The 72,089-nt window shown below is 34.6% G+C and overlaps 5 protein-coding genes across 5 annotated transcripts in view; 3 read left to right on the top strand and 2 right to left on the bottom strand.

The window, feature by feature from the left end:
- On the top strand, positions 3,439-6,802 carry LOC109721079. The gene is made up of 3 exons (XM_020248498.1): positions 3,439-3,558; positions 6,007-6,156; positions 6,240-6,802. The coding sequence occupies exons 1-3, from the start codon at positions 3,439-3,441 to the stop codon at positions 6,501-6,503; spliced, it is 534 nt and encodes a 177-aa protein (XP_020104087.1). The 3' UTR covers positions 6,504-6,802.
- LOC109721256 (G-type lectin S-receptor-like serine/threonine-protein kinase At1g34300) lies at positions 12,120-16,123 on the bottom strand. The gene is made up of 3 exons (XM_020248749.1): positions 14,914-16,123; positions 12,736-13,368; positions 12,120-12,642 (listed from the first exon to the last, which is right to left on the bottom strand). The coding sequence occupies exons 1-3, from the start codon at positions 16,080-16,082 to the stop codon at positions 12,384-12,386; spliced, it is 2,061 nt and encodes a 686-aa protein (XP_020104338.1). The 5' UTR covers positions 16,083-16,123; the 3' UTR covers positions 12,120-12,383.
- Positions 25,148-53,508, bottom strand: LOC109721080 (receptor protein kinase TMK1). The gene is made up of 5 exons (XM_020248499.1): positions 53,433-53,508; positions 27,879-29,698; positions 27,531-27,781; positions 27,093-27,442; positions 25,148-25,954 (listed from the first exon to the last, which is right to left on the bottom strand). The coding sequence occupies exons 1-5, from the start codon at positions 53,506-53,508 to the stop codon at positions 25,404-25,406; spliced, it is 3,048 nt and encodes a 1,015-aa protein (XP_020104088.1). The 3' UTR covers positions 25,148-25,403.
- LOC109720913 (zinc finger protein 4-like) lies at positions 60,467-64,634 on the top strand. Its single transcript, XM_020248268.1, has 2 exons — positions 60,467-61,106; positions 63,611-64,634. The coding sequence occupies exon 2, from the start codon at positions 63,665-63,667 to the stop codon at positions 64,385-64,387; it is 723 nt and encodes a 240-aa protein (XP_020103857.1). The 5' UTR covers positions 60,467-61,106; positions 63,611-63,664; the 3' UTR covers positions 64,388-64,634.
- The window catches only part of LOC109721264 (protein OBERON 3), a 5,640-nt gene continuing 2,513 nt past the window's right edge, over positions 68,963-72,089 (top strand). The window contains exons 1-2 of the mRNA XM_020248761.1: positions 68,963-69,081; positions 69,128-71,045. Of these exons, the coding sequence (XP_020104350.1) occupies positions 69,239-71,045 (1,807 nt within the window). The 5' untranslated portion in view covers positions 68,963-69,081; positions 69,128-69,238. The remainder of the gene's footprint in view (positions 69,082-69,127; positions 71,046-72,089) is intronic.

Genomic DNA, 72,089 nt, shown 5'->3' on the forward strand with positions numbered 1-72,089 from the left:
GCATAAGCATATTCCTATATATTTTTTTTTCAACTCTATTTTATCTAATAGCGTTAGATAGATCTCAATACCAAATTAAGCCTAAGTAGGATAATAATAATTATTAAAATTCCTGTGAAGTGATACTTTTGACTTATTATTGTGAGTTTAAAGCATGCTAGTTATTAATAAAAGAAAAAAAAACAAAAAAAATATAACCGAAAAAAACCGTCGAATGAGTTAAATATGGTACCAAATAATACTATTTAGTTACCTCTTATAACATCTCAAAAGAGAATATTAAAATAGTACAATAACTCCTCAATAATTGTTCATTTTCATTTCAATTATTATTATTAGTAGGGTCAAGTGAACCCCACCATGTAGCAACAAAACAAATAATTTCTCTTTCCTTCTTTTTGGGAAACTCACTTGTTTGTCTCTCATTTCAAAAATGGAACTTCATAAAAAGTTTACTTGAAAAAAAAAAAAAAATCAAAATAGGGCTCACAAAAATATAGTTTTTTTAAAAAATTTAAGTACCGTGACATGGGATTGTATCTGAAACTTGCTGGCACGGTACGACACGATGCGTGTCGGACCGTGACAATGCGTGTCGGTCATAAAAAATATATGTATGCTGACATGTCATACTATGAAATATTTATTTTCTTTAGTAATAAAATATGTCAATCATTTATTATATATTTTTATCAAAATTTTTAAACTTTATTGAGAAAATTACTCACTGATTTAAAGAATAGAGGATTTTGAACTGTGCCATCGGTACGAAGGCTGTATCGTACGATGGATACGGCTCCTACCGATTAGCACTTAAATCCTTGGTTTTTTCATTTCCGCTCTCCATTGAGAACTTACATGTGTTCTAAAAATTGATGTCTAATCAAATCAATATACACAATGATTAATTTATTGAATGGACATATAAATTAGGAGTTTTTACTTATTTATCTCGGATTACTATTTAAAATTTTCAAATTTATACTGAAATTATCAAAATATTCTTCTAAATCCAAGTTTTATTAGTAAATCTTAGGAGTTTTGAAAACATTTGAAGGGATCTTTAGAAATGTATACGAACATTTTGATCAACCAGAAGTATACTAGATATTTTCAAAGTTTTAAAAAATATATTAGATATTATTCCTATAAAAATACTTGTACGGACCAGTGAACATACACAATGATTAACATATAGGAGAGGTTTCTATTTATTTATCTTTTACTACTATTCAAAATTAAAATTAAAGGATACTAAATTGAATATTCGATAAATTATAGGTGGGATATTTGAAAATTTTGGTATATGATTTAATAAAAAGTTAACAGAAGGGATGACGAAAAGTGAAAAATAAAATTACATGATACTAAATTGATACACTTTACTAAAATAAAAAAGTTCGATTTGAAAATTTTGGTATACAATTTAATGAAAAGTTAACAGAAGAAATGGCGAAAACGAAAAATTAAATTACATGATACTAAATTGATACACTTTATTAAAATAAAAAAGTTTGAAATTACGGGGTGGGATTTAAAGTTTAGTTTAATTTTTAATTTTTTTACGTAAAGAATGTGGGGACTTGGAGTATAATTCACGGACCAATGAGGTGGAGCCACGTGTCACTAGCACTCACCGCTCCCAACTGACCAACAGGCGGAGTCCGTACAGCTCGCTTCGGCGCCCCGAAACTCGCGCTCAAATTGGCGGGAACCCGCGTCCCCGCGCCACGTCACGTGAGGGCCCCACCACCCGGGCCCCTACGCGGGGCCCACCCGAAAATTAAAATTATATTAAAAAAAATAACAACCCCGTTACGGTTTCCTCGGAACACCGTCGCGTGGTTTCCGTGGAAGCCTCGTTCGACGGCTCCGATTTTCGCACAGCGGAAACTAACGGCCGTGATCGTTCCACGCCTTCCCGCGGTGCATCACGAATAATTGTTGCGTGCACCAGGTGTACACGAATTAAAAAAATAGTATTTTCTAATTATGGGAAAAAAAGTAAAATAGGTATTTTACAAAATAGTTGATGAAATATAAAATACAGCATTGTTTTTATTTTTTTAATTTATATTTTATTAAATTAAATTATAATTTTAAAGCACTTTAGATTAGAGCTCAGCGATTACGTGTACGGATACGCCTGGCGCACGTAAACTTTTCAGAAATATCAGCCGAGATCTACGGTCGAGATTTTCCCGCTCCGTCCCTTTCCCTCCGTCCTTTCCATTTCTGATCATAAAAAACCGAGAAAGGAATTCGGCAAAAATGCGCCGAGCCCCCTTAACTAAATTCTATTTTTATTTCACCCCCTCTCCTTAACTTTATTTCTTTCAATTTATGACCCATTTAACTTTTCAAAAATTCCAAATCTGAATAATAATTTTAGTTATTCTCCAGTAAATAAGATACATAATAATAAGCGACTATTATTATTGGAGACAGTACGAATAAAAAGAATGATAAACTTTAAATACTGTTTCTTTAGTTTCACACTTTCTCACTTTAGTACCCTGTAGTTTTAATTTTCTCTTTTCATCAGCTCCTCCGTTAATATATCGTTAAATTATATACAAAAAACTCCAGATATCCCACTTAAGTTTATCGAATATTTATTTTAATATCTTTCGGTTTTAACTTTGTCATTGATTTAACAAAAATAATTAGTGGGAGAATAATAAAAAAAATAAAATAAAATTACGAGATACTAAATTGATACATTTTAAACCACGGAGTACTAAAATGAAAAAAAAAAGTGCGAAATATTTAAAACTTTCCTTAAAAAGGAAAGAAAAGAAAGTCCAGGGGCCTTTTTCGGAAATTTCAAAAATTGAGGGTTCTTCGCACAATTTTTTTCCGACTCGAACCCCTTCATAAAAGAAAGAATCCGAGCATTTCCCCTTATTATTATTATTATTATTATTAATTATTTCTTTTTTTCCCCTCTTTCTCTCTCCTCAAGCATCGTCGCCGCCACTTCATTAAACCCCTCAACCCATTTTCAAAGCGACGCCGAAAAAAAAAACATGGTATATATTTTTTCTTTTATTTTCTTTTTCCCCCTCTCTCTCTCTCTCTCCCTAATTTTCCCCCCAATTTATTTTCTTTAAACATGATCTGAAGCTAGGGTTTCTTTCCCCAAACCCATCTCAAATCATTTATTGGATTGGATTGAAATTGAAATTGAATTTGAATTTTTTTTTTTTTTTTTTGAAGGTTGGGTACGTAATTCACTACAAGAATAATAATAATAATAATAACAATAATAACAATAATAGTAGTAGTAGCAGCAGCGAGGGCATCGGCGTCGGCGTCGGCGACATCATCATGGTAAAAGGCAAAGGCAAAGGCAAAGGCAAAGGCAAAAAAGAGGGCGGGAAGAAGAAGAAGATGATGAGGAGGAGGCGGGGGGGGGAGTGCGGGGCGCACGGGGGGATGCGGAAGGGGGAGGAGAACTTGTTCTGCGTCGACTGCAGGCGCAGGATGTGCTCCCACTGCCAGGGCCACGCCGGCCACACCCTGCTGCAGATTCGCAAGTACGTCTACCGGGACGTCGTCCGNTATTCACAAATCAATAAAAAAAAACCAAAGTAAAAAAAAAAAAGAAAAAGTAGAGAGATAGAGAGAGAGCAAGATATAAATTATTTTTTTTTATTGATTTGTGAATAAATTGTATCAAAATTCACCAAATTTTGGATTGAGTGGAAACTCTGAATTTATCAAATTACGAGATACTAAATTGATACATTTTAAACCACAGAGTACTAAAATAAATAAAAAAAAATAATTTATATCTTGCTCTCTCTCTATCTCTCTACTTTTTCTTTTTTTTTTTTACTTTGGTTTTTTTTTATTGATTTGTGAATAAATTGTATCAAAATTCACCAAATTTCGGGTTGAGTGGAAACTCTTTGGGGGATGTGTTTGTTTTGTTTCATCGAAAGTGGAAGTATATGGAGTAGTTTTTTTTATCATAAATAAATTATATTGTATTTATCAAATCACGACATACTAAATTGATACATTTTAAACCACATAGTACTAAAATAAAAAAAAAAACAATCTATCTCTCTCTCTCTCTATCTCTCTACTTTTTTTTTTTCTTTGGTTTTTTTTTTTATTGATTTGTGAATAAATTGTATCAAAATTCACCAAATTTTGGATTGAGTGGAAACTCTGAATTTATCAAATTACGAGATACTAAATTGATACATTTTAAACCACAGAGTACTAAAATAAATAAAAAAAAATAATTTATATCTTGCTCTCTCTCTATCTCTCTACTTTTTCTTTTTTTTTTTTTACTTTGGTTTTTTTTTATTGATTTGTGAATAAATTGTANTAAATTCAATATAATTTATTTATGATAAAAAAAAACAATCTATCTCTCTCTCTCTCTATCTCTCTACTTTTTTTTTTTCTTTGGTTTTTTTTTTTATTGATTTGTGAATAAATTGTATCAAAATTCACCAAATTTTGGATTGTTTGGAAACTCTTTGGGGGATGTGGAAAGTGGAGAGATATGGAGTAGTTTTTTTTTATCATAAATAAATTATATTGAATTTATCAAATTTTGAATTGTTTGGGAACTTAACTTTTCTTCGGGATGTATTTGTTCCGTTTTACTGGAAGTGGAGAGACGTGAAGTAATTTTCGGTCATAAATAAATTATATCAAATTTTGAAGTGCTTAGAAACTTGTCGGTTTGTTTTTCTGAAAGTTGAGAGGAATGAATTAGTTTTCAGTCGAATAAATAATATCGAATTTACCAAATTTTGGGAAATGCGTTTACTTTGTTTGACTGAAAGTGGAGAGATGTGAAGTAGTTTTCGGTCGTAAATAAATTATATCAAATTTACAAAATTTTTGATTTTATTGGAATTTACAAAATTTTTGATTTTTTTAGAAATTTTTCTGGATGTTTTTGTTCTGTTTCACTAAAAGTGAAGAGACATAAAGTAGTTTTCGGTCGAAAATAAATTATATTGAATTTTTCAAATTTTGGATTGTTTGGAAACATTTCGGGATTTGTTTGTTTTGTTTCACTGAAAGTGGATGAGAGACATGAAATAGTTTTCAGCCATCAATAAATTATATCAAATCTATCAAATTTTGAATTGTTTGGAAACTTATCGGCTTTCGTAGTTTTCGATCATAAATAAATTTAAACTATCAAATTTTTGGACTGTTTGGAAATTTGTTGGAAGCGTTTGTTTGTTTGTTTGTTTGGCTTCACTGAAAGTGGAGAAGAACGAAATAGTTTTCGGTCATAAGTAAATTATATCAAATTTATCAAATTTTGGGTTGTTTGAAAACTTATCAGGGGACGTGTTTGTTTCACTAAAAGTGGATAGGAATGAAGTAGTTTTCTATTATAATGTTTGTTGTTTGATTCATCGTAAATTTAAAATCCCCAAAATATAATTATCGATAACTAAAATAAAATATTAATTAATATCTCATATTTTTACTATTTGATTTGTTTATTTTCTACCACACAAACAGCAAAATTGAATAAATTTTAGTCCATAGCTCTACAAACAGACAGCGAAGGAAAAGTAATTTTTACCTGCATTTTAGTTAATTGAAAATTTTACTTAAACCTGAATTTAGTTTCAATGAAATAAATAGACTAATTTGGAATTTTCATGGAGATGTATTATGTGAAGAAAAATAAAATATATTGAAGATCCCCTCAATTATAGGCTATTTGGAAATAGATTAGTCAAATTTTATTTTATTTTTTTCATTGAGACTTTGTGGTGTCCTATTTCTTAGAATTGAGTAATTTTAGGGGAAGAGGAATAAAAATGTTATCAAATTTATTGATGATTTTTATCAAATTGTTAATAATTGAGTGAGTTATTAAATTTGATAATAAAAACCTAAATGAAAAAAAATAGATAATAAGGGGGGGTTTAGTTATCAAATTGTTTTCTTTTCTTTTCTTTTCTTTGTTTTACTTTTTTTAATTAATTAATTAATTGTGTGACATGTTTTTAGCCCTATACTGTGAATGGTGCTAAGGTGGTGCATCTGAACCCTCGCGACAAATCTACACCGTCCAAACCCAACTCCGGCGGCCCCGCGTGCCGGATCTGCCGTCAAAGCGTTTGCAGCGATCTGAGCCGCTACTGCTCCGTCGCCTGTAAGGTAGTTTTGTAATTCCACCTCTCTTATCCACAAACTTTTTCATAACTCAACACTTTTTCACTCACGTCACAATTCGAGTACAGCTATCCGAAGAAGCATCAGAAGAGGAAGAATCAGGACAGTCGGATGACAATGCTGCAGAGCGATCGGAGCCGTCGATTCACGATCCGACGTCCGAGCTTGACGAGAACGGTACCGATAAGGAGGCGGACTCGTCTCTCGTGTACTCGCAGAACCAGCAGCAGCAGCAGGAGCAGCAACAACAGCCGTACGATTCAGGGGAGGAGAATCAGGGCTCTCGAAAGCAGCGGCGCAAGGGGGTTCCCCGGAGGGCCCCTGAGTTCTAGCAGAGGAGGAAACTTTTCGGTGTGAATTTCGCGAATTTCGCGCGAAATTCGTAATTTATTTGTCGAAATGATTATAATTTATTTTGGAAATATTTATAGTGAGGGTCCTTATAATGTTGTGGAGTTTTTGTCCCTAAATTTTGTGGTCATGGGTCCCATAAATTGGGCTGTACAGCATTCAAGAGAGAGAGAGAGAGAAAGAGAGTGTGTGAGTTCTACTTTTGGTTTGGACATATAGTTACCTTTTTTTTTCATTCATATATTTTAAATTATTTTTATTTATTTTTTGAGATCATTAATTTGCCGCGTGATAACACCTTCATTTCATTTCAAAGTTTACTGGGATTTATATTGAAACCATCTACTCTTAAGCATAACTGGTCTATCAGAGAAAAGTCAAAATAACGTCTGCGCCAGCACTATCGATTGTTTGATTGATAGGGCACATTTATCATGGGAAACAATTCGTGTGGCTGATTTTACTTGTGGGCAATCGTCCGTTGTTTGATTGATAGGGCACATTTATCATGAGAAACAATTCGTGTGGCTGATTTTACTTGTGGGCAATCGTCCGTTGATGATTTGATTTGTACAACATTCGTTTAATAATTTCTTCTTTTTATTAGAAAATTTTTTGCTTGAAATGACGCATACATAGCTATCCATCAGTTGTTTGATTGATAAGAACACCTTTGTTATGAGAAACAATGCGCGGGTTTGATTCTACGTATGTACAATCACCCGTTGATGGAGTTTGATTTGTACAGCATTCGGTTAATAATACCTTATTTCTATTAAAGAACTTTTGATTGAAATGATGTCTGCATAGCTATCCATCAATTATTCAGTTGATAGGACACCTTTGTCATCAGAAACAATTCGCAGGGTTGATTTTATCTGCGTACAGTCATCTATTGATGATCTGATTTGTACAACATCCGGTTAATAATACCTCCTTTTTATTAAAATTTTTTTGCTTAAAATGACGTCTACATAGCTATTCATCGATTGTCCGGTTGATAGGACACCTTGAAACAATTTGCGGGGTTGATTTTATCTGCGTATAGTTATCCATCAATTGTCTAATTTGTAAAACATCCTATTAATAATACCTCTTTATTAGAAAACTTTTGTTTGAAATGGCGTTCGCGCAGCTATTCGTCGATTGTCTGGTTGATAGGACACCTTTGTTGTGAGAAAAAATAGTCAGGTTGATTCTATCTGTGTACAGCTATCCATCGATAATCTGATTTGTACTGCATCCGATTAATAATACATCTCTATAGCCGTCCATCGATTGTCTGGTTGATAGGGCACCTTCATTACGAGGGACAGTTCGTGGGTTTAAATCTATTTATGTGCAGTGAGTCATCTATTAATAGTCTGATTGGTACGATATCTTTCTTTATAAGAAATAAGTCACGGAAATGAGCTCACCTGAATATATTTGTGTGGGGACCGGAGAGCATTCTTATTAAAAAAAATAAAGGCTTATATGCATAATTGGCTTTAGTACAAAATTTGTGGGTAATTAGTGGGAGATTAGTTGTAGTTTTAAAAGTAGGGTCCATGAAGTTGCAATCTAATGATTCGTTGTGCCTAAACCTTTCTAATCGGCTAATGCGATCCCGCCGATCAGCAGGGTCCATGTTGTTTTATGCGTATATAGAATTGAAAAGTTATTTTGGTTGTTTGGTTTCATAACTCACATCCCGTAGAAACTCAATCTTTCTGGAAAAACGCTCACTTCAGACCGGAGTCAATTACGTAAAAAAAAAAAAAAAGTGAGATGGAAAAAAGAAAATAGTCATTTATCTCTCACTAACTCTATCTTTTACTGTCTTCTACATAATTCACTTTCTGATACAAATAGCAGAATAAGAAAAACTTTAGTTTCGCAGCTATACAAACAAATAACAGCAGAAAAATAACTTTTATCCGAACTCTAGTTCATTCGAAAGTCTATTTTAACCTGCATTTCATCTTCCATAAAATGAATTGGCCAACACCATTATTGTTATTTTACTTATGAGGATAAGTATAAAGTATTAGAGTCTTTTGTAGTCTAGCTAATCAATGTTTAGTGATATTTTAACTAGTTTTTTTTTTTAATTATTGTTAAGATTTTAAAATTTAATTTTTAAATTAGTTCAAATTGATTCTGAGTAACAAATAACTAGTTTTCGCATTAAGTGCAATTAAATTAGTGTCTTAATTCTTCTAATCTAATTATGTATATATAAAGGAAAAAAAGAAAAAAAAAAGTTGTTTACATTGAAATTATGAAGTGGCTGCACCAACATTCAACTTTATATTCCACTATCCAAAATAAAATAAAAATAAAAATAATAATAAAAAGTAGATAATATATTGCTTATAATTCTTTTATTTAATATATTTGTTTAGAAATTTAAAAAATAAAAATAACCTTTTTTTTCCTTCCAAATTCTATTTTCATAAAGGCATATAGGACTTACTCAAACTATGAACTATTTTAAATCAACCGCCCAGCCTTTTTAAAATTTTTAATTTTACTTTGTAATTTTTCAGTTTATTTGATTTGAATATGTTAACGACGCTTTTGATGACCAGTACACTTCATGTAATTTCGCCACTATAAATTTATTAAAATAAGTAATTGACTTAAATTTTAAAGTCGAAGGACGATTGACCGACTTAAATCAAATAAATTGAAAGGTTAGAGAGTAAAATCAAAATTCTGAATAATTAGATAATTGATTCAAAATGGTCTACACTATCTCACATTAAACCAGAAAATACAAAAAGAATAAAAATTCGATAACCTGAAATTTAATAATCTTTCTTTTTTTAAAAAAATTGTCATCTATCACTTGACTCAGTGCATTATAAGTTAACCAATCATGACAATAAAAAAATATCTTCCATCAGTTTATTAAATTACATAAAATTAGTATTTTAGAAAATTTTTGAAAAAAAGACAGCGATGCTAAACCAGTAGTTAACTTTTCAAATCATACATGTGTGTAGAATTGAAAAAAAATTTGTTGACTAAAACAATATGTGACCCCTCACCATTCATATTCATCGGCGTGATCTCACTGCCTTCCTTATTTTCCGTGTGAATCTCACGACAACCCCGCAAATCGTATAAATTTTATGATTTTAAAAAGTTAGTTAAAAATTTAGTTGAAAAAATTGTGTCATATAATTTAACTGATTGAACCAGTGAACTTTGAACCAACAAATTTTCCAGCTTCATTCACAATAATAAAACAGTATATAAACACTAATAAAATGTAAGCGGTGTACAATTGCATGGTGCACCGGGTGCAGGCAAAATAGATACACCTGGTTGTGCGGATTCCGAGGAGGTGGGTCCCACCTTATTTGTTTTTGTGATGTGTTATTATCCTTCGATTATTATATATATATTTTTTAAAACAAATTTTTTTTTTGTGAGTTTGTTTTCAAAACGTGATTAGTACGGATGTTTTGTTTAAAGAATTTATAATTTAGTAATTTAGAATGTATTTAGGCTTAATTATACTTAAGACCACACTTTACTTTACACAATTCTTTTTTCCCACTTTTCATAATACACTATTTTTTTAAAAAAACTAAAGGTGCTGCTCAATTATCTATTTTTAAATTTTTTTTATACTGTAACCAATAAACCTATTCGCTGTTGGATTATTATTATTTTTAAAATATGGGTTTTTATGAGTTTGTTTTCAAAATGTGATTAGTATAGATTTTTTTTTGTTTGTTTTAGAATTTAGTACTTAGGAATTTAGAATATATTTTATTATCCTTGTTTTAATATAGATATTTTTAACTTTCTACATAATTCATTAAAATTTTATAGGGTTCCAATTTGATATTGAGATCCATTTAACGCTAACAGATAAAACGAAGTTAAAATAAAAATATATAAAGGTATGGTTTACATTAATATGGAATACTATATTACGTTCAAAAATAAATATTTTATTTTTATTGTATTTTTATCTGCATGTAATGTAGCTTTTCGTAATCCCAAATAAAGCTTTTAAGGATAGAGCAATGTAATGGGCTCGATTCTATTAGGCCTATATCACGGCCAAAGCGTGCAATGTAGCGGCCCATATTCCTTCAGCACGGCACGGCACGGCACAGCATAACATGATCAGCACCAGGCGGATACATAACTTGAACTCCGTACCTCCTACTGTGATAATACGTGAAACAACCGTTGTACTCTAAAAGCTTAAGAGACGTTTAGGTTCGAGACTTTTTATAGGTGTATGACGTGGATATGAATTAAATGGAAGGAAATTAATAATGCTAGAGGTTTGATATTGACTCGAACTCAGAATCTTCTATTTTGATACCATATAAAACAACCGCTATACTCTAAAAGTTTAAGCTGTTAGATGACGGTGTTTATATATTTTTATATTTAACAAATCCGACTGTGAATTTGAAAATTATTGCGTATGGATTGAAGTTTCACTGTTCGTTTCAGATTTGGAATCGAAATAAGATCTCGAGTTAAAAAGATTTTCAGCTTCAGATTATTTAAATCCAAAACTAGTTTTAATGTGTTTTCAAAGTCCATATTTAAATTTTTTTTTTTTCATTCATAATTTTTCTTTTTCTTTTGTAAATCTTATTTAGAAATTTGTAGTAGCTGTGAAAGAACCGTTGTACTCTAAAAGCTTAAGCGTTACGTCTGGGCTCGAGACTTTTTAATCGGCTCATGACGTGAGCTTGAATTAAATGGGAGGAAATTAATATGTTAGGAGCCTGGCGTGACTCAGAACTCAGAAACTCCTTCTCTGATACCATGTGAAACAACCGTTGTACTCTAAGCCCTTGTTTGGTTGGGGGTTAAGGGGTGGAAGCTAACCCCACCTCAAATAAATTATTCCGGATTAGTTAATCCCACCTAACCCCACCAAACTCCAACAGTCCAACCAAACACTATTTTCTATTCATAATAACCCACTATCTTTCTTATCACACATACTCCAACCAATCATTATTCTTCTTTATCAATTATTATATTCTTATCCCACCTACTCCAACCAAACACTATTTTTTATTATTCTAGACTAACTCCAACCCTCAACCAAACACAAAAAAACTTTAACCCCACTTTAATCCTGAACTTAACTCTATTCCTGGAATAGCTACTTTTTCCTTAACTCCGAACCAAACGGAGGCTAAAAGTTTAAGCGGTTAGAGAACGGTGTTTAAAAATTTTTATATTTAACAGCTTAAACATGCATCGACAAATCCTCCTTTTTCTTTTATTTCCATATATTTCTCAATTATCTGATTCATTTACGTATCCATCTAAAACTGAACATTCCAAATTTGATTTTATGGAATATGGATTTAAATTTTAGTATCGATCAATATCCCAAACACGAATATGAATATAAATTGAGCACTAAGTTTTTAAAATCATTGTTGGTAAATTTCGTTACGCGCGGATGAATGAAATTAAATTGTAAGAATTGATTTGGATCTCAAAAAAGCAAATTAACATATTGTTTTAAGAGATTAAGCTATATGTGTAGGATGGGAAATTATTAAATATTAAATTAAATATCACACATTAAATCATCAAAATTTTATAGCAATCAAATATAATTTAGCTTATATTATATTTCCTTTATTGCTCCAAATTTACTATTTGTAACAGAGTTCAAACATTCTATCAACAAGATTTTGATGAATAGTTACATTAATCAAAGTATACCTCAAACATATTTGAATTTCATTTAATTCATATTTTTAACTTATTTCGTATACATTTATTTATTTATTTATTGAGAGATACCAACCAACTGAACTAAACGTTGCTGTAGCCGGAATATCGTCGGAACATTTACTTGGTGAAAATGAGCTCAACTATTCGTCGGGGTCGCAGAATATAGCCGGCTTCGAGGGCTCGGTGATCTCCACCGACCCCTCGAGCATCTTCGCCACCTTCCCCATCGACGGCCGCGTCTCCGCCCGATCCTGCAAGCACCACATCGCCGTCTTCACCATCCTCTCCACCGTCGCAGAGTGCTCCGTTTCGTCGTAGCTCTCCATTATCCTCGGGTCGAGTATCTCCCCGACGTTCTTCTCCACGTACACTTTCTCGAAAGCCCATCGCGGAAAGTACCTGTCGAATTCGAAAATTAAGCTCGCTCTATCTGCTTCTGCTTTTAGCTACAGTCATCTCTAGCAAACGTAGTAGTAGTTTGATAGTATATACCATTCCTCGCTATCGACAGATTTTCTCTGAAACTCGAAGTTCCTCCTCCCGGAGACGATCTCTAGGAGAACCATCCCGAAGCTATAGACGTCGGCCTTCGCCGTGATCGGCTCTCGTTGGATAACCCATTCCGGCGCCAAGTACCCTCTCGTCCCCCGGATCCGCGACATCGTCACCTTGTCCTTCTTGGTAGCTAACTTCGACAATCCGAAATCCGAAACTTTAGGGCAGAAGTCGTCCTCCAGAAGTATGTTCTCCGGCTTGATGTCGCAGTGCAGGACCCACTCTAAGCACTCCTCGTGTAAGTAGGCAATTGCGCGCGCGACGCCTAGGGCTATGCGGTAGCGGATGTTCCAGTCGAGGAGCGGGAGAGGGGGGGCGTCGGTAGCGGCGGCGGCGGGACGGCGGAAGAGGAACTTGTCGAGGGAGCCGTTGGAGACGTACTCGTAGACGAGCATGCGCTCGTCCTTCTCGGCGCAGAACCCCCACAACCGAACCAGGTTGAGGTGGTGCATTCGCGCGATCACCGCCACTTCCGCCCAGAACTCCGCCTCGCCCCCGCCCACGCTGAGGAGGCGCTTCACCGCAATCACGCGCCCGTCGGGGAGATTCCCCTTGTAGACTATGCCGTACCTGTCGGATATCGAATACCAAATATCAAAAACATCATTCTCTGACATTTTAAGTTAATTTTAAATCAAAATAAAGTCATTTCAAAAAGTATCATCAAGTATCAAGTCTCACAAGTTCTATTCAATTGTACTTTTGTTCTTCAAACTCCGAAAGAGGCGATTTCAATGAATGCTGATGTTTTGTTGATGTGACAGAAAACTTATACTAAACGCATCACCACCATGTCAACTGCGCATCGTAAAATTTGAAGACCAAAATATCACGAATCTCAATGTTTAAGAACGAATAGTATAATTTATTCTTTTTGAAAAAATAAAGCAACTTGAACTCATCCTGTTTTTTTGCTATTGTTGGGCTAGGAACCGAATGCGGAGCGCGACAGGCCGGATCAAGGCGTTAACCACGTCAAGTTCCTTCTGAGGAAGCAGAGTCGGGTCCTGACGTGACTCTCGAGTGCGCCACTGATGAGTCGAAAAGCTAGAGTTTGCTAGCCTTGTAAAACTATACACCGAGAAGGATGCCTTAACAAGGATGCCTTAGCGTATCTTGGGACAACAAAGTTAACCCCACTAAATAGGGAAGATAAAAAGACAGTGATTGGAGTGACTCCAGATGAAAACTGATTCCTGAACCTCTTTCACGCTCATGTCACGTCGAGGTACTGCAGAAGAAAAAACTTTAAAATCCCGAGCGGGAGCGGTGAAGTTCGGCCAATCCATCCTATCCTGAATTCTGAATTGTTGCCCAAAAGGCTTAGCAGGTCAAGCGCGACAACGACATCAGTCGCGATGTGTTTTTTAGCCTTGCCAACAATCCAGACCCTTTTGGAGCCCCCAAAGATTCGGCTGAGGAGGGATGAGCTCAACCGGGTTCTTCCGCAAGTATTCACGAACTCGACTGGATGAGCCGAGTGATTCGGAGATAAACTCTAACCCTAACCCTACTCTATCATGCTCGTAACATCAAAAAACTAACAAGAAAATGTACTGCAACTAGTGAGAAAATCTACTGAAACTAACTCCTAACAGAGTTGTAGATGCCAAAAAGAAAGGAATTGAAATTTGTTGTGGCCTCTTACTCGTGTGAAAGACTCCTCTTCCGGGCATGCTTTTTCTTATTTATAATTCGGGCTGCCATTATTTGAGTTAATCCCGCCGTGAAAGTTCATTCGGCCACATCTCCATCTCTTTTTCCTCGGATCATATTTCGGCCGATTTCTTGTTGGCTACAAATTCATTCCTCCATGTATTCAACCGCATCTCGCTCAAATTATCTTTCCGTTTTAGGCATGCGGTTTGTAGCTCCGGATGTTCCATGTGACGCTTTGTGTTTTGCTTCTTGTAATTCGCTAACGCGGTTCGGACTGTTTTACCATATGACGCTATTTTTATGGCGCCGGGAGCTAGCTTAAGAGTATTGAATGCTGCGTGCAGAAATTTAAAGATAGATATCGTTGTTCTCCGATAGCTTAATAAGAGTATTGATCAGTGTACTGCGTGTAGAGATTTAAAAACGCCGTTATCAGATAGCACAGCTTAAGCTTACCCTCCGCGGCCGACGACGTTGGAGAAGTCGGCGGTGGCGGCCTTGAGCTCGGCGTAGGAGAAGCGCTTCGGGCCGCCGCCGCCGGGCAGGAGCTCGAGCCCGAACGTGCGCGCCATGTCGCGGTACTTGGAGTACTTCCTGAGGAAGGCCCAGAAGGAGAGCACGCCGACGAGCAGCTCGGCCGCGAACAGCCCCGCCACGGCCGCCGCGTTGCGCAGCGTGGCGCTGCCCTCCTTGGGCGGCACCGGCAGCGCCACGCGCACCGGGCAGACCGTCTCCACCGGCGCCGTCATCCCCGTGAAATTGCTGGCGTCCGTCTCCGACGCCGACACCCGGACGAACATCGCCATCGCGTTGGCCGGCGACCAGTAGCCGTCCACGAGCGCGCCGAAGTGATTGTAGCACGTCCGGCCGCCGGTGAAGTCGTAGCTGAATCCGACGCAGGTGGCATTCTGCACGCAGGCCGACCGGCAGCCGTCGAAATTGAGCGGCGAGTGTTCTGCATACTCGTTGCCGTCTGCGACGAAGCTGACGTAGTCGAGCCGGAGGAACTTGCTGTCGGGCAGAAAGCTTCGCCGGAGGGCGCAGCTGGAGGTGCCGCCGGCGGCGGAGGAGGAGTTGCGGAAGCCGGGAGGGCAGACGCAGGAGGTGGAGAAGCTGCCGTTCGGGAGGCAGATGGAGTTGTTACCCCTGCCGCAGGCGGCGGGGACGGTGCAGAGCTCCTGGACGGCCTGCCAGACGACCTCCCAGGGGGGGCGCAGGCTGTAGACGCGGAGGTTGCCGTCGTCGTCGAGGGTGAGGCGGCGGAGGGCGGCGGGGCGGCGCAGGTCGGACACGACGTCGGTGTTGGCGTTGTCCATCTGGAGCTGGCCGTCGGGGGTGAGCTTCTCGATGCCGGCGCGCTCCGTCCAGTAGCCCTTGCCGCCGTCGGAGAGGACGAGGGTGGAGCGGTTGACGAGGAGGTAGAGGCCGTTGCGGGAGCGCAGGGTGGGGTTGGACAAAGGGGCGGACTGGTTGCTCCGCGTTGGGAGCCATGGCGAGTCCGCGGAAGTGAAGGTCGAGGTAGAATTGGAAATGGAAATGGCGGAGGAGAAGAGATATGGGACGAGGAGGAAGAAGAGGAGGAAGAGGAAGGAGAGAGGAGAAGGAGGAGGAGAAGTCATGCCCATATGGATGATGGATGCCTTGGATTAACTAATTGCGATGTGAAGAATAAATAATATTAGAGTCATCTGGCTGCGTGAGACTCGTCCAGCTAGTCTTATCATTTTTTTTTTTTTTTTTTGGATAACTTAGCCTGCCATTCATCAATCAAGAGTCAAGACTCATATGATAGTTTCAGTTTACCAAAATTATAATCCGTTGAATCAAAATTACTGACTCAAAATACTTATATCAAGTTATTATTATTACTAGAATAGAATCCTCTTTTATATTTAATGATAATTTTATTCTCATCTGATGTGAAATTATTCTTCGAATGCTACGACTATACAGTTGATAGTACCAAACGCTTGGTTTTATCGAATTTTCTACGGTTAGATCTATCTTTCTGATCATTTTCACTTGTTAGGTCATACCATTCAACCAACTACCCACTCAATTCTAGAAAATACTATTTTTCTAATCGAGAATTACTACTATCCTAACCGCATATTCTTTTTTCTAACAACCGAACCCACCTAATAGCGTCAATGACTTGTTACTACTAATAGTACAGTGACCTAGTTCTTATTTTTATATAAATGATGCGTCAATATTTAGTCAGCTGATTTAGATTGTAACACTTAATTACAATACATCTAAAATCTTAAGTCAGAAATTATCAAAAATTAAAATTTGAGAACCAAACGTGTAATTTATCCTAATCTAATTTAGTTGATTAAATACTGATATAATACTAACATAAAAATAATATAATAACAATCGATAATTAATAATGCGATAATAGTTAAAATATAATATCACTTTTTTATGAGCAACATGTTAATATAGTCTGCCAAATTAAACTTTAAAAATTATAATAAATAAAAATTCTCGGTGGGACGAGAGGATGGTCAACGGAGAATAGTAAAATGAGGTGTTTTTTTAAATTTTTTATATATATTTATTTTATTATATTTATTATTTATTATAAATATTTTTGAGTGGTTAGTAATAGGGTTTGAATGATGGGATTGGATATTTAACGATCTCCTGGGACCCATGACGTGCAAACGAGACCATTGACTCTGATTTTTTTTTTTTTTAATACTTATATTTTATTTCCCCCTCTATATTCTAAAATATTATATTATTATTATTATTATTATTATTATTATTAAATTATTTATTATTTTAATTATTTTTTGACTTAAAAGTGACAAATTTTCCAAAATAACGCAATTGATTTTGACCCCCACTTTGGTCCAAAATCAAATAACAAAAAGAGTGAGAAAAAATAAAATATGAACTCATCTCTTATACTTTTTAACTTTTACGTCATTTATTTTTTATCAAATAAATAGTAAAATAAGTGGAACTTCAATTTCACAATTATACAAACAAACAACGATAAGAAAATAAATTTTATCTGCGCTGTAACTCAGTGAAAAGCCTACTTTAATTTGAACTTGACCTACGAAACAAATTAGTTCCTAATATACACATATATCAATGCTACATTATCCATTTGAATAATATTTTTATTTATCATTGAGAATTAAATAATAAAATTAAAAATATCAGTTTGACAAAGAATTGACCGAATAAAATAATAATTTTTCTTTCAGAGTAAACTATAATATAATATTTTAAAATTTAAAGCCTAAAATAAAAAGAAAATAGCAAAGTTTTAGGGGTTAGGATATTACGTGAGTATCATTTATAACTTTAAAATATCATAATAAAAAGAAAATATATTCTTGTAAATGTTAAAAATTTATAAATATATTCGTAGACTTGTCAAATGTCGTGAAAATTTTTTATTTTAGAAAAGGACTCTTTTGTCTGTATCTCAATCCTCACAGCTGTTAATTTTTTTAAAAATAATCATCTTATATTAAAATAATATAATATTAGAGTAGAACTTAAGAGTCATTGTCGCTAATTATTAATTCAAAAATTTTATGTTATTAAAAATATACAATTAATTCACCTAAAGCGTACAATATAATTATTACGAAGTTTAATTATGACTCGACCCAACCAATTTCATGCCATTTCGAACACGATTTGACCCAACTCAAATTTTTGCTATTTTGAATATAACTCGATCTAATCTGTCATCTCGTTATAGGATAGGATACTAACCCTCCTTTAAGCTGTATTAAGTTTGAATTTTGTCCGACCTTTTGCTTAATTTAATATTTTTTTAATTAGTTTTTCGATGTTAGACGTGACACCGTTGATTGGAGGAGAAAGAAAAAAAAATCATGAAATAATAATTATTGAGTTAGATTACAGAAAACATCCTTATAAATATATATTTTTTTATTTTTTCTTTCTAATTTTTAAAAATTTATATTTATTTTTTCAACATTTCATGTGACACCGTTGATTGGGTATAAATTAAAAAAAAATCATGAAATAATAATTATTGAGTTAGATTACAGAAAACATCCTTATAAATATATATTTTTTTATTTTTTCTTTCTAATTTTTAAAAATTTATATTTATTTTTTCAACATTTCATGTTGTTGTATTTAGTCCTCTCTGTCAGCATTTCATTATTATTCTGTTCATTTTTTTTAATTTATACCAAAAATATTTTTTAAAATAATATAAATATATTAAAAATTATTTTTTTTACAAAATAATAAGAATAATTTAATTATTTTGCCCTCTCTACTGACACCGTACTCCCCTAAAACAACTTTTGAAATTAAAAAAAAGTAAAATATAAACTTTTAAAGTCAAAGAGGCGAAAGTGAAATAGACGAATAATTATAAGAAAATTTTGGAGGAACTCAAAATATTTTTTTATTTGAAAATTAGTTTCCTCTATAATAGTCATCAGTCAAAAGAATAATAGTGGATTGATGGGTTGATGGATTAGACTAATTAAAGACTTTCCTAACCTAGGAGGTAAAGACTTTGACCATGGACTTAATTGGGTCTAAATTGGGGTGACATCACTCTGGTTGGTATTGAGACCTATCTAATGTTATTAGATAAAATGAAGTTAAGAAAAAAATATATAAGAATATGTTTCTGTGTTTTTTGGTGGGACCGCAGAAAATATATAGTAACCGACTCATCGCGATATGCGGAATGGAATATTACGTACAGAAACAAACAAAGTATTTTTCCAACATACTTTCTTATCACACGTAACGCAATCTCTCCACAATCCCAAACCATTCTTATCACACGTAACGCAATCTCTCCACAATCCCAAACAAAGCCTCAGTTCAGTTCAGTTTTTATAATTTTTTTTAAAAAAATATTTTTACTTTAGTATTTTGTGATTTAAAGTGTATCACTATCGTATCCTGTGATTTAATTTTTCTCTTTTTGTTATCCCTTTAATGTAAAAATTCTAATTTCTTTTGCTAAAATCACTTAATTTTAAAAAAATAAAATAAAAGTCGAGAGGTCTCAACAAAAAGGGAGTACAATTGAGTGGCCTATTTTAGAATTGTTTATAGTAGAGGGGTCTCCATACGTTTTTATCGAACCCAATTTTTTCTTTGTTACGTGTTCGCAATCAAAAGCCACAGCATTATAGATGCTGACTCATTAATAATATATCAGTATAATTTTTACTCAGAAAATTTATGTAGTCCGATGCGAATCAGTTTAAGTTGAAAATTCAATGACACGAAAGTACGAAACCCTGAGTTAACCAGAATGCGAGAAATCGGTTACTCAGGTTGATGATCCGAACCACGTAAAATCCAAAGAAGGCCTAACTCGATGGGTTATGAATGGGTCAGGCTTTGGGTATTAAAATTATAATTTTGAATCTGTGCCGGGTTTAAAAATTTTTGGACCTATTATTAAGAATATATATTGACATATATGACAATATGTTATACATACAACTAAATATCTAGTTTTCATATGATGATATATTATAAGTAGTATTAGTATGTAGAGTTATACGCATCACTGAATATATATCAGTCCGGCTAAGATACTATCGATAGCACCAAAGGTTTGATGCTATCGAGTTTTCCACCCTTAGATTTAACCCTTTGATTATTTTTACCCGTTAGATTATGCTTTTCAACCAACCACCCACTCAACGCTAGGGGACCCTCATCATCATAACTGTACATTTCTCAATCCAAGGGCTAAAAAACTAATAGCATCAATAACTTGTTACTATTGATAGTATTTCAGTCTAGTTTAATGTGTACTACGCATTATATTATATGCATTACAACTTTTGATGCTATGAAATTTTGAGATTCAGTTGAATATTGATGATGCTTTAGAGGTAAGCTAAATTTTTGATGTGATCAAATTCCAGTTTTAAACGTTTAAAAATAGATATTTTTATTTCAATTTAATATAACAAAAATGTATATGCGCCAAATGCATGTGGGCGCCTAAACAAAGCCCGATGAGCATTCGGCATTGGGCTTGGGTTTGGAACCGGCGTTAATTTTTTAAAAAAAAAGTTGGGTAAAAGTTCGACCCGAAGCCCAATATTTTTTAGATCAAACTTGCGTGTAGTATGACCCGACCCAAACCCGATCAAGGTCAGCCCCTATTTATAAATAATATAAAAATTTTTACTTATTTTCCTCCGACTACTATTCAAAGTTTTTAAATATATTCTGAAATTATCAAAATACCCTTATAAATCTCAAATCTCATTAGTAAATTCTAGAGGTTTTGGAATATTTGAAGAGATTTCTAAAAATCATTAAGGCATTTTAATCGACCAAGATTATATTAGATATTTCTGAAGTTTTGAAGTGTATATTAGATATTATTCAAATAATTATATAATAAGTAACATTTATATTTACAAAAGATTTTTTAAAAATCTAGCTTATAATTTAAAAAATGACAAAAAAAAAAATCATCCGAATAATGTAATTGCGCTACTAATATCATCTCGAAAGCGAGTTACGTGCAACGAAAAATAGATTATTTGGATGGGTTAGTGTCATTTTCAAAATTTAAGTGCAAAGACGAAATAGCCAGAAAACGTTTTGGAGCATTCGTTCTTCAATGCTATAAAAGAATAGTAAAAATAATTTCAGAAAAAAAAAAAAAATCAGTTCACAGTATAATTTACGCCATGTATATATTCGAGCTATATCGAGCTAAACTCGAGATAGCTGATTCTAACTAGCGTTCGGCTCGTTTATTAAACGAGCGATCAATCTCATGCTCATTTCAAGCGGAACACGAACTGACTCGCAAACAGCGAGCGGGATTAAGAGCTCCGCCTTATATGGATGTATTTACAATTTTATTGATTTGTAGGGTTATAACAAAAAATGCCATTAACCATTATTATTATTATTATTATTATTATTATTATTGTTATATTTTTGGGTAAGCTTCAAATACCACCCTCTGATGTGATTTTGAGCTTTCTTACTTTACTACCGTATGATTTAAAGTGTATTAAGTTAGTGTTTTGTTGTTTCATTTTTATCTTTTCTTTAGTTTTTTCGTTAATATTTCGTTAAATTATATACAAAAAAATTTTAAATATCCCATCTAGATTTATCAAAAATTTTCACTTTAGTACCCATTAGTTTTAACTTTATTACTTATTTATAACAAAAAAAAATTAGTGGAATCGATAATAAAAAGATAAAAATAAAACCACTGGTCACTAAATTGATACACTTTAAACTACAGGGTACTAAAGTGAGAACGTGTGAAACCACGGAGTGGTATTTGAAGTTTTCTCTATATTTTTTTAGTTTTGCGCTTTTGTGAACTCGGTCCATAGACCGTGGTCCACGCAACAAACTTCTTCATTCCCGCCGTAAATTGCGCGGTAGTGTCGAAATTTATTGTGGGCCCCACAAGAGAACCTCGTCCAATGGGACCACGCGGAGTTGCTTAGCTGGCGTTCGCTCAGTGGTCCTGGCTTTTTCCCAGAGGTGGGGCCCACGCACGCGCCAGCCAATCGGCGTCACGCGTTCGCGTAGTCAGAGTGTTTTAGGCTTTTGCTTAGGTGGCGTTTCGTAAAACGAATCAAAATTTTGATATAAAAAATATTATTTATTTAAGATAAAATATTTTTTAATACATTTTTAAGAATTTAGGGAAAATTAAAAATTTTGTTTTTTGTTTTTTTTTTTTTTGAAAAATGAAAAATTAAGCTACCTAAATTTTTTTTTTCTCCAAAACCGGACAAATATAGTTTTTTTTCTTGTAACCAAATAAAATTCGATGAAAAACTAATTTTTGTTCTACAAATTAAATACATATAAAATTTTTTTCCACCGGAAATTATTTTTCACAATTTTACGTTGAACCAAACGGACCCTTTTATCTATAATTATTTTTCATATTAAAAATAAATATTACTTAAATAGAAGCGGAATTACAGGCAAATTTAATTTACGAGAAATTTAACAACAAAATTTAATATTTTGTGGTTAAAAATAATTTCAATCTACTTCACTTTTGATGAAATAAGCATCCCCTTAGGGTATGTTGATGAAAACCTTTTTAATATGAAAAATAATTATAGATAAAAGGGTCCGTTTGGTTCAACGTAAAATTGTGAAAAATAATTTCCGGTGGAAAAAAATTTTATATGTATTNAATATTTTGTGGTTAAAAATAATTTCAATCTACTTCACTTTTGATGAAATAAGCATCCCCTTAGGGTATGTTGATGAAAACCTTTTTAATATGAACATTTTTTTTAATTAAGAGGTAAAAATTTAATTTTTACTGTTTGAAAATTCTGACGTTTATAATTTGGTAGGACAATATTTTTTATCTCTGAGATAATTTATCTTATTTCAAAAAAGACCGAATATGCTATTTTATTTTAGACGTTTAATCTAACTTCTAATTTTCGATCACAATAAAACTATTTTTATACTGAACAGAATATTACTGAATAACTTATTCTGACATCCAAATAGAGCTTGTCAGAATAAGGCTAAATTTTACTTTTATTTTCAAATAATGAGGCGAGTGATATTTTGGATCTCAAACTTTAATTTATTTTAATTTATGGCTCAAGTTTTTTAGATTATCATAATTAAATCATACAATTTAATTTAGTTGATTAAATATGTTTTTGTTTGATATAATAATGACGTGTTATTTTATTCATTGCCATATTACTAGTTACAATACAGTCACATTAGTGACACATTGTCATTCAATCAACTTAATAGCAGCGTGAGATTTAATTACAGTAACTTTAAAAATTAGAGTCAGAAATTATGAGGAATTATAATTCAGGGATCAAAATACCACATATCTTAGAGTTTTAGGGCCAAAATTTATGATTTAGCCTATTTGTAATAATTTACTTATAACATACTTGAGGGTCAATATTAGTTCGCGAAATGGAGTTGGGACGAATTATTTAGAATTTTTTGCATTATTTTTCTATGGGACTGTAAAAAAATATTTTTTAATTAATTAAGTACGATATGGATATCTAATATTAACAAGCATGAAATTAATTATTTCAATCCAAAAAGTACTATAAAAACTTGTGAAAAAAAATTAAAAAAAAAAAAAAAGAGATTATGGGAGAGGGACACTCTGAAATGTGACAAGGGGCTTGGAATAGCAAGCCCAATTCCCAAGATGGTGACATCTAATAACAAGCTACAAGTTCTTAATCACATGATAATTATTAATTATAAGCACATGAAAACCCCATTTCTCAAGGTTGTCACATGTAGTGGGTAATCACATGTTATTTAACACTCTTGATACAACCAATAAATGCATGAGAAATTTTTCATAAAATTATACTTAATTATTGTGTTGTTATTGTATGATGAATGATTAAAAAAAAAAAAAAAAGGTAAACTTCAAATATCACTCCTGTGATTTCGCACTTTCTCACTTTTAGTGCCCTATAGTTTAAAGTGTATCAAGTTAGTGTACTGTGGTTTCATTTTTATCTTTTCGTCAGCTTTGTCGTTAATATTTCGTTAAATTATATACGAAAAACTAAAGATACTCCATTTAGATTTATCGAATATTAACTTTAGTACCCTTTCGTTTTGACTGTCACTGATTTAACGAAAAAATTAGTGGAATCAATAATGAAAAGATAAAAATAAAACCACAGGATACTAAATTAATACACTTTAAACCATAGAGTATTAAAATGAGAAAGTATGAAACCACATAGCTGGTATTTGAAGTTTTTTCTTAAAAAAAATTATGCTCAACTGTTCTATGATAATTAAAAAAATTTTACTTTACTATTATATTTGATAGTAAATTTTTTTGAGTAAGAGTAAAAATAAAATCACAAATAGTTATATAAAATTTTTTGAACTATAAAGTGGCAAGCAAAAAGAAGCTTAATTATAGGGAGCAAATTGAAGTTTATTGTTTTTTAATTATGGAAAATGATTTGGGTTATCTATCAAATCTATCATATGCAATGATTCCTAACATTTGCTGTTATCCTATTTGCATTAGGTGGCATCTCAAACCTTTTTGATTACAGTTATTATTATTTCCTTTTTTTTAAAGTAGGATAAACTTTCCATATGTGCTCAAAATTTAGGGTTTAGAAGAGATTTTTTTAGAGGTGTGGAGTCTACATCCAAGTCATTAAAACAATAATAAAATATTTTGTAATATTTGACTGATGCGGCATTTTTTAAAATACCGAATTTATAGGCTGTTGATGAGCTGACATACATAATTTGATTTAGAAGTCATATGATCATCTTAGTTTCGTAGAATCGTGAATTCAAATCCTCATTACAAATATTTGATGGATTAAAATTCCAATAGATTAAATCATAATATCTTAGCTTAGCTATCATTAGCTCTACATATCTTTCACATCTATCATGCATATGAATATTGGTGTTAAATGCAATTTTTGAACTATTTTTTATTAATGTCTATACATTTTTTGATTCTAGAAAATTTAAAAATCACTACTAATTTCTTAAAATAATTCTACTTAATCAGCACTTCTGCAAAAACTCTGTCTGACGAAATTTAAAATTTACTCACATCAAAAGGAAATTATTATTGTTATTATTATTTTTCAAGTATGTCTCATCATTAGGCAATGAACAATACAAAGTCTAAAGTAAATGGGGTACAAGGACATTAAAACATAGAGAAGATCAAGTGGCTTAACTAAGATCATCATACAACATACATAAAGAAGTTAAAAAGAAAATAATAAAAAGAGAGAGAAAAAGAAAAAGGAAAAGGAAAAAAAAACCAACAACAACAACAACAACAACAACAACCAAAACCAAACCAAGAGGAGCATCTAGAGGGAATGAACAAAACCTCACTCAACAACCCATAAATAGTACATTCCATTCTCTCTCTCTTTTTCTTCTTTTTTTCACTTAGACTACCTCCCATCCGCCGACGTAAACGAGTCGGCGAACCCCGGCGGCCGTGTCGGTATGCTCGTCTGCGTGTTGTCCAGGCTGGCGAGGAACGACGACGACGATGTGGCGCCGTCGATGTAGCTGCTGGTGCCGCCGTTCTCGAATGCCTGCCACTTCTTGAGCGCCTGCGGGAGCGTCATGTCTAGGTCGATGCCGTAGCTGTCCTGGTCGGAGTCGGGGTCGGACGGTTTCCACAGCTCCGCGAGGGTCGAGAGCACGTTGACCGCGTGGCCCATGTCGGGCCGCTGGTGCGGCTCGCGCGCGCAGCAGTGGCCCGCCAGCTCGGCCACCGTGCTGACGCTCGCGAGGGTCTCCCCGTCGGAGACGTCGATGGTGGGGTCGATGGCCTTGCGGAAGGTGTCCTTGTTGAGCTGCATTCGGCGGAACCAGGTGACCAGGTGGACGCTCTCCTCCGGTTGCGTCTCGTCCAACGCCTTTCGGCCGGTGATTAGCTCCATTAGAATCACGCCGAAGCTGAACACATCGGCTTTCGTCGTCACCCGGCCAGTAACTGCAAAAGAAGTGATATTCAAGTACAATTAGGGTTTGCTTAGATTGTAACACTTTTTTTTTATCATCTTAACATTGTTTTCTTGATGTTAACAGTTGAAACCCACTGTTGATATTTAGCCTGTCATTGTCATGTAGATATATATATAAAACAATAAAAGAAACTGATAAGATTAAGCAACTGTCACTTTCTTTTATGGCGTTTTCCGACAAATCTCATTATATTGTAACATGAAAATATATGACAATATCATGTTTACAGCTTCAAAACATTGAATTTCATGTCGACACTCGTATATCATTTATTTCATCATCAGTGTGTCAGATAAAGTCTATACAATGTAAAGCAACAAATGAAGAAGCTAAATCTGTCTATGTTGAACATTTTCCGATTAGCGTATTCGCTATTTTACTTTTGAAGCAATCAATCAGAGAATCGCATATATTACTCATCGTGAAGTTAAAAACATATCTAGCAGCAGCAGGTGAGAGAGAGAGAGAAGAATAGCATAAAAACAGGGAAACTGGAGACAAGAATAGCTTTACATCTAATTTTACATCCTACATTAACTGCGATAATAAATGATTCTACAGTGTTAACAGAAATAAATTTGGATGCAATAAGGTCTTGTTTAGATGTCCGAGTAAGTTATTCTAAGATAATTTATTCAGTATGACGCCGAAAGGTGAAGTTCAATTCTTACTCCTTTAAAGGCTTTGGCATCCACGATTCGGCAAGAAAGCATATTGTGATTTATCTTATTCTGGAAAAATGACTTCAAAGATGCTATTCCATTTTAGACATTTCGCCATATTCGTAGCTTCCGATTATAATAGAAAATCCTTGTACCAAATAGGATATCACTGGAAAACTTATTCCGACATTCAAACAGGACCTAAAAGGATCACACAATTCCACGGTTGATTGGAATAGTAGTATTTTGGTTATCTTAGCATAATCTAATTTGAGCACAACAATTATGTCTAACTGTTTAAACCTGCATTCGACACAATAAGTAAGATAACCCAAGTAACTTAACCTGTACTACTATTTCCCAACCAATAATCCACAACCTTAACTAGAGCACGAATATACTCAAATTACCACCATTAGGATGTAAGGAATCTAGAAAGATCACCTGCATACTCTGGCGCGAGATACCCGAAAGTCCCGGCCAGCCTGGTCTCAACAGAACAGCACTTCCCATCAGCAGGAGCGAGCCGGACCAGCCCGAAATCGGCGACCTTGGCCTTCATATCATCTCCGAGTAGTATATTCGACGGCTTCAGATCCCTGTGGATGAAGCTCTGATGCGCCAAACTATGAAGATACTCCACGCCTCTCGCCACGTCCAACGCGATGCTCAATCGCTTCTTCCACTCCAACGGCTTCAGCCCTTCCTCCTTCCAATCAAACAGGTGGCGGCTCAGCGTCCCCTGCGGCATGTACTCGTAGACCAAGAGCCTCTCGTTGCCGTCCAAGCAATACCTGTTGATGTAAGGCATTTAGAACACTATCACATCACAACTTAAGCTGAGCTTTTAGAGGAGAACGGTCGATTCGTATATGCAAATACCCGAGAAGAGAGACCAAGTTACGGTGCCGGACTTTGGTTAGAACCGCGATCTCCGACTTGAACTCGTTCAAGCCCTTGGTGCCCATCGCGCCGGCCGCCTCCATTCTCTTGACGGCGATCTTGGTTCCGTCGTGGAGCTCGCCCTTGTAGACGGTTCCGAATCCGCCGCGGCCCAAGATGTTCTCCTCGCTGAAGTTGTTCGTCACGTTCCGGAGCACTTGAATGGAGATGACCATGTTCCCTGCCTCGACCTTACGATTGCGAATTCGATCACACGTTTAGCATTCTCATTATCATTTTCTACTCTAATGCATTGATTGTTCAATTGTAAAGCCTAGCCATACTCACAACGTGGACGTCGCTCGGACCGCTGCTGCTCGTGCGGCTGTGGGTGTCGCTCGCCGGCCCCGCCCCGCCATTGGGGGCGGCCACGGTGATCTTGACGACATCGGGATCGGACCCTGAGTGGCGCGGGTGGATCACCGTCGTGTTCGGGCTCTGCACCCTGCTGAACCGCTGCTCCTTTCGCTTGTAGTAGCAGAACCCCAGCACACCGGCCAAGCTAAGGGCCGCAACCGCCGCGACTACCGAACCAACGATGACCCCCACCGAAGAAGACGATGGCCTCCGGCTATCGACACCATCACCACTGCCCGGTGAGCCCGACGTGTTCGACCCATTGCCGCCGCCGCCGCCGCCGTCGTTAGAGCCAGCTCCGGAGCTCGAATTCCCCGCCCCCGGAGCGGGGCCGTCCTCTCCGATATTCGGATTCCCCGCGGTGTTCACCAGCACGTTCTTGCGAAACGCGGGCACCGGCCCCCAGAGCGAGTTATTGGCCACGTCCAATTCCTTGAGCGCCGGCGAATTCGCGAGCTCCGCGGGGATGGTCCCGGAGATGTTGTTGTTCGACAGAAGCAGCCGCTGCAGCGAGGGGAACTTGGCGAAATCCGGCGATATCGTCCCGGAGAGCCCCATCCGCTGGAAGCTGATCACCGTGACGTTCCCCGCGGCGTCGCAGCTGACGCCAATCCAGTTCCCGGCGCACGGGTCGTTGCCCTTCCAATTCTGCGCGAAGCGCACCGGGTACCCGAACGACCGGGCGACGGACAGCAGGAGGTCCACGCGGGGGTCGCAGTCGCCGGGGGCGTCGCGGCAGAAGCTCTCGCTGGAGACGACGAGGTCGAGGTCGGCGACGGTGGGGGGGAAGACGGGGACGGGGCCCTGGAGGAGGTTGTTGGTGAGGGTGAGCTTGGCGAGCGAGGGGAGCGCGGTCAAGGCGCTCGGGACAATGCCGGTGAGGCGGTTGTCGCGGAGTTGGAGGTCGCGGAGGTCGGCGAGGGCGGAGAGGTCGTCGGGGAGGGGGCCGGAGAAGTCGTTGGAGTGGAGCCAGAGCTGCTGGAGGGAGGAGAGGTTGGCGAGGAAGGAGACGGGGCCGGAGAGGCGGGAGGGGCCGAGCTGGTTGTTGAGCCAGAGGGAGCGGAACGGGGCGGAGGCGGAGGCGGAGGCGAAGGAGGAGGGGACGGGGCCGGAGAGGGAGTTGAAGGCGAGGGCGAGGTGGGAGAGGGAGGGGAATGCGGAGGCGAGGAAGGAGGGGAGGGGGCCGGAGAGGTTGGCGGAGTTGGCGGAGAAGTTGACGAGGGCGGCGGCGTCGCGGAGGGAGGCGGGGAGCTGCCAGGCGGAGAAGGGGTTGTTGTCGAGGGAGACGGCGGAGAGGGAGGAGAGGCCGGAGAAGAAGTCGGGGGGGAGGGAGGAGAAGCGGTTGGAGTGGAGGAGGAGGACTTGGAGGGAGGAGAGAGCGGGCGGGGAGAGGGAGGGGAGGGGCCCGGAGAGGAGGTTGGAGTGGAGCTCGAGGCGGGTGAGGGAGGAGAGGTTGCGGACGGCCGGGGGGAGGGAGCCGGAGAGGGAGCGGTTGCCGGCCTGGATGGCGACGACGCGGCCGTCGGGCGAGCAGGACACGCCGGGCCAGCTGCCGGCCGGGGTGCAGGGGTCGGGGTTCGAGCTGCCGCCCCAGCCCAGCGCGCGGTCCGCGCCCAGGGCCGCCGCCAGCTCCCGCATCGCCGCCAAATCCCCCGGGTCCGTGTCCGCCAACACGCCGCCGCCGCCGCCGCCGATGATCCACGCCCACACGAGAATAATGAGAATCCCGCCGCCGCCCTGCGGCGCCACACCTGCCACGCCATTAGGTTTTTTCTTTTTTTCTTTTTTTTTTGTTTTTTTTTTTTTTTTTTTGAGAAAAGAAGGGTATTGTTTTTTTTTGGAAGGAAGAAAAAGTGATGTGATTATAGAACGGAAGAGAGAGAGAGAGACAGAGAGATGAGGAGAGGAGAATGGTGGGAGAAAGGGAGGAGTAGAGTAGGAGTAGAGTAGAGGGGGGGGGGCACAATGGGGAGAGCACATGGGAGGAGTGAAGGTGGGGCCCACTGCTTTGGTAATGTATTCAAAATTAGGAACACAGAGAGAAGAAGAGAGAGAGGAAGAGAGAGAGAGAAGAGAGAGAGGAGAGGTGGATTCCGGTGAAGAGGGGTAGCGTGGACTGCTGCGGCTTACAACTGGAGCTTCACAAGCTTTGAGAAAAAGCCGCTGTTTAGTTGCATATAGTTATAACTATTTTATATATAATAATAATATATATATATATGATGTTTAATTTAATGAATGTGAATTTAATTGTTGTAGGTGATGTTGTATAAGAAAATCGTAGAACACAGTAAAAATATTCGTTCATATTTTTTATGAAAACGATTAGCGCTAGAATATGATGAATTTCGGATCATAGATGTTGATTTATATGTTCTCAAATTATCCATAAAAGTTTTCTAAAATTCCAAACTCATGGTAGATCGAGCTATGAATGTGCTAAATCTATAATTTACCGTTCAAGATCCTCTGCAAACAATAGGTTAATAAAGAATGTTGTTTCTCTCTTTCACGAGAGAGCTAACAAATTACTCACAAATTTATAAGTGAGAAAATAGCCCGTATATTTATAAGGGCTCATAAAACCCTAATAAGTAAATAAAAGATTAGGCCAAATCAATTTATAATTGTTATCCTAATACTGCTAGAATATATTTCAAATTAGCTTTTTAATTTAAAAGCGAGATTAAGTTTAATCTAATTAGACATAATAATCATCGGATCCAGCCCGATTGCGAGCATATCCAATTCAGTTTAACCGAATGCCAACAAAAATAAATCATTGCAGAAGGGTTGCGCGAACTGCGCTTTATCAACAGGAGCTCTATGAAGCTCCACTTTTGAAAACTACATAACTATTTAAATTTAGTATTTAGTTTAATATACTTGAATCCAAATGTTGCAATTGAAACTGAATAAGATGGCTTTTTTTTTTTTTTTTTGAGAGATAGGTAGCACGCTATCTGCTTCATTTATTTTATTTAGAAATAAACTTAGCTGAAAATATGAATCAATTAGGATTCGAACTTGAGTCTCGAGTATCATCCACTAAATCCTTTGCCACTTGCTCTAGGGCTGTTTAGTTAGATACAGATAGTATATATATCGTATATAAATTTAAATATGCTATTTAATTTACTGTATTTAAAATTTAACTATTGCAGTTAAAATTATATAAGGAGAGTTTTGGAACTACATCCAAATTAATCATAATTTAAACTGCAATAATTAAAAATAATAGCTTTAACGTTTAGCATCATTGTCTTTCTTTAGTTTTTGAAAAATAATAATTGTGTATAATTTAATATATTAGAGAAAAGGATTTTTTTTGTTGTTGTTATAGGAACAATGCTACTTTACTATCGATATTATCACGCGCTTGGCACTATCAAATTTTCAGTCGTTGGATGAAAAAATATACGGTTAGAATGATAGTGATCTTTTAAGATTGAGCAGGTGGTTGGTTGAATAATACAATCTAACGGATGGAGATGATCAAAGGGTAGATCTAACGGCAGAAAATTCGATAGTACAAAAAGATTGATACTATCGATAATACAGCAGCCGAACTCGTTGTTATAGTTAATCAACTTATAATACATTCCACTTATAAGTGAAAGATTATGACTTATATTTTTTATAAAAAAAAATAGGAACTAAAATTTTATTGGGGGACAGGTTGTTTGAGGAGGCGAATTTACGAAAATGCCCCTATTACTGTTAAGTTATTAAATGGCCGAGAGTGTTGATAAGGGAGGGTTTCAAAAGAAGCAAAATACGGCGAGGAAAGGAGGTAGGGTGTTTGCTTGTTTCCGTGCACCGGATCCTCTACACCCCTGGATGTTCAAAATTAGTACAACCCGATGATTTTTATTTTTGTGAAAAAACTTCAAATACCACATGTGGTTTCACACTTTCTCACTTTAATACTATGTGGTTTAAAGTGTATTAATTTAGTATCATGTGGTTTCATTTTTATATATATATTTTTTTATCGATTTCACTAATTTTTTTTCGTTAAATCAGTGACAAAGTTAAAATTAAATAGTACTAAAGTGTATATTCGATAAATTTAGATGGGATATCTGAAGTTTTTTGTATATAATTTAACAAAATATTAAAGAAGAAGCTGACGAAAAGATAAAAATGCAACCACAAGACACTAACTTGATACACTTTAAATTACAGCGTACTAAACTAAGAAAGTGTGAAACCACGTGGGTGGTATTTAAAGTTTATCCTATCTTTTATTCTTATTTTTATTTTTCCTTCTGAGAGAGGAATCTACTGTAAATTTTATATAAATATTTATTTGAATAGTATTTTCTGAAGAGAAAATTTTTTTATATATACTACCGATATATTAGCAAATACAGATAGTTTTTTTATATATACTATCTATTATAAAGGCACTTTAATTATTAAATTAGTTACAACAATTTTTTTTAATGAAGTAAAATCAAAATCATGTATCATATTGAAGCTCTTATCAGAGGCTTAGCCACCGTTTGGTTGGGGATTAAGGGGTGGAATAACTCCTTAACCCCCAATTTATACCCAAACACCACTCTTTTGGGGTGGGGTTAGTAAACCCCACCCCAAACCGGGTTAGTGGGGTTTACTAACCCCACTCCCCCTCCCAACTTTAACCCCGCACGCATTCCGAGCCCTCACCTTTTTCTTCTTTATCAATCATTAACCCCACTCCCCCTCCCAACTTTAACCGAGCACGCATCCCGAGCTCTCACATTTTTCTTCTTTATCAATCATTATCTTCTTATCCCACCTACTCCAACCAAACACTTTTTTTCATTATCCTATACTAACTCCAACCTCCAACCAAACACAAAAAAATTTTAACACCATTTTAACTCTGAACTTAACCCTATCCCTGGAATAGCTACTTTTTCTTAACCCCGAACCAAACGGGGGCTTAGAGTTTTATTCCTGCTTTTCAGTGCAAGAAAGGCTCCAAAATTTTTTGTTTCTCAAATATTTTATTGTAAGTTGCTGCTGCTAAAAGTAAAAGTAGAAACAAAAGCAAAAATAGCGACCGTATATCTCAAATAGTTTGTCGCCACGAACTAGAATTGAAAGTATTTGTATAAAAAAATTATAAAAATAAACGATGCATTCAAATATACTATAGCAACTAGATATCTCAACTAGATTTATAGTTATATAAATTGCGTAAAATATACTATATAAATCTGTAAAGGTAAATGGCATATTCAAATTCTAAAGTTAAAGAGTCACTAATTTGTTCAAATTAAATAAATTAAAAGATTAAATAGTAAAATTAAAATATTCCAATATTAAATAGTCAAATACAAATAAATAATAATTGAGGTAAATTTTATATATATTTATCTACAATAAATAAATATAAGATATAGGGAAAACTTCAAAAACCCCTATGTGGTTTCACACTTTTTCATTTTAGCACCATGTGGTTTAAAGTGTATTAAGTTAGTACCCTGTGGTTTCTCACTTTATCACTTTAGTACCCTGTGGTTTAAAGTGTATCAAGTTAGTACCATATGGTTTTGCACTTTATCACTTTAGTACCCTGTGGTTTCACACTTTATCACTTTAGTACTCTGTGATTTAAAAAACCACAGGGTACTAACTTGATACAAAATTAAAACCACAGAATACTAAAGTGATAAAGTGCAAAACCACAGGGTACTAACTTGATACACTTTAAACCACAGGGTACTAAAGTAATAAAGTGAGAAATCATAAGGTACTAACTTGATACATTTTAAACCATAGGATATTAAAGTGAAAAAAATTGAAACCATAAGGGAGGTTTTTGAAGTTTTTCCTAAGATATATCTTAAGGAAGAAGACTAGAAAAGGGAAAAGTTGTGTGGGAAGGGAAACTGCTGTCTTCCTAACCCACTTATTAGTTGGCATGACAAGGCAGGCATGGCAAAGGGATTTGCTTCCAAGGTGAATTTCCCAAACTACCCTTCCCCCAAAATGTTAATTACCAAGGCCAAGGATGTTGTATTGTTGTGCTATGTTGATATATATATATTGAGTTGACCGAGAATGCTATCGAGAGCAAATGGGCTCCGCTGTCACTTATTTGTTTTTGATGATAGAGCCTCCAAATCGACGATCGGTATCGTTGAACATGATCTATACCACTTGAAGCATTTAGAAATCAAATTTCATACTTTTCCGATATTTTTCTCTTGTCCATCAAGTTGACACAAAATGAATGGCTAAAAATAATTTATTTTAAACAAGTGGCGATAAAAATCTTACAATCAGAATCGAGAGTATAGATCTTGTTTTAAATAGTTAAAAAAAATTTCTAACCAAAATTCAATTGATTTGGATATCTTTACACTGTTAAACGAAAAAATGCCTCATATCGACTATTAAAATTATAAATTTTGAAACCTTTTCATCATTAGGTTAATATTGTCAAAAAGATTTGAAATTTGGTTTCTAGATATTTCAAGTGGTATAGATCATGTTTAATGGTGCCGATCGTTGATTTGAAGGCTCCATCATCGAAAACAAATGGGTGGCAACGGAGCCCGTTTGCTACCGATAGTATTCTAGCTCAACTCACTCTCTCTCTCTCTCTCTCTCTCTCTCTCTCTCTCTCTCTATATATATATATATATATATATATATATATANTACAAGTATGTGAATAAGAAAAATAGTGTTTGGATAAAAATTGGATTGTTCTCCGGGATAAGAATAATTTAAAATAGTTTTATAACCGAGAACTACTATTCTTGTTATTGTTGTTGTTGTTGTTGTTGTTGTTTATTATCACTGTGGAGAGAGGAGGAACACCAAACTCAAACCTACTCCAACTAGACAAAAGGTCTCCTACTAATGCTGCACATTGAAAGATATTTTAGTGGAATCACAGCAGTCATAGTTTAATTAATACGGGTCACTTCAATGTAAAGCATGTGTCACCGCTAACGAAATGCGACACCTTCAGAATTTAAAATATTTCTGTATGTAGAATTGGGCTGAAATACTATTAATAGTATTTGACCCTTTTAACTATCAAATTTTCAACTCTTAAATAAAAAATTGTAAGGTTAGAATGATATTAGTTCCTTAGAATTGAGTGGTCCCCCTAGGGTTGAGTGGTTTTCACTGTGTTATAATATTTAATTCAATAGTTAGAAATGATCAAAGAAATTGATCCAAAGGCTAAAAACTTGATAGCAAAATGAGCCAAATACAATTAATAGTATTCTAGCCCAACTCCTATATGTAAAATTTATTAGAGCTAAATCTTTTAACTAGATGATAGAATTTTGTGCAGTGCCTAGGTCCAAGAGGTTATGAGAGTTGAGTGAGACTAGTTTACAGTAAATTTAGGATAGATGACCCTTTTTGGCAAACACTAGTTGGAAGTGCGAGATCAGTTTTTAGCTGAGTCAAAATTATTCAGTGAGTAAGAGCGCGACCCTCTCGTTGACGGCCGTTGTGGGTGAAGCACAACTCTCCATAATATCGGCAAGTCTAGCTAGATAATTCTTATATCACCTTATACTTATGAGTGTGTTTTAGTCTGGTGAAAATGTCAGAATTTAATGGAGAAGGGGGGAGGAGAAATGTGACACCTTCTAAGATATGGAATAATTCTATATAAAGGTTTAATAATACTAAATTTCTTAACCTAATCTTAGCATGGTGGTGGTGGTTAAGTCTGAGAGGTTAAGAGAGTTGAGCAATCTAAAATAAATTTAAGATCTGTAACGCTTTCGAAAAGCGCAGCGTTTTACAAAAATAAGCAAAATATTTTTCAATCACACTTTTTACTGAAAACAAATGAGTACAAAAGAGCCTATACTCATAAGAGTATAGTAGCCGGACTCTATATATATATATATATATATATATATATATATATATATATAGAGTCCGGCTACTATACTCTTATGAGTATAGGCTCTTTTGTACTCATTTGTTTTCAGTAAAAAGTGTGATTGAAAAATATTTTGCTTATTTTTGTAAAACGCTGCGCTTTTCGAAAGCGTTACAGATCTTAAATTTATTTTAGATTGCTCAACTCTCTTAACCTCTCAGACTTAACCACCACCACCATGCTAAGATTAGGTTAAGAAATTTAGTATTATTAAACCTTTATATAGAATTATTCCATATCTTAGAAGGTGTCACATTTCTCCTCCCCCCTTCTCCATTAAATTCTGACATTTTCACCAGACTAAAACACACTCATAAGTATAAGGTGATATAAGAATTATCTAGCTAGACTTGCCGATATTATGGAGAGTTGTGCTTCACCCACAACGGCCGTCAACGAGAGGGTCGCGCTCTTACTCACTGAATAATTTTGACTCAGCTAAAAACTGATCTCGCACTTCCAACTAGTGTTTGCCAAAAAGGGTCATCTATCCTAAATTTACTGTAAACTAGTCTCACTCAACTCTCATAACCTCTTGGACCTAGGCACTGCACAAAATTCTATCATCTAGTTAAAAGATTTAGCTCTAATAAATTTTACATATAGGAGTTGGGCTAGAATACTATTAATTGTATTTGGCTCATTTTGCTATCAAGTTTTTAGCCTTTGGATCAATTTCTTTGATCATTTCTAACTATTGAATTAAATATTATAACACAGTGAAAACCACTCAACCCTAGGGGGACCACTCAATTCTAAGGAACTAATATCATTCTAACCTTACAATTTTTTATTTAAGAGTTGAAAATTTGATAGTTAAAAGGGTCAAATACTATTAATAGTATTTCAGCCCAATTCTACATACAGAAATATTTTAAATTCTGAAGGTGTCGCATTTCGTTAGCGGTGACACATGCTTTACATTGAAGTGACCCGTATTAATTAAACTATGACTGCTGTGATTCCACTAAAATATCTTTCAATGTGCAGCATTAGTAGGAGACCTTTTGTCTAGTTGGAGTAGGTTTGAGTTTGGTGTTCCTCCTCTCTCCACAGTGATAATAAACAACAACAACAACAACAACAACAATAACAAGAATAGTAGTTCTCGGTTATAAAACTATTTTAAATTATTCTTATCCCGGAGAACAATCCAATTTTTATCCAAACACTATTTTTCTTATTCACATACTTGTATTTATTCCTGTAATAACTAGTTCTTGCTTATATCCGAACCAAACGGAAAGAGTACAATATATTCCCCTGAAAAAAGTAGTGGTGTGTGTGAGTGGGAAAGGGGAAGGTGCATGCTGAACCCTGACCAACAGTTGGCAGGACAACTCAGGCATGCAGCTAGTGGTCCTCTCCAGGATATGTATGGAGGAAATGTTGTGTCCAAAACGTACTTTGTCCCTTGTAGGTCAAATAATTGCCCAAAATATTAAAATTTTATTTGAGTGGATAAATATTTTCTTAGTTATATATTATTTTTTCACAGATTAATTATATATAATTTTTTGTAAATATATCGAATAATAAATATATTCTTACAAAATTTAATTTTTCAGCTTTATTTTTGTAAACATTTAGTGATATTCATATTTGCTCCTTTAGTTTGTTATCGTTAGAGCACTGTTTATTTTTTAACAACAGTTAAATGAAATGATATTTTTGTCTTTACAAAGATACCCCTCCAGAAGCCCTATCTGTTAGAATTATACCGAAATGCTCTCCCAAAAAAATATTTTACTCAATAATATAAGAGGAATAAAAAAGTTAATTAAACTCATTTACTAATCGGGCTTAAGTATTTCACTCATTGTTAGTTATATTTTTCTAACGGATCCTAACAATAGGAGTATATTTGAAAATAGTAGGAGAGAATTTACTTGTGCGGTTATAAATAAGACGTTTGTTTCTTCAAAAAGTTTGCTATTCATGATTTGATAGAATAGAATAATATAAATATTTTATCTAAAATATAATTCTTTTTATTTTGAAAAATGTAATTTGAAGTTCAGATATAATATTATATTCTAAATATTTAATCACACTTCTGATCAATTAAATATATACTATTTTAAATAAATTTTAAAAATATATCTGAATAAAATTTTTATATATTTCATTTCCTAGTGTTTTTTTTAAGAGAAAACTTCAAATACCATTGCTGTGGTTTCGCACTTTTTCACTTTAATACCCTATGGTTTAAAGTGTATTTATTTAATATCATGTGGTTTGGCACTTTCTCACTTTAGTACCCTGTGGTTTAAAGTGCATCAATTTAGTACTCGGTGGTTTCATTTTCCTCTTCTCGTTGGCTCCTCTGCTAATATTTTGTTAAATTATATACAAAAAATTTCAAATATCCTACCTAATTTTATCGAATATTTACTTTAGTACCCTTTAGTTTTAACTTCGTCACTGATTTTTTTTTCCTCCGTTAATATTTCGTTAAATTATATACAAAAAAACTTCATATACTCTATCTAGGCTTATCGAATATTCACTTTAGTATCTTTTAATTTTAACATTGTCACTGATTTAACGAAAAAAATTAGTGCAATTGATAATAAAAAGAGAAAAATGAAACCACCTGTTACTAACTTGATACACTTTAAACTATAGAGTACTAAAGTGAGAAAATGAGAAATCACAGGGGCTAACTTGATATATTTTAAACTATAAGGTATTAAAGTGAAAAATATGTTTTTACCATGAACTTGAAAAAAAGAAGTATCTTGAAATTTTGAAGGAAAAAGCATCACGAAAGTTCTAGTGACCAGGGTAGTGTAAAAAAAAAATGATACAACTACCAGGGACACGTGGCAGGTAATGGCCACCTGTGTATAAATATATATAGACTTATATATTTATTATTATTATATTATATTATATATATTGTAGATTCTTGGACCTTTATCCAAAACTCGATTTATTTCTAAATTAGTTATTTGTTTCTTTTTATATATATATTCATAGTAATATATATATATCTATTATATAATATATATAGTAAACGTTATAGAAATTTTGACACATGACAGACGGAAACTTCAAAAGGAATAAAAAATATTCCCTATATGTTCTAGGAATTAGCGTCACAACGGCGTTTGATCGAGCTTAATTAAAAAAATCGTCAAATAAGACACGAACGCCGTTTTGCTTAAGAAAATTTAGCTTCTTATTGTATCTATAAAAAGAAATCCAAAAAAAGATAAAAAATTATTCCCATGAGTATTTTTTTACGGCTACTGTAATTAAAATAGATCTTTAAATAAGAACGATCGCTGGTTGGTGCTGAGCTCGTGGCCCAGGCCACGGTTGATGATTAATCTGGTTAAAAAATATGCATCTTATCAAAAAATTTTAACTTATAGTGGATAAAAATTAAATTTTAAAGTTTTTGAAATGAATATGAAATTTAAATTTTTGCTGCTTTTTTTTAAACTATTTATATTTAATATTTAGCCACATCATCAGATAATTAAAAAATATAATATTAATATATGGTTAAGAAAAATATAGGAATATTACAAATATTTTTCTAATCATAAAAGTATAACTATAGAATTATGTAATCCTTATGACATATAGTTTTAAATAAATACATTAATGGTGCAAAGTTCTATATGTGCATTTTGTAAACATAAATTGAAACATAATCTGGCTTACGTGCGATATGCACGTACACTCAGCTTGAGTATATCCATATACATAGTATATATAGAGTAGTATATTTATTAGTATATATAGGTATATGATATAGTCATATATATATTGATAATATATTATTATATCATAATTTATTCTATATTAGACGAAAAGATATAAAATTTTCTTATATAAATGTTTATTTTTTATTTCCTTTATGATTTTTAAAAATTTATATTTATCATTTTAAAATTTTACAAATATTTTTAGAAAGGTACGATATTAATGAAGAGTGCAAAATAATCAAATTGCTATTTTTCTATAAGAAAAAAATAATTTTTTATCATATATTTTTTCGGTATAAGTTATAAAAAATGGACGGAATAGTGATGGAACCTGACGAAGAAGGGCAAATTACAACAATTTGAAATATTGAAGGGGTAAAATATAAATTTTTGAAAGTTAAAAAAAAAAGTAAAATAATAGATATTTGTAAGGAGATTTTCTGTATTTTATTTTTTTCTTTAGCATTGGAATTTTCTTGGTAAATAAACAAAAAATTTATATACGTATTTACCAAACAAATATAAATACGTACTTTTATATATAGTATCGACTAGAGAGGTATATAGTTAGGGGTGGAACCTGGCTCGTGCCTAAATAAGGCTTACCGGGTCGGGTCTCGTGTGGGCCGGGCTTCGGGTACCAAATTTGTGATTTTGGGCTGGGGCCAGGTTTGGATACCGGTCGTTAACTCGTGCATTGCACACGAATATTTTAAAAATTTTAGTTTTTTTTAAAAATAAATTAATTTTAAGAAAAAATATTAAACATTAAAATAAGATTCAATAAAATTATACATTTGATGATTTTTTTTAAGGTTCTTTTTTTTTTTTCATTATTATTATGAATGATGATTACAACTTTTGATGTTATGAGACTTGGAGATTGAGAATTGACCTAGTTTTTGTTGTCATCAAACTTTAATTTTAAACTAATTTTCTTTTATATATATATTTTTATTTCAATTTGATACAATATAATTATATATGTGCCATTTGAAGTGGGCCTAAACAAAGTCCGATGGATATTAGGCCTTGGGCTCGGGTCGCGTAAACATTTTCTAAATTGTTCGGGTCAAAGCGGGGGATGTTTAGCCCGATAAGCTGGGTGGGTTTGGACAAAGGATGGCCCAACCCGAACCCCGTCCGATTCTAACCCTACGTCCGTGAGTCAATTCGTGCTCATCTTGAAATGAGCTCGAAATCAATCGCCCTTTTAATAAACGAGCCGAACACGAGGTAAGCTCGCTCACGTTCAGCTTGATATAACTCATATATATATATATATATATATATATATATATATAGAGAGAGAGAGAGAGAGAGAGAGAGAGAGAGAGAGTAGGGCTACTATACTCTTATTAGTATTGGGCCCTTCGTACTCATAAGTTGTTTTCGATGATAGAGCTGTCGAATCGATGATCCACTCCGTTAATATGATCTAGAGTATTTGAAACTTCTAAAAAATAAATTTCGTAATTTTTCGAAATCATAATAAAATTCATCAAGCGGGTATAAAATAAACGGTCAAAATCAAACGACGTCCTCGAAATGGATGATTGGATCCTTCAATTTAAGATCGGAGCTAGTGATCTTTATTTAGGTAGTGAATAGAATTTTCTATCAAAAATTCAACTGATTCTGATTCTTTTACACCGTTAAACTAGCAAGTATCCCATATCGACCGTTAAAAATTGTCAATTTTGTAACCTTTTGATCGTAAGGTAAATGATGTCGAAAAATTATGAAATTTGATTTCTAAAAGTTTTAAATGCTCGAGATAATGTTTAACGGTATGGATCGTCGATTCGGAAGCTCTATCATCGAAAACGACTTATGAGTACGAGAGCGATCGTACTCATAAGAGTATAGTAGCCGGACTATATATATATATATATATCGAATTTATCCGGTCATCACAGTTTGTAAATATATTTTTCTATTACCGAAATTTGGATAACCATGAGTTAAAAAAGTTAACTACAATTAGCTAAGGGGTGACTTTTTTACCCATTATATATATAATTTATATTTCAGTGTTGAGTCTCGTTATCTTTTTCACCCTCTTCTTTTCATTCGTGGCGACGGCAAGATCTACGCCAGCAGTGACATCGAAGGTGAGGCTATCGATCGCAGAAAAAATGAGGTATGACGAGGAGAGAGAGAGAGAGAAAGCATTTTAACTGGATCAGCTACCAATAATAAAAACTTATTAGGTTCAACCAGGGATATAAAATATTTAAGTCCAGTTATTATTACTATAGTTTATAGTCTTTTATTAGGGTGTGGCAGACTTCTTCCGTTTACACTCTAACATTCTCGTCAGCCTAATCACACGTAGCTCAAGATCATTAGGCGACACTTTCGGCTGGTAAATAGACTCTGACATCAAATATAATAATCTGATCTGCTAACAATAATAACTTGTTGGGCCCAAACCATCTGTCCAAAATATTTAAGCCCGATTATTATTACTGGAATCTATAGAGTCTCTTATTAGGACGTCACAGAAAGAAAGATAACTTTTTTACATGGATAAATTTATAAGGGCAAAATATATATTTTATGCATCTATAGATAAAAAACTAGCAGGGAATTAAACGGCAGTGACATATATGAATGAACCAGAATTTTTGGAGGAGTGTAATTTACAAACTAGAGAATTTTTTATGGAATAAATCTGATGATTTAAGCTAGTTTGATCATAATTTATCTATTATTTGATACTTTTATGAAAATCTGTACAAAATCAATTTAATTTTTTTAGACTCCCATGCAACACCAACTATATTCTTAGCCAATCAAATAACCCATTAGATCTAAGCCAAAAAAAGAAAAAAAGAAAAAAAGAAAAAAAAGCTTCATAATTCTTTACTAGAGCTATCGAAGATGACAAAATGGTTATTATGCATGGCGTAGGAAATGATTGCTTCTCCAATTATTGTAGATGCGCTGGGGCATATTTGGATCGCAAAGTACTTTAATAATAAGCATATGTTTGTTTGTCTATAAATAATTTTATTATCGATTAATATAACCTTGAGTTGAACTGAAGATCATATACGTAATAAAAAGTTAATAACTTTGGAACCGTAATTATTTTACATTATTATTATTTATGTTACTGGACATGTTCATATTAAAATATAAGAGGATAATAGGGTATATCCCTGTTTAATCAAAAAAATATATATATATAAGAGGATGAAAAAGTTACATCTAATTTTTTGGTTATATCTGGTCTCCCAAAATTTACTTTGGCACCTTTATTTAACTTCAGCACCATCCACGAAGAAGCTAACTACGGTATTTTGTAACCCGACTTGCTAGTAATTGTAACTCGTTGAGTCTAAACTACTGATTCAGAATACTTAAGTTCAGTCATTATTATTGGGCAGTATGATATCTTATATTCTTAATCAGGATTTCTATTCTATCTTATATTTTCAATAAAGGACTCTTTTTCTATCTAATGTGGAATTATTGGGGTGTTTGGAATGTTACAGACTTCTCCCGTTTAAACCCTAACATCCTTGTCAGGTCCAAACCCAGTCACACTTATATATTAGAATTATCGGGCGATATAAAATTTTAGAGGTGGTTTCTGCAGGTTCGCGAAATGACTCCCACCAAACTCATGGGGTAGCATTTTGTCTCGTATAGTACCTAGTTCTCATACTTCTGGCTGATAATCATTTTTGATATCAACTGTAACAACTCGACTAGCTAGCAATAATAACTTGTTGGGTTTAAACTACCGGCGCAAAATGTTCAAAATGATGTGTAGCATTTTACATTTCTAGGAAAAACTTCAAATACCCCCTTGTGGTTTCACTTTTTCTCACTTTAGTACACTGTGATTTAAAGTGTATCAAGTTAGTACCCTGTGATTTTGCACTTTTTCACTTTAGTACCCTGTGGTTTAAAGTGTATCAAGTTAGTACTCTGTGGTTTCGCACTTTCTCACTTTAGTACCCTGTGATTTTTAAAACCACATGGTATTAATTTGATACAAAAATAAAACCACAGGGTACTAACTTGATACAAAAATAAAATCACGGAGTACTAACTTGATACACTTTAAACCACAGGGTACTAAAATGAGAAAGTACGAAACCACATAGTACTAACTTGATACACTTTAAATCATAGGGTACTAAAATAAAAAAGTACAAAACCACAGGGGGGTTTTTTGAAATTTTCCTATATTTCTAATAAGAACTCTTTTTTCATCCTATATGAAACTATTAAGATGTTATGCTGCAAACCAAATAACGAAAATGTGCTTTACAGCTGCAAACGTCTCTATCCCTCCTTCATTTTCGATGAAACAAATATGCTCCAATCGCGTTGCGAAGAATATATCATCGAAAATGAAACAATCATGCTCCAATTGCGTTGCGAAGAATATATTATTGATCAATTATTAATAAATTTGTGTAGTAATATTTTTTTGGGAATGCTTCTTGTTTTGTGAATGAAAGCACTTAACTGAGCATCCATTTGGCTTTGGCACCTCATGATATTTATTTCTAACTTCTTGCTATAGCAAAAATTTTAGGATAAACGTCAAATACCACCACGTGGTTTTGTACTTTCTCACTTTAATATTTTGTGTTTTAAAGTGTATCAATTTAGTATTCTATAGTTTCATTTTTTTTTCTTTTTTGTTAGATTTTTTTTCGTTAAATAAGTGACAGAGTTAAAACTAAAAGATATTAAAGTGAATATTCGATAAACCTAGGCGAGGTATGTGAAGTTTTTTGTATATAATTTAACGAAATATTAACGGAGGAGGTGACAAAAAGAAAAGAAAAAAATTATAGGGTACTAAATTGATACACTTTAAATCACATGGTACTAAATGAGAAAGTGCGAAACTATAAGGGTGATATTTGAAGTTTATCAAAAATTTTATAGCAGCGATTTGCTAAACGTAATGGGTGTAAATTTTAACTGTTATTGAAAAAGATTGATTTTGTAGGAAACATGTGCAGAAATATATATTAACATCCACACTCACAAATTTAAATTCGTTAAGTATTAAATATTAAATATAAAGATTGAACCTACGACCTTACAGAACGAAGAGTTCAAAATTAATTTTGATACAATATTATCCAAAAAATCAATCTTATAGAAAATGGATCCAAAAATATAAATTAACATTTACATAAGAGAATAAAAAAAATAGATATTTTAAATTTTTAAAATATATTTTAGCCCTTTTTTACTTTTTTTTCCCCTTTCCTTTGCTTCCAAAAGCAGGATAAGTGACACCACCCTTTTCTTTCCTTCCAAAAGCAGGATATGTGAGACCAAATTTTTTTTAAATGGAAAGAGGCAATTACTTATATATTCCTGAAAAGTTTTCGACTTTCTAATTTATTCTTTTTAAAAAGTTAATATTAAAAATATTTTTTTTACGTTTCAAGTTATTTTGAATATATCCCCAGAGTTAAATTTTGTTAGTCAACCGTTAGCAATAGCCGTTATCTCTGTAAAATTACTATTTTGCCCTTTCAAATATGCTCTTCTACCATCATCAATTTTTTTTATTTGTGCTTTCGGTCTTTTCAAATATACCCTTCTATCATTTACCAGTAAGCTAAGGACAAAAAAGGTATTTTTTAATTTTTTCAACTCCGATAAACATTTAACTTACGTTTAACCCAAGATAACTTAAGGGGTGATAACTGTGGGAGTATTTTTGAACAACGAAAAACCATATGAGAGGTGTATATTGAAAAAAAAAAGAAAAAGGAAAGAAGTAAGGGTAAATTAAATATTTTCGAAGTTTTTAGGGGTATATAGACAATTATTCCAGATGGAAAAGTGGGACCAAATGAAATCTCTTTTTGGCTAAATAAGAATTAGGGAGCCCCTCTATTCTACAACAAGGGAGGTAGCATTTTGTTTTATTTGGGTGATATTAATTATTAGTGTAAATGTGGATTGTGCTAATGCAATTATAATTGCACTTACATATGATTTGATCATGGAGAGTTAGATAGATTCTATTCTAATTCTTTCACTACATGACCCCTAGTCATTCTAAACATCATCTAATACATCTCTAATCACTCATATTGAAATTAATCGTTTTACAATCGACTATTTATCGCAAAGTGAATAGAAAATAAAAACCTCGTGTTCTATTTTGTCGCTTATTTAAGCTAACTTGTTGGGCAACCTGTAGTGCGTTTTAATTGTTAAAATTTATTTATCGTGGGCTTGCATAATATGGCGTGCGTAACTCATAATAATTTTATGTTTAATATTTTTTTGTTACTGTAATAGAGTGCAGTAGAGCGGTGTAATGATCCGACTCGCTGGCAATAAGAAATCGTTTGACCCAAACCATCGGCCTAAAATGTTTAAGCTCAGTTATTATTCCTAGTCTAATCAAAACTATATACCCCCACATCTAACCATAGCTATCCGATGTGAGATTATTGGGGTGTCACATACTCCCCCCATTTAGGCCCTGACGTCCTCGTCAGTTCTAAACACACACAGTCCAAAATCACCATACGATGTGAGATTTGCCTCGCTAGCCTTGTTATTCCGACCCTGACTTAGTCTGTCATTTGTCGATCCTGGCTTAGTCTGTCATTTTGACCCTGACTCAGCAAAGACTCACCTCACACCTTCGGCTGGTGAACTGGCTCTAATACCAAATATAACAACCCAACCCACTAGCAATAATAACTCGTTGGCCTACACCACCAGTCAAAAATGCTTAAACCCAGTTATTATTACTGGAGTGGAATCCTCTTGTAAATCTAATGACAATTCCATTCCGATCCGATGTGGAACTATTGGAGTGTCACAAGCGGATTACAAAAATTAGGCTAAACAGATTCTGAGTTGAAAGTCTTACCTTTTCCGTTCTACAAAAATGTTTACTCTAAAATTTCATTTTGAGCTAAATATCAAATCAAACAATGTAACTAAGCCATTGATCAATCAAATTCCAATTAGGAAGTTTAATTATAGTTAAAATTAACCAAAAAGATTTATAGCTTTTACCTTCTTTTTCCCCCTCTTAACTTTATTAGCTTATATTATTTGCATAACAAATAAAAGGGCAAATAAAAGTACAATTTCCTAACAAGTGGATCAAGTACTGAACACAGCTCCTGTGTTTGGCTCAAATTTAACATGTCATGTGACATGTTGACACCTAACAAGGAATGTACACATAATTCATTTGATGGTCCTCAAATTGACATGAACAGCTACCTAAAATAGTATCCAAAAGTTGTACACATATCTGTCTTTTTAAAAAAAAAATAAATAAATTTTTATTTTGAGGGAGAGAGAGAGAGAGAAAGGTGGTCAGCTATGTACCTTCTTCGTTCATTAAAATCAACTGAAAATATAAAATACTTAGACTTCGAACTTAGAATCTCGAGTACCAACAGTTGAGCTTTAAGCCAACTTTAGGTCTGATAGACGGATGGATTGGACAACCTGTGGGTGGGTCATTGTAACCGTGGGTTATGCGGGTGCGAGTAGAATTTATCCACAAATTTTTGGGTTGCCATCACTCTCAGTCTTACCCACTTGCATTTAGGTCTGATATACGAATGGGTTGGGCAATCCATAGACAGGTCATTCTACCTGTGGATTATGCAGGTGCGAGTAGAATTTATCCACAAATTTTTGGGTTGCCATCATTCTTAGTCTTACCCACTTGCAGGTGGGAGTAGGTATACGAGTTATCCACAAGGTATCCTTTTTTTTTTTCGCTTCATTTATTTTATTTACAAATAAATTTAGTTGGAAATGTGAATCAATTAGGATTCGAACTTGGGCCCTCGAGTACCAACTACGAAGCCCTTTGCCACTTGCCACATGCTCTAGAGATAGGTATCTTTTTTTCTTTTTTTCTTTTTTTCTATTCTTATATTTTTCAAACACAAATAACATATATATTATTTTTAAATAATCTAAAAATAACTTATTATTTAAACATCACAACAAATAACGGGTAATAAAGAAAAAAAAATGACAGTAACAGAAGTTACTATTAGGGTTTTAAGGACGGATAAAATAAAAAAAAATATTTATTTTTAATTTTTTAATTTTTATATATGCCGGTATATATGGATACCTATGGTTGCTCAAAATATTCATAATTTAACTAGTATCTATTTATTTTACCTATAATTTTTAGGATGAAAAAAAATTACTCTTCATATCCGTAAATTTGTGGATAACCCAGGAGTATCCGTAGGTACGGACTGAGATTCCAGGTCTAGTGCAAAATACATATCATTGTCACCCATGGTTAGTTAGGGTTTGCAATGGAGCCGTTTGAATTATAACTCGGCAACTCAATCTAAAACCAAACCAACTTGTCAAATCGGATCCTAGAAGTCGAATCCAATAGCTTATGGAGTTTGATTTCATATAAGTTTTATGAGTTTAAGTGGGATTTGTATTTGCAAACTTAGGCTTCGTTTAGGATTGCGGAGAGATTGCATTACATGCGGTGAGAAAGTACGATGGAAACATACCATGTTTGTTTCCGTGTGTAATATTGAGTTTCGTGTATCACGATGAGTCGGTTATTATGTATTTTCTGCAGTCCCATCGGAGAACGTAGAAGCATATTCTTATATACTTTTACCCCAACTCTATTTTATCTAATAGTGTCAGATAGGTCTCAATACCAAACTAAGTCTTAAAATATCTTATGAAAGTCAATTTCAACTCCTTAATGGCTTTGACCTGAAACCAATATCTTATGAAAGTCAATTTCAACTCCTTAATGGCTTTGACCTGAAACCAACTAGTTATTGTCGAATCGTTGGCATGAACTATTTTTTTTTTGAGAGATAGGTAGCACGTTACCCGCTTCGTTTATTTCATTTAGAAATAAACTTAACTAGAATTGTGAATTAATTAGGATTCGAACTTGGGTCTCGGGTACCAACCACCAAACCCTTTGCCACTTGCTCTAAGGACGGTCGGTCGTTGGCATGAACCATTAAACCTAAAAACTTGAGCTATTAAAAATACACAATTAATTCACTTAAATCATACAAACACAGCACTCACTAGTTTCTATTGTGGCTTGGCCCAACCAATCTCATATATGCCACTTCGAATATGACTCAATCCAACCCGATTTCATGTCATTTCGAACGTAGCTCGGCCTAACCCAATCTCCCACCACAGGCCAGAATGCGACCCATTTAAGCCAACAGCTATGACTTGTCTTTTCAAGCTAGGGTTCCAACCCTACTCTCTTTGCAAGGGGCAAAAAAAAAAGCTTTAATTTCTTTTCCTTGTGGTTTAATGCATTTTTACTATGTAATCCTATGGTTTAAAAATTGCGCTTAATTATTTTATATTTTTATATTTAGGTAAAAACATACAAAACATATCATACTTAAGAGAAAATATTTTACCATTATAATATTTTATGGTAAAACAAAAATAAAATCACACCGTTATTAAGTATAAATTTTTGAATTATAAAATAACAAAGTAAAAATATGCTAAATCAGAAGACCGCAAATTAAAGTTTACCCAAAAGAAGAAGAAGAAATGACTTGATTTAAGACGTGACTGCAATGAGATTTTATGTATTAGGAAGTCAAAATTGTTGGCTTACATGTTTGAAGTGGCGTGAGGCTGGGTGGGCTGAGTCATGTTCGAAATGGCGCGAGGCTGGTTGGGCTGAGTCACAGTAGAGACCCATGAGCGTTGTATTTATACGCTTTAAGTAAATTGATTGCGTGTTTCTAATAGCTCGAGCTTTTAGGATTAATGGTTAGCGCCAACGATCCGACAAAAATTACTTAATTTAAGACATGTGAATGGAATAGGATTTTATGCACTAAAGTCAAAATGACTTGATTTAAGAGTTAAGACCAATATCATACTTAGAGAAAATCCTCTTAATTTTATAGTGATTTTAAGAGGAATGATAAAAAGCAAGTCAACTACAAAATGAAATATCAGGTTAGTGAATTCACATAAAGGTAGGGCTGGCAAATGAGCGAGCGGGCTCGCGTTCGACTCGCGTTCGACTCGATATTTGGCTCGCTCGAGCTCGACTCTATATATATATATATATATATATAAGCTCGAAAAGCTCGGATTAAGCTTGCTCGGCTCATTATGAGTTCGAGCCGAACTTTACTTAAAACTCGGAAAGAAAAACAAGTTCGATCCGAGTAAATTAAAGNGCTCCTTGCCCTCCACCGCAGGAGGAAGAAGGTTGGTGACGCGTACAATGGCTAGGGGTGTCAAAGAACCGAACATGAACTCAATTCTAGGAATATTATTTAATCCTAGGAGGGACCGCAATCATCCCAACCATATAATTCTTTAATCAAATGGTCAAAAATTCGAAAACATCAAATCCTCTATATTTTCGATAGCATGATAGTTCTACACTATATATATATATATATATATATATATAAATATAATATATTTTAATTATATATAGGCTGAGTGAATAATCTAAGTTTAGTTAAAATTGGGCCAATGTTGTTGGCCCATAAAAACAAACCCAATAGACAAATAAAAAAGCAAAATTTCACTAAATTTATATATTTTTCCTTTCTTTCTTTCTTTCACATAACTCTAAATTTTCAATATATTTCTCTCTTTCTCTTTTTCTGTCTCTCACCCTAAGCAGCCAAGCCGGAAGCTCTCCAAGTTACCAAGTAACAGTATATGCCTGCCGTTATCTACCTTGCTATTAATTGTATGCTTGAGAAAATATACAGAATATTTTTAAAGTAAAAAATTATTATTCATATAAAATTTTAATTTTTGTTATATATGATTGGATAGTTTAATCCAATATTTATCTATATAATTTATTTATTTTTGACTGTATAAATGAAAATGAATAATATGAAGATTGAAGGCAGAAGAAAAGACATGTGAGGCTGAAAAGATTAGATATTCAACTCAAAAATTATTTTTTTTCATATTATAAAACTGTATTTTATATAATTATTTTGTACTTTGAACTATTAGATATATTTTTGTATCAAATTATAGATAATGTTCTATACAAATTAAACTATTGATCGTATGATGTTGAGAATTTCAAGCGGCTCGTTTAGGGCTCGAGCTCGCTCGACTCGAAATTAGGCTCGCTCGAGCTCGGCTCGAATTAATTTCAATCCAAGCTTGAGCTTAAATTTAAGCTCGAAATTAATTTCAAGCCGAATTTGAGCCGAGGTAAGCTCGCTCGAGCTCGGCTCGTTTCCACCCCTACATAAAGGGTGCGCTATTAATTTCAAGTGAAAAAAATTATAAACAAAAAATATTATTAATTAAATAAAGCTGCGCTCGTTCAGTTATTGTTATCATTCCTATATAGAATTATATATATGTTATTTAAAAATCCCAAAGGTTTTTAGATTTGAACCTACTTAGAACAATCCAATTTGAAACTAATTTAATCGGATTTCGCTCACGCGTTAAATTTTAATATGACCCAAATTTGAATTAATTTGAACATAAATGACCTGAGCCCTGGTATGATCCAAACTGAAACAAGTTTGAGAATCGAACTCAAAACCAAATTAACAAGATGAATTTGGAGCAAGCCAAACCCTAGATAACCTAAAATCCAAAAATTAACCAAGTACAATGTAAGTTGAATTATTCGAACCCAAAATGACCCGATTCGGACCCGACCCAAACCGCCTTATCGCACTATAAAAGTACTTCAAAACAACCTCCAACATAAAGAGGTGGAGTTACCACTTGATGATTTGTGTAGAACTCCCCAAGCTCCACTTTGCCTTTTGAAATATAAAATCAAATTAATTAGGCTAAATTACCAAAAAAAAAAAAAAAAAAAAAAAAAAAAAAATAATNCTAGACGAAGAGACTTTCTTGTCGTCCTCCTCCGCCACCGCAGCCAACGAGATAGAGTTTCGGCGGTTGCTAAATGTTTAAATAAGTGTTGGTAAATTAGTAGCACTCTTTTAGGTAATAGTGACACTCTTTAACCGTCACTATATACCTAGCGACCCCACATATAGCAACACTTTTTAAAAGTGTCGGTAATTTTAGCTAGCAGCACTTTTTTGACATGTACCTACATTTAAAAGTGTCGCTATAGACCGTTTTTGTTGTAGTGCGGGTCCAAAATTTTAGAATAATTGTTGAATTTAGCTATAAAGCTTAGTAGAAATATATATAAGTTGGCAAATGAACTTAGTTATGATTAGTACAATAAAATGGTATAAATTGAATAAAATTGTTTAGTTAACTCGCAATATTGATAGTATTAGCAAAATAGAAAATCTCTTTTATCTAATATTATATATATCTATTTTTTGAGTTGTGAATTAGATTGCTAAGATGTGCATGGAACAGTGTGATATATCAACTCCTTTCAGTGAAACCTAATTTGTTGATTATCCCAAATTTTCGAACCTATTCCAAACAGTGACAAAGTTCATGGGGTAAATTAATGAGGCATGACATAAGGGGACTTTTGTAATTAAACCTATTAAATATAATAAGGAATCTTCTAATCCACTTATGAAAAAGTGAATTTTGAAAATCTTTAATACATATATATCATGCTTGTACTAGAATTAATGTGGTCCAAATTATAGGGTTCTAATTGGGACATACTCCCTATACTTTAGCCCCTAACTAATGTCTATATAAGCAAGTGGATATTATAAAATGGGGAAAAATAATGTTGGACTCAATTAAGTATATTTTGGTGTGGTCCTAATATTTTTGTGATTCAAAATAGAGCATAAACTAATCAACCTATGAGGATAGAATAGAATTGTAATTCACTTATAACAAGAATAATAACTATCACTTTCTCATAAACTAGATTATCATGTTGAAAAGGAGTGACAATAAAAAATTATGAGGGAGACATAATCCAAACCCCAAAAAATACCACCACTAGCTAGTTCAATTTTTCTTAACCATTTTAGCTCAAAGTTCATGCACCTACAACTTTAAGTAGTTCACATTCTCTGCATCATATTCATACATGGTCAATTCAAATGTAGCTAATCAATAATTTTGGGACATGAACTACCTGTCATGTTCAACTAATCCACCAATGTCCACAAAACAAATTTAATGGAACTTAATCATGTGGGTTGGAAAATTTTTAACTCATTGTTACTGAAACTAGCTACTAAATTGTTTCTTATATATATATATATATAGAGAGAGAGAGAGAGAGAGAGAGAGTTGAGAGCTCTTGTGGTTTTAAAAGTACATGAACATTTGTGCTTACGAGTTTTTAGCTGGTGGATCGCCTTAAGATCTATGCAATACTATTAACAGTGTGTTCCATTAAGTCTTCTTTACTCATGCTGTATGAATCTTGAGACGATCCGACGGTTAAAAAATTATAAGCACGTTAAACTCCTATGCTTTTAAAAGCACAAGAGCTCAACTCTTTCTCTCTCTCTCTTTCTCTTTATGAGTTGGACTGGGCTACTATTAGTAGCAAAATACCATTGTTGCTACCAGTTTTTTAGCCTTTGGATCAACTCTTTTCATTATTTCTAACCATTGGATTAAATACTATAATCCAGTGGGGACCACTCAACCCTAGGGGAGCACTCAATCCTAACCGACTAATATCATCCTGACCCTACAATTTTTCATCCAAGGGTTAAAAACTTGATAGCAAAAAGAGCGTTTTACTATTAATAGTATTCCAGCCTAATTCTATATATATATAGAACTAGGCTACTATACTATCGGTAGTACGGAGCGCTCCGTNTTTGCGCTTATTCGAACAGCTGTTCTCCAAACAACATTCTCATAGAGGCTCCACACGGGCCAAAAAGGCCCTACACCGTAGAGTTCATTATTGTTTACGCGCTAGTTGATACTCCCGATAACACGATGGATATTCCTCTCCCTCGTCATAGTTTCTCCATTTCTCCGCTTCCATCGAGACCCTTGATAGCTTACAATCTTTGCTTTGCCTTTTCTTGGCTAATGAGAGTATTATCATATGAAACTAAAACCAGAGTGTATATTATCGTTTTTTTTTTATCTTGTTCCTGTTCTTCTTCTCAGGTGTTGGAAGGGCAAAAAATCCGTGTTAATAAAGCATAGAGAGAATGTTAGATGAACACTTCGAAAAGATCGGACCCATCGGAGCCTCCTAAAAGCTGAGCAAGTGATTGAGCAATGCAAAGGTGATATGTTTCCATGGTAGAAGAGCTTTTTTTCTTTTTTTTTTTTGTGTTTAGTGAATCCTTTCCGGTGGATGTTTGTTGTAGAACCTCACAAAATTTTGAATGCAAATACCTTCACCTGTTATTTTGCTCAACAAAGTGGGCTACATATATATATATATATATAGAGAGAGAGAGAGAGAGAGAGAGAGAGAGAGAGAGAGAGAGAGAGAGAGAATCCGGCTACTATATTCATAAGAGTATGATCGCCTTCGTACTCATAAATCGTTTTCGATAATAAAGCTTCCGAATTGATGATTCATACCGTTAAACGTTTTTTAGAACATTTAAGACTTCTAGAAACCAAATTTTATAATTTTTTGACATCATTTACCTTACGATCAGAAGATCTGAAAATTGATAATTTTTAACGGCCGATATGGGATACTTGCTAGTTTAACAGTATAAAAGAATTGGAATCGGTTGAAGTTTTGATAAAAAAAATTTATTCACTATCTAGATAAAAATCAATAACTCCGATCTTAAATTAAAGGATTCAATCATTCATTTTTAGGACGTCGTTCGATTTTGACCGTTCAGTACTTCATGGACTTTATTATGATTTCAAAAAATTACAAAATTTACTTTTAAGAAGTTTTAAATATGCTAAATCATATTTAACGAAATAAACCGTCGATTCGGAAGCTCCATTATCGAAAACAACTTATTAGCACGAAGGGCTCTATATTCATAAGAGTATAGTAGCCCTACTCTATATATATGAGCCGGTATACTATTAATAGTATATGAATATATATATAGTAATTATTATCAATTTTCTACTCTTAGATATTACTTCGACCAAATCTCACTAAATTCTAGGTACCTAGTGGGGTCTCTCTCTCTCTTTCTCTCTCTATATACAGAGAGAGAGAGAGAGAGTTGAGCTGTAATGCTATCAATACGAAACGAGCTCCGTTGCCGCTAATTTGTTTTCGATGTTGGACCCTTCAAATCAATGATCGGCACTGTTGAACATGATCCATATCACTTAAAATATCTAAACTCTCTCTGTTGTTCTCTTGTCCATCAAGTGAATGCAAAAAATAAACAGTTGAAAATAAATATTCTTTAAAAAATGATAATAAGAATCTTATAATCAAGATTAAGAGTATAGCTTTTGTTTTAAATAGTGTTAAAAATTTTCTAACTAAAATTAAATGGAATTGGATATCTTTACGCCATTAAACGAAAAAACGCCATATATATTGACTATTAAAATTATAAATTTTGAAACTCTTTGATCATTTGATCAATGATATCGAAAAGATTTAAAATTTAGTTTCTAGATGATATAGATCATGTTCAATAGAACAGATTATCAATTTAGAAGCTGCATTATCGAAAACAAATGAATGACAATGGAATCCGTTTGCTACTGATAGCATTCTAGCTCATCTCTCTCTCTCTCTATGTATGCACACATGACAAGGTTATGTATAGTTGATCAAGAGTAAATCCACCTTCTTAGTTAGCTATTTCTCTACATGAATTTGTCAAAAATCAGGCCAATGTAGAGAAATTGATTTTTTTTTTTTTTTGGAATGGTTTATTCAGGACTCAGGAGGTTTCTAAAACAATTTCATTAAGAAAAGAGTGAGTCCAAGAAGCATTGGTTGCATCATGCAAGTATTGCTATTGAAATTACATAATTTTATATTAGAGAGATTTATTTATGTAGGATATGGACATATATGTACAAATTAAACCTTACATCTACCCATGTTGCATACATCTTTGTACAATTATGTCCATATAATTGTCCACTGTACAAACTTTTATAAAACTGATCATGCCCTCTATTATTGTATTTAATTAACTCCTGCTTGTTGTACCACTGCAACAGATCTAACTAATGTTCCTATCTAAAGTTTCAAAACAAACCAAAAAAAAAAAAAAAAAAAAAAAAAAAAAAAAAAAAAAAAAAGGAAATGTAATGTACAGTGAAGTCACTGCAAATGAGCATTGCGAGGGACCGATCTACCCGACAGGGACAAGTCTCCCGAGGACCGATCTAAACACAAGGCAAAGGATGCAGGATACAGGATTCACCAAAAAAGCCCATATCACGCACGGGGACCGCTCTCTCCTTCACGCACCGCTCCCCGAGAGCTAAAAATCTGGGACGTAGCCAGATTTTCAAATCCGCCACGTCAGCCAAGAACCGGTTTGCTCCATAGTTATGAACTCCTAAATGCACTAACACTCCGTTTGGCTCGGGTATAAAGGGGGGGATAAGGGGGATATCCCCCCCTTTATACCCAAACAAAAAAAAAAAATGATGGGAACAAGTGTTCCCACCAATAACGGGGAGTGGTACCAACCACAACGGGGTTGCCCGTTATGGGTGGGAACACTTGTTCCCACCCGGGGTTGGAACAAGCTTGTTCCCAAGCTTGTTCCAACCCACTTGAGTAGAGAGAGAGAGAGAGAGAGAGAGAGAGAGAGATTTTTAAAATTTATAATTTTATAATTATAATTAATAAATTACAATTTTAAATTTTAAATTTGATATTTTAAAATTTTAAATTTTAAATTTGATATTTTTAAGTTTTCAAATTTTAAATTTTATTAAAGTTTTAATTTTAAATTTGATATTTTAAATTTTAAATTTTAAATTTGATATTTTTAAGTTTTCAAATTTTAAATTTTATTAAAGTTTAAATTTTAAATTTGTTATTTTATATCTTTAAAATTTAAATTTGGTCTGAAATTTAAAATTTGATATTTAAAATTAATATTTTTAATATTAAAATTTAAAATTTTAATTTCTAATTTAAATTTAAAAGTTAAAATTTAAAATTTAAAATTATAAATTTAAAATTCAATTATAGGGATAATATTATTATTTTCTATTTATAACTACCAACTATTCCTCTTATTCCTAAAAACCATCCAAACACAATTTTTCTAGTTCCAGCTTATACTCACAATTTTATCCAAACAAAAAAATATCCTTATTCCTACAAAAACTCATACTTGTACCTATCCCCGGTATAACTAGTTCCTACTAATTCCCGATCCAAACGGATAAAGATCTAAACATAATACATTGAATGCGATCATAGATATACAATCTGTAAATAGTATTTCAATAACAAGAAAAAAAATCAGAAGTTTTCGAAATCTATGTGCATGGTGTCTTAGGCATTATATAGTTGCATAAATCAACACTACAAAAACAGTTATATAGGGCGTGCTTGGCCTGGCAGGTGGTAAAGTGATTTCTCACTACAACAGAACTAGATTATATAGACATAGTTTTAGGACACTTTTATATAAGTGTCCCAGATATGCCAAATTTTTTTAAAAAAAATCTAATAAGGCCTAAATATAAAGTCCAATCCAACAAAAAATAAAAAGTTCCTCTACTAAACCAATCACACCCAGCCCACTTGGTCCGATTACAAATAAAAAAGAAAAAAAAAATTGATCACCATCTCCCCTTCTCCTCCTCCGCCGTCGTAGCCAACATGGTAAGGTTTCGGCAGCTGGAGTTCGGCCGCGAGGATCACGCAGGAACCGTAGAGGGCTACGATCGCCACGTATTCCTCCGCCACAGATCGTTGGAGGAGTGGGTGCCAAATATTAAGGCGGCCCTACCTATAGCGACTCTAGATATATAGTAACACTTCTAAAATGTGTCGGTAATTTAGCCAGCAACATTTTTTTTGACCTATACTAATATTTAAAAATGTCGCTATACACCGTTTTTGTTGTAGTGTCTCGAGAATTGATTGTGATTAACAGTTGTAGAGTGTTTTGCTGAGTCTAACTGAAAAAACAATAATTTTGAAGTGATTTTATAAATTTGTTTGGCAAATTTTTTTATTTTTTGCAAATAAAATTTTTTTTCTAAAAATTTTATTTTAAAATAATTCAAAATTAGAATTTAAATTTAAAATTTAAAAATTTTAATCTAAAATCGAAACTAGGATTTAAAATTTAATATTTTAATTTAAAAAAATCTAAATTTGAAATATGAAATCTGACATTAATAATTTAAAGTTTAAAATTTAAAATTTAATATTATATAATTTAAATTTTAAATCTAATTTTAAAAATTTAAATTTAAATTCAAAATTTAAATCTAAAATTTAAAATTTCTCAGAATCAGATTTCGAAAGGCAGATTTGAGCTGTTTATAATTTTGGTCATTTAAAGTCAGGAAAGTGATTCTAAAAATTAAAATCAGATTTTAAAAATAAAATTGTCAAACGTTCTATCGATAAAAAAAAATGACATTTCAGAATGTCTGGTCAATCACATCACCCAGGAGATAACGCAGCAGCGATAGTTTTCAAATATGGATGTGAATATGTGATTGAACAATCTCTTAACAGCACTCTGCAACTGGGAAAATCAGAAAAGCTTTATAGAAATCTACTGCTTATGGTCCTACACATCAAATAGTCCCAGAACTCATCAACACTGTTAAAAGAGTTATTAATTGTTAGTTGCATAAGAAGTAGATTTCTGAAAATTATGATTTTTTTTTTTTGGTACAAAATTATGATGATTTTTTTACCATATATGTATGTATACACACGCATGCAAATCCAATTTACACCCTAAAATCCTATTTTAGGACCTCTAAAAGTGGAAAAAGTCGCATTGCTGACGTTGTATCTCAAGCCAATCAAAATGCATCCCTAGAATTTACACGTCTCATCATAATTTTTAAAAAATATTTTTATTATATTTTTATCTCAAAAGAAGATGTATGATTGGCTAATTATAGATAATGTGGTGTGATTGCTGGATAAAAGATTTCCTCTAAAAGTTTGTTTTAGGAGACCTATCCGTAACGACTGATCGAACTTAGCACAGTTGGCTAAGGGGTTGTTTGGTTCCTCAAACAATTGTAGAAACTTTTTTTTTTGAGAAAAAAGTTTTCTATAAAAAATCTTTTTTTTCTTTTCAATTTTCTTTCCTTTTGGTGTCATAATTCATAAAGAACTAGTTTCTTTTTTTTTTAAATCTTATTTTTTCAGATTTTCTGGAGTGTTTTTGCTTTCTGGATTCTTTTCGGCAAATGAAAACACTAGTTAATTCTATAAAATATAAAAAATAAAAAATAAAAAAGTTAGTTTTTCTTAAAATCAAACGGACAAAAGAACTTTAAAAAATTCTATGAAAAAATTTTTCTCCAATTTTTTTTTTTCATACTTCTTTGAGAAACCAAACTGCCCCCGGAGACTTGATAGTCTCAACTTCAAAGTCCAGTTGCTTCACATTTCTAGCCAAATTTACTTTTTAAAAAAAATGAACGAAGCGAATAGCTTGCTACCGTTCTCTTTAAGCTGCATTTTGTTCGAGGGAAGGGGATATCCCCAACTTGTACCTAGGCAGTGCAAAAATTGGGCCGAACAAGTTATTTCGATCAAACCGGATTGTTCTGAAACAATACGAAAAAAGTTGTTTCTAAGAAAACTAGAAACAGCTGTGTTCTTCTTTCTACTTTATTAGATAAATAGACATATAAATAAATATATTAATATAAATATTATCTTTATGATAATAAATTTTTACTTAAGTCTTATTATATAATATAAATTAATTAAATGCGATATATTATTATTTTATTAAATTTTATCAATTTATATATTAATATTTCATTATTTTATTTTCTATTAAGTATTATATATATTAAATTATTTTTTTCATATATTATATTTGTCTTTTAAATTTGTATTGAATTTTATAGTATTATTAATTAAAATTATAAGTACATTGATAGTACTATACTTTATTCATCACATATAATTATGGATAAATTATATAAAATAAATTGTTAATTACATCAAAGAAGTTATTATATACAATAAATAAGATATTATATTATATAAAATTATTTTATAAATAATTTGATATAAAATATACCAATGTAAATTAACTACTTTTTTAAAAGACATTATCCTAGACTTTTTATTCAAGCGCTACTAAGGATTCCTGAATGTCACGCCCCGAGGTCCCTTTTTGATTTTTGGTATCAGAGCCAATTACCAGCCGGAAGTGTGAGATGAGTCTCGGCTGAGCCAGAATTATACAGCGGGGAGAACGAGACTCTCATGCTGTCAACTGTTGTGGGTAGAGCGCGGCTTCCCCATAAGGTCAGTTTAGGCTAGCGAGACGAGTCTCACATCGTTTGGTACTTGTGAGTCTGAGCCTGACGAGGACGTCAGAGCTTAAGAGGGGGAGATTGTGAGATCGCAGGTAGTCCTATATATAAGATATAATAGGCTAAACTCTTAACCGGGCTTAAGCATTTTGAGCCAGTGGTTGCGCCCAACGAGTTATTGTTGCTAGTAGACTGGGTCGTTACACTGAATGCATCCAAATATAAATTTATATCGTTTATTCTTTCAGAAATAAACTTAATTGAAAATGTGAAGCAACTAGACTTTTGATCTTGGAACCTCAGGTACCAACCATCAAACTCTTTGCCACTTACGTGATCAGTAAATTTATAGTCATTCTAACCTATACCAAGATATTTGCTGTTCTTGAAAACAACAAAAATTATCTCTTGGAATTTAGTTTCCGAACCAAAAAACAGCCTTAAAAAAAAGAAAAAAAAAGAAAAAAGGAAATAGAGAGACCTAACCATAGTGGACCAGGTCCTCATAATAACTATTCTCTCTCTCTCTATGTGGACCAATGTTTTGCTTTCCTTTTCTCTATCCCAATACTTAGCAGCACACATTGTGCTGCAGATGGATAGCAGTAGCAGAAGGGTGCAGTGGGAGCTCCTTCTTTAAACTCTCTTTTCTTGGTTGTGGCCTTGTAGGTATAGAGAGAGAGAGAGAGAGAGAGAGAGAGAGAGAGAGAGAGTATCTTAGCAGCTATTCTATGTATATAGATATATATTATATATATAAAAGGGGGACTACCACCCACTTTTCCCCACTGAGAACTCCACACAGCAACACATGTAGCAGTGTCATTTCCTTTTCTTAATTCTTTTCCCACCTCTGACCTCTCCCACACACCCCCAGTCCCCCCCCCCCAACACAACCTTTTCTTTCCATAATTTAGCATCCATACATCTCCCCCACTATACATACTTACACTATCCACCTCTCAATTCACCACTTCTCTCTCTCTCTCTCTCTCTATCTCTCTCTCTCTCCATCTCTATCTCTATCTCCTCTTCTTTTATTCTCTTTCTCTCTCTCTCTTTCTCTCTCTCTCTCTCTCTCTCTCTCTCTTATCAAAAGAGCCAAGACCAATGAAGCCATTTGAGCCCACATAGCACACAATGGTGTAAGGGGTGGAAATTAGTGGACTTGGAGATGATCCATAGTTGGTATATATACACAACTCATCAAATCTATTATCCTTTTTTATCTTTTTTTTTTCTTTCTTGGTTGGTAATTTATTTAGTTCTCATCATTTATTTCACAAGATTTAGATAAATTGTGTGTGTGTGTGTGTGTGTGTGTGTGTGTGTGTGTGTTTTCCTTTGTTTGGGTGTGTTTTGGGCTTTTTAGTCATGCTTCATTTTTTTTTTTTTTCAATTTATACAACTTTACCAATTCAAGCTCATCATCCTGGATCAAAGATATCTTTTAGGCCACTTCTTTTGTTAAATTAATTAGATTATCTCTTTTTATACATATTTTATTTTTTGGAAAGGTATTTTTCTTTCTTTGTGCTTTATCTGTAAGTCCAGAACATACTGTTTATGGAGGTGATGGAAACAAAATTCATGCTACAATTTCTCTTTTAATTCTTTTTTTGCTATGTTGAAATGGTACAGAGAGAACAAGCAAATTGATACATAATAGTGAAATTATTAATTGTTTTACACTTGCTGAAACTTACCCTTTTCATTTAGCATCAGAAGCCCAAGATCTTCAGGAAAAAAAAAAAAAAAAATCCATATAAAAGTGTTTTTCCGGTACGAAAAGTTAGTATTGTCAAGCCATATAAAAATTAAATTCGTACATTTTGCTATAATTTCAANAAAAAAAAAAAAAAAAAAAACATCTTGTAAAGAGTGTAATGCCTAATTATTTGCATGTAATCAACTTCTCTTATCACACATCTTGTAAAGATACTGTCACTATCATTAATTGAAAGTTTGAAACATCATGTTAGTTACCATTTTCTTTTCATATTTATTTGCTTTTTTTTTTTGTCAGTTATAGTTTGGCTTTTTTTGCTATGTTGAAATGGTACAGAGAGAACAAGCAAATTGATACATAATAGTGAAATTATTAATTGTTTTACACTTGCTGAAACTTACCCTTTTCATTTAGCATCAGAAGCCCAAGATCTTCAGGAAAAAAAAAAAAAAAAATCCATATAAAAGTGTTTTTCCGGTACGAAAAGTTAGTATTGTCAAGCCATATAAAAATTAAATTCGTACATTTTGCTATAATTTCAATTTCAAAACATGAAATGTAGATGGTGATTTTTCATCCTCGTTCACAATCTGTAATATAACGGGACGTTTCGAGTCTATTCTCTTATCTCCGGAGATGGAGCCGTTACAAAAAATTAGAATTAGGATTAGACCAAAACTCCCATTATGTCATATATATATATATATATATATATAGTAGCCGAACTCATATAGGCTGGGGCTACTATACTCATATGAGTATAGAGTCCTTTGTGCTTATAAGTTTTCGACCTTTCGGATGAAAAAATGTGCGGTGAGGATGAGAGTGGTTACGGTTAGGTTGATAGTGGGCCCCCTAGGGTTGAGTGGGTGGTTGGTTGAATAGTATAATCTAACAGGTAAAATAATTAAAGGATAGATCTAATGGCTAAAAACTTATAAGTATAAGAGGCTTTATACTCATAAAAGTATAGTAGCCGAACTCTATATATATATATATATAGAGCTAGGCTGGTATACTATTGGGAGCACGGAGGCCTCCGTACTACTAAGTTGTTTTTAATGATGCGGCTTCCAAATCGACGATCGGCTCCATTAGACTTGATTTACATTATTAAAAGTATTTGTAAACTAAATTTCATAATTTTTTGACATCATTCAGCTAGTGATCAAAAGGTTTCAAAATTGACAATTTTAAAGGTAGATGTAATGAGTTTGTGAATTTAATGGTGTAAACTAATCTAAATTTGATGAAATTTTTATAGAATTTTTTTTACTATTTAGAGTAAAATCAATATCTCTGATCTTAAATTCAAGTTTTTTATCATCATTTTTTACAAGATTTTTATTTTCAGCCGTTCATTTTTAGACTACTCGTTTGATAGATAAATGATGCCAAAAAATTATGAAATTTAAATTTTCAAATACTTTAATAGTGTAGATCAAATCTAACGGAGCCGATTGTCGATTTGGAAGCCGCATCATTGAAAACAACTTAGTAACACGGCGGCTTCCGTACTACCGATAGTATACCAGCCTAACTCTCTCTCTCTCTCTCTCTCTCTCTCTCTCTATATATATATAACCTAATGTCACTTCCGTCTATCAAGGACGTGCCCAGATAAATGCATCCTAATCGTTGGATCGTCTGTATTTTTATGGATCGCCTTAAATAAATCACGTAGGCCACATCCAACAAGTATTACTAAACATCGCATCACTACATAATGTCGCGATTATGTCGGGTAAAGGAGGATAATGTCTAAATTTTACATCAACATCTCATGTAAATCAAACTGCACAGAAGCTAGCAAAGAGTAGCTAGGGAACTGCATTCTATCAGTCCCTGACTTGTTTCTTGTATGTATGTGAATGAAACAGTGCATGTAAAAACTGGCGAAATTCCGCCAGATTGTTAAGTTTTTAACTGAACTCAAAGCTCTCATTCTTTTTACCTGCTGCAGCTGAATACATCAGATCTTTCCCTGCAATTAACACAAGTTCCAATTGAGGACAATATGGAGAAATCCAACCAAGAATGGTTTGAATTAGAAGCCTCTGAGAGCAGCAGCCAAGTAGCTTCCAACATCTCCAACCAGGCATCATCACCAGCCTCTGTCTCGAAGGAAGATCGACCGACGAGCGCCGCCCTCCGACCGTCAGACCTCGACCTCTCGCTGACCATCAATGCATGTTCATCTCCAGAAGCCAACAACAATGCTCGTCGCAACTCCTTGACCAGCAGTAGTGAGAGCACAAGTGATCAGAACCCAAGCCATGAACACAATATTCCCCCCAACCCTTCAAGAGTGTTCTCATGCAACTACTGCCAAAGGAAGTTCTACAGCTCCCAAGCTCTAGGAGGCCACCAAAATGCGCATAAAAGAGAGCGAAGCCTCGCGAAAAGGGCCCTGAAACTGAACACATTCCTACCATTCTCTTACTCCAGCATGTCCTCACTACCCCTACATGGATCAAACCTCCACTCTTTGGGGATCAAGGCTCACTCCTCATTGCACCAAGGGGTGTTAGAGAGGCAAGAGGGCCACGGCGGGCCGCGGTTCGTCCGCGGTTTGCTCGGGCCGATGCCGTTCTTCGCGGAGGACGACGACTTGGGCTTCTACTGGCCCGGGAGTTTCAGGCAAATGATAAGCGATCCGAACTTGAATTCGAATTCGAATGACGGCGCGGTGAACGCCTTGTCGTCGGCCGAGGAGCTCGATCTCACTCTTAGGCTTTGAGCTGGTTGATCTTTGATTGGTTTTCTTTTTATTCCTTTTGCATTAAGTGATTCTCTTTTTCCACATAGTGAGGTATGTGAAACTTATATATTTGGTGGTTGCGAAGTGTTGATTCTTGTTGCATATCTCTAGAACAACATCAATTATGCTTGGTATTGTGATATGGATGCTTCTTATAAACTAGAACCATCTCCAATTGTTGTGTGTTGTATGTAATTTATGGAGCTAAATTGTTCCCTTGAGAGTTTCTTATGTAGGACTACATTGATCATGCAATGAGATATAGCTAGCTAGTGGAGGCATATATGGATGAGAATATATGCCAAATTGTAACTTCATTTTGTCGATGTGATATCCTAATTGTCCCACATCAGATAAGAACGAGATTGTGATCAGATTATAAGAAACTATATATGAACGCCAGTAATAATAACTCAGGACTTAAACAATTTGAGTCGATGGTTTGGGCTCAAAGAGTTATTATTGCTAGCGAACTGGATCATTACAGTAGAGCAACTTTGATCACGCATAGAATATGTGAAAAAATATTTTTAATATTTATATTCAACACTCTTCGTTACGTCTGAACTGGAAACCTAAACTCCATATCTCCTACTCTGATATACATATATATACCACGTTAAATGATATGGAATTATCATTTTTTTTTCCTAAAAGCTAAAGCTATGAGAGAACGGTACTTTTTTAAATTTTATATTCAAAGAAAACATGTGCCCAATTGTTTGGTCAAATAGAGTATCTACCCCTTAGTAGATGATAATTAAAAGTAAGGATACCTAGACTTAATGATGGATGAGTGCTATATATCCTCTATAATTACTTTGGTTACAACTTGTTGATCCATGAGTATTCAACTACAAATTGTGCTTGACATAATGAGCTCTAGAAACTCTCTTTGAGTATTTTATGAAACCTAGGTATAGGGTATAGCAAGGGAGAAAAAAAAAAGAAAAAAAAAGAAAAAAAAAAAGGAGCAAAGTGAGTCAACCTAATATGCCACTACACAAGCTTTTATATTGCCAAACCATAAGAAGTAATTCATTAATAAATTCTAGGCTAAATTAAACCTCAAATTTTAATTAGCTGTTATTTTTGACTTGAACTGTGAGATATATATGTGGTGTTCTAGTCCCGAATTTTTTGAATTATAGTAATATGCTTGATAATATAACAATACTTAAAATATTATATTATTTTTATATTAGTAATTCATCAATAGTTATTTCAAAAAATTAGATTGTGAAATTTAAGTGTAACAATTTAAAAAGTTCGAGATCTAAAGTGTTATGAGCCCATAGTTCTAGGACTAAAGTTTCCACTTGTAATTGGTGACCACTTGAGATGAACCATGAAGTGATCCAACACAATAGTACATCTTGAAGTGGCACTCTTACCAAATTAATGTAGTTCCCTTGACCACCCCATATTTTGACTAACTTAACCAAATGGGTCCTAGTTGATTCGCATTTCTAGCTAAGTTTATTTCTAAATAAAATAAACGAAGCGGGTAACGTGCTACTTATCTCTCTCAAAAAAAAAAAAAAAAGGGTCACCGATCTTCTCTAGAGCAAATGGTAAAGGACTTAGTAGTTGGTATTAGAAGTTCCAAGTTTGAATTTTATTTGATTCACATTTCCAGCTAAGTTTATTTCTAAATAAAATAAACGAAATAGATAGCGTGCTACCTATCTCTCTCAAAAAAAAAAAGAAAAAAAAAAGGGTCTCTAGTTGCATGATTTGAATATTAAAATGCTATAGCCCAATTGCTAAAACCAAAATTTTAATCCTTATACACTCTTGTGGCAATGTGGAGTATGACAATTTTTTTTTTAAAAATAATATTAATAAATTCTTCAAATTTTTAAAAATATATATATCTTATTTATTCCCGTACGAGCAAAATTGATTTGAAAAAATTCCGTGAAATATCTCCTTTCTCTCTAGGATTTACTGATGGGATTGGATTTTAGAATAATATTTTGATTATTGAGGGACAAATTTAAAAATTTTTAATAGTTGCAAGGGGAATATTAGCAAAACCTACTTGTACAAATTATCTTTCTCTAAAAGCTTAAATTCCTTTAAATATGTTTTTTTTTTTAAAAAAAATTTCTCCTTGAGAAACAATAGAACTTAAAAAGAATTCTCATTGTTTAAAACATTTGATTGTTATCTTTTAGCCGCATAGTAAAGGAAAAAAACATTTTATCCGGTCTATTCTGTCAAAAACAATTAAAATTAAAAGAAATAATTTATTTTGATCAAGACGGGTTATTTTCGTTACTCTGAAATAATTCGTTAAGGCAATTTTTACCTTAATTTGTTAATTTTATATTTTTTTGGATCTATTTGAGATGATGACAAAATATAGGGGGTAATTCATATGATTTTTAATGGAGAGGAGTAATTAAGACAGAGTCTAAAGTGTAGGGGTTTTTTTATAATTTAGTCGAATAATATAAAAATAAAAGTTGCAGAGATAACGGTGGCCAAAGTAGATAAGTCACGCGCACAAATATTGGAGTACACGTGTCGAGATTCTATGTGGCAAAAGCCAATGTTTCCCGTTCGGGTCGGATCACATAATCCGCTCCCCGACTCCGACCGACAACGCCCCAAAAAGTCAGCAACGGCTACATAATGCGAGGGCATTTTCGTCATTTCGACCACACGTGGGGCCCACACGGTGCACGCCGACGCGGAGAGCCACGCCCACGTGGTACGTTACTCCTTTAATGAACAATCATAGTCAACGCACGTGTTCTCATCCGTTCATCAGGTCAACTCTTCACATCAGTCCACATCGAACGGTTGGTGATCAATTAGATCTTTTATCTTAAAACGAACCCTCGGAACACTTCAAAAACTTTTCTTTTTTTTTTTGGATTAATTGCACGTAGCTCCGTGTAAACATAACGAATTACAAAACAGTCCCTAAAAAATTCAACCTCTCAAGCTAGTTTTGAACCTGTAGCTAGACTTTTTACATGCTGCTTTTCCATTTAATTTTGCCTATTATTTTATCTTATTTTGCTCAAAAAAAAATTTAGAAAAAAATGAGTCAAAAAAAAGTTTGCAATAATGATGAATTTGATTGAATTTTAAAGAGAAAAAAAATGACCATTGAAATTTTTTTGAGATATCTCTGCACTATTATAGAAGTTGGGACTTTTGGAGGGATATTTTTTTTACGACAAAATTGACATTTTACTTATCCGCTATTAAGAAAATAAATAATTCTCTAACGCAAACAAATCTGAAGAACAAATATGACTATCACTAGACTTTTGCAGTGATAAGAGTTAAAAGTTGAACTCTGTAATAATATATTTGCTATCGCTATATTTACATAGCGCTGTATGTTATTAATCATCTTTTTTAACCTTTTTTCAAAAAAAAGAGAAATTACACTTAAGTCCCTGAACAATTCATATATTTTATTTAAACACTTTACACTAAATTAAATTAGAAATTAAACTTTGGTATTCTAAAATTTTGAAAGTATTCGCTTCTAATTCTTTGCTAATGAAAAAAGTTTTTCATACATTATTTGTCTACCTACATAAAATCTATCTAATATTTTCGTAATTAAATAATTTAATTTACTAATAAGGGTTAAGATTTATACGCTATAAAGTGTCTGAAGAACTCTTTAATTGCAAAACTTTTTTTTTTTTTTTGAGAACAAGGTAGCAACCTATCTGTTTCATTCATTAAGCGAAATGAACTAAGCGTACAAGTTGGAGACAGCTAGGGTCTCCTAAAAGGTCCGAACGGATACAAGAAAGACCGACAAACAGGTACAAGAAAGACCGACAAAAAAAAAAACCGACCAAAAAAAAGTAAAGAACACTGCACCTACCGTTATGTGAGAGTAAGACTAGACAACGGGGTAACTTTAAACACCTCACGAAGGGAGGGGATAATCCTGAAGGGTCAAGGAATCTCGGTCCAGTCTCTATTCAAGGAGTTGACTCGTTCAAGCGCCCTGGTAGCGTTGGGACTCACCTCCCGAAAGATAATGTTGTTTCGCTCTGTCCTGACCACCCACCAGATTGCCACCAAACGGGTTAGATTTTTCTCTCGCAGCACAGTATTGCGGATGTACCCTATCTCTGACCAAAGCCGGCGGACATCCCCTGATTCCGAATCGCTTATATCTGTCAGTTTCGTACTGAATAAAAGGTATTTGACGAAGACACAATCCCGAAATAGGTGATCACATGTTTCAGATAATCGCAAAACTGTTAGTAGGCTTTGCGTATGTAATACCGCGTTTTACATATTACAATTATTCAGCTACTATATATTTTTTACGATTTTATTATAAAATACAAAAATATATTTGTATAAATTTTTTATTTTAATTTCGTTTACCAAGTGAGTAGTGCTTGCGTTGGGAAAGGGTGATTTGCAATTTTTTTTATTTTACTTTTGTGTAAGCGTGCTTCACAGCTCACAAGTGAAAAAAAAAAAGTTGTAATTTGTAATTAAAAGTACTATGGAGGGCCAATCGGCAAAAATTGCAAGGGAAAATATATTAAAAAAAAAAAAGAAAAGAAATCCGCGTGAGAGTGGAGGAGACTCTTGTGGCCGATGATCACGACGACGACGACGACGATGACGATGACGATGACGCTGACGATGAAACCCTAGGAGCGAGAAACCCTAAGAGAGAGAGAGAGAGAGAGAGAGAGAGAGGTAGAGCTAGAGAGAGACAGAGAGAGAGAGAGAGAGATCCAAAACCCTAGCTCTCCTCCTCCTCCTCCCTCCGCGAAACCCTACAGTTTCCGATCTCAGGTGCGTTGTGACCCCTCCTCCTCCGCCGCCATGTTCGACGAGTCCGATCCCTCCAAGGATCACCCCGATCCGGCACCATCGAACCCTAAGCCTCTCGATCTCGACAAGAGCGCCGCCGCCGCCGCCGCGGCCATTAAGGGCGGGAGCTCGGCCCCGCAAGAGCTCACCCTCTCCTACCTCTGCGAAAACCCTAAGCTGACCCTCCAAGACAAGGACCAGCCTGATCCCTTCGCAGCCATGGAGCGGCCGCGCGCGAGCAACAAGGGCAAGGAGATCGCCGCCGCGGCCGCCGCCGCGTCGGAGGGCTCTCCGGGCGATGACGACCGCCGGTGGGTCGAGCGCGACTTCCTCCAGCTCGCCGGCGGGAAGCGGGAGGCCCCGCCGGACCGCGCGGACGCGGAGGGCGGCGGCGCCGGACGCGAGAAGAAGGTGAAGGTCGAAACCCTAAGCCTCTCCCTCGGCCCCCCGAATCTCTCCCTCTCTCTCAAGCCGTCGGCGAACCCAGTCGCCTCGTCGAACACCTTGGCCGCAGCCCCTGGAGCCGCCGCAGCCGCCCCTACCCCCGCTGTTCCGAGCTCCGTCGTCGCTCCGCTGAAGAGGACCTACAGTTCTAATACGAGGACCACGAACTCCGACGATTACGGCGCCGCGTCTTTCTCGTACTCGTACTCCATTCCCTTCTCCCACAACCCTAGTTGCTCTCTCACTCGGAATTCCACTGAAAATTATGATTTTTCCCGCGAGAATGACCAGATGTGGTATGCAGGGGAGGGGACTAATGGGTCGGTTCATAGTAGATTCAAGCCCGTCGGCGATGGCCACAACGTCGCATTTACGAACCCTAGTGGGTTTTCTCATGTCAACAACAAGGAATTGAACAATAGCCTTCACAGAGGGCATAACAGCTCGGATAACGTCTCCTTCTTCCCTTCCGAATTGCCTGCGAGGCCGCCCGTGAAAATTAATGGGGTTTTGAGCTCGGATAGTGGGAGAAATGCTATTCTTCCGAGGACAGATAGGCTGCTGAGGGAAATTGTATCAGAGTCTATTCCCGTCATGGCGCAAATTCTTCAAGAGTTACCGGCAGAATCATTAGAAGCTTTGAGAGAAGCGCTGAGGAATCTAATCGATTCGCCGGAGAGGAAGGACGATTGCGCCAGGCTGCAGAGGCGGCTCGAGCAGCGGTCGGATTTGACCTTCGAGATGCTCTCAAAATCCAACCGGGCGCAGCTAGAGATCTTGGTTGCAATCAAGACGGGCGTCACAGACTTTGTCTCGGGAAAAGTTCGCGTCCCTTCGAATGAACTGGTCGAGATTTTCTTGCTCATGCGGTGCAAGAACTTGGATTGCAAGAACTTATTACCTGTAGATGATTGCGATTGCAATATTTGTTCCAGTAAAAAGGGATTTTGCAGTACTTGCATGTGCCCAATCTGCCTTAGGTTCGATTGTGCGTCGAATACATGCAGTTGGGTCGGATGCGACGTTTGTTCCCATTGGTGCCATGCTGTTTGTGGGCTTGAAAAGAACCTAATTCGGCCTGGCCCAACCCGTAAGGGGCCGATGGGCACGTCCGAAATGCAGTTCCATTGCCTGGGTTGTGGACATGCTTCTGAAATGTTTGGGTTTGTGAAGGAAGTCTTTACTTGTTGTGCTAAGCAGTGGGGTCTCGAGACCTTGGTGAAAGAACTAGGCTATGTGAGGAAAATCTTTCGTGCTAGCGAGGATTTTGAAGGGAAAGGGCTTCATGGAAAATCTGAGGAGATCCTGAACATGCTCGGCAAGAATATGATCTCGCCTCCAGATGCGTGTAACAGCATGCTACATTTTTTCAAATGTGAGTCACCTTACCAATCTTTGCTTGGCCTTTTATGCTATGGAAAACATTTTGTTATTTCTCTTAATTAGCTAGTTTGTATGGAACAAAGGTGAGGATTAGATTTATAATTGTTTTAAAATCTAATTGTAGCTGTCTATGCATGTTCCAAATTATTATGAAATGTAAGTATTTGTAGCCAGCGCTAGTCAACTTAATCTAACAATTATGAATTATAGATTTCGAAATTTGGTTATGGCTTCTGTGACAGTTGGAGCATTTATACTTGGCAGTGGCACGTCTCTTTCGATGTACTCAAAGTCCTCCATTGTCAATCACTTTTGCGTGTCTTTGGTCGGATCAGATCATACTTGTTCAAGTCTTATTTATTTGTTTGTATTTCTTGTTCATCTATTTTAATCAATGTTTAGCTTTGCTTCACCAAGTGTCAAAATTTTGTTTTGGCCATGCAATGTTTGATTGGTGAATTTACTCCACCTGTACACCTTACTGATATCGCCTATCTTATTTCTAAGGATTGGGTCATCTTATTATATTTCATTATTGTGGAGATCGAGTCACGTCCCGACCTACGGCGGCCATTTCGCCTGGACCGGAAGAGGCATCTATGAATTGTTCCTCAACAAATTATGCCGCTTTATATATATAATAATATGATGAACTCGAGTGTTATTTATTTTTTACCTTTAGCCCTTGATATTTGAGTGTAAGCATTGTCGTGTCATGTCAACTTTGTCATAGAACAGAACTTTTTACAAACATCGTGGTCTATATGTGCTTCAGTGTTAGCTTCAGATTGGCCTTCTATAGTTACAGTTTCAGTTACTTGGTTTCAGATTTTTGTTGAGGTCCCCAAACATATTTGAAAATTTGAAATGAGTATAACACATTTGAAATAAAATTGAAGAAAACATAAATTCACAACTTGTTGACGTGTCAAATTGATGCTTTATGCTACTTTTTTTGTAATTAAATCCTCCTTGGCCCCATTTTAATCAAAATCAAACTTTTTTGGTTTCAGATTGCTTTCAAACAGTAGTTTGG

Source organism: Ananas comosus, linkage group 15 (genome assembly GCF_001540865.1).
Source record: "Ananas comosus cultivar F153 linkage group 15, ASM154086v1, whole genome shotgun sequence".
Taxonomy (NCBI): domain Eukaryota; kingdom Viridiplantae; phylum Streptophyta; class Magnoliopsida; order Poales; family Bromeliaceae; genus Ananas; species Ananas comosus.

Excerpts from the sequence above, each read along its gene's own strand:
- LOC109721079 (XM_020248498.1), top strand. The coding sequence starts at position 3,439 with ATGCGGAAGGGGGAGGAGAACTTGTTCTGCGTCGACTGCAGGCGCAGG. Across the intron at positions 6,157-6,239 it reads ACTGCTCCGTCGCCTGTAAG|CTATCCGAAGAAGCATCAGA; the intron begins GTAGTTTTGTAA and ends ATTCGAGTACAG.
- LOC109721080 (XM_020248499.1), bottom strand. The coding sequence starts at position 53,508 with ATGGAAGCGGAGAAATGGAGAAACTATGACGAGGGAGAGGAATATCCA. Across the intron at positions 27,782-27,878 it reads GTCCGAGCGACGTCCACGTT|GTCGAGGCAGGGAACATGGT; the intron begins GTGAGTATGGCT and ends CGCAATCGTAAG. Across the intron at positions 25,955-27,092 it reads TCTCGCGCCAGAGTATGCAG|TTACTGGCCGGGTGACGACG; the intron begins GTGATCTTTCTA and ends CTTCTTTTGCAG.
- LOC109720913 (XM_020248268.1), top strand. The coding sequence starts at position 63,665 with ATGGAGAAATCCAACCAAGAATGGTTTGAATTAGAAGCCTCTGAGAGC.
- LOC109721256 (XM_020248749.1), bottom strand. The coding sequence starts at position 16,082 with ATGGGCATGACTTCTCCTCCTCCTTCTCCTCTCTCCTTCCTCTTCCTC. Across the intron at positions 13,369-14,913 it reads AACGTCGTCGGCCGCGGAGG|GTACGGCATAGTCTACAAGG; the intron begins GTAAGCTTAAGC and ends GATATCCGACAG. Across the intron at positions 12,643-12,735 it reads TCTGTCGATAGCGAGGAATG|GTACTTTCCGCGATGGGCTT; the intron begins GTATATACTATC and ends CGAATTCGACAG.